This window comes from Henckelia pumila, chromosome 1, assembly GCF_033568475.1.
Source record: "Henckelia pumila isolate YLH828 chromosome 1, ASM3356847v2, whole genome shotgun sequence".
NCBI classification, from domain to species: Eukaryota; Viridiplantae; Streptophyta; class Magnoliopsida; order Lamiales; family Gesneriaceae; genus Henckelia; species Henckelia pumila.
This window is the reverse complement of record NC_133120.1, coordinates 41,839,749-41,911,837: the sequence shown is the minus strand read 5'-3', so window position 1 is coordinate 41,911,837 and position 72,089 is coordinate 41,839,749. Positions and strand designations below refer to the sequence as shown.

The 72,089-nt window shown below is 37.8% G+C and overlaps 5 protein-coding genes across 5 annotated transcripts in view; 3 read left to right on the top strand and 2 right to left on the bottom strand.

Moving 5' to 3' along the window:
• Positions 1-1,763, top strand: part of LOC140887890 (ER lumen protein-retaining receptor) — a 3,448-nt gene extending 1,685 nt beyond the window's left edge. The window contains exons 2-6 of the mRNA XM_073295476.1: positions 1-47; positions 136-251; positions 1,182-1,255; positions 1,439-1,502; positions 1,587-1,763. The exon at positions 1-47 is cut by the window's left edge and continues 219 nt beyond it. Of these exons, the coding sequence (XP_073151577.1) occupies positions 1-47; positions 136-251; positions 1,182-1,255; positions 1,439-1,502; positions 1,587-1,623 (338 nt within the window). The 3' untranslated portion in view covers positions 1,624-1,763. The remainder of the gene's footprint in view (positions 48-135; positions 252-1,181; positions 1,256-1,438; positions 1,503-1,586) is intronic.
• Positions 1,764-2,067: 304 nt separating this feature from the next.
• LOC140887898 (small ubiquitin-related modifier 2-like) lies at positions 2,068-3,835 on the bottom strand. Its single transcript, XM_073295486.1, has 3 exons — positions 3,649-3,835; positions 2,473-2,622; positions 2,068-2,338 (listed from the first exon to the last, which is right to left on the bottom strand). Exons 1-3 carry the CDS (start codon positions 3,745-3,747, stop codon positions 2,282-2,284), a joined length of 306 nt encoding a protein of 101 aa, XP_073151587.1. The 5' UTR covers positions 3,748-3,835; the 3' UTR covers positions 2,068-2,281.
• A 15,964-nt stretch (positions 3,836-19,799) lies between these two features.
• LOC140861548 (uncharacterized) lies at positions 19,800-20,855 on the top strand. Its single transcript, XM_073264573.1, has one exon. The coding sequence runs from the start codon at positions 19,800-19,802 to the stop codon at positions 20,853-20,855; it is 1,056 nt and encodes a 351-aa protein (XP_073120674.1).
• An 18,228-nt stretch (positions 20,856-39,083) lies between these two features.
• Positions 39,084-53,599, bottom strand: LOC140874040 (probable methionine--tRNA ligase). The gene is made up of 17 exons (XM_073277321.1): positions 53,372-53,599; positions 52,618-52,762; positions 51,794-51,947; positions 51,481-51,636; positions 51,025-51,255; positions 50,757-50,900; positions 49,448-49,538; positions 49,217-49,323; positions 49,024-49,138; positions 48,229-48,347; positions 48,058-48,123; positions 47,207-47,335; positions 46,963-47,106; positions 46,724-46,844; positions 40,326-40,564; positions 40,108-40,209; positions 39,084-39,540 (listed from the first exon to the last, which is right to left on the bottom strand). The coding sequence occupies exons 1-17, from the start codon at positions 53,508-53,510 to the stop codon at positions 39,310-39,312; spliced, it is 2,433 nt and encodes an 810-aa protein (XP_073133422.1). The 5' UTR covers positions 53,511-53,599; the 3' UTR covers positions 39,084-39,309.
• A 4,636-nt stretch (positions 53,600-58,235) lies between these two features.
• LOC140861543 (uncharacterized) lies at positions 58,236-68,860 on the top strand. Its single transcript, XM_073264568.1, has 2 exons — positions 58,236-58,967; positions 68,570-68,860. The coding sequence occupies exons 1-2, from the start codon at positions 58,236-58,238 to the stop codon at positions 68,858-68,860; spliced, it is 1,023 nt and encodes a 340-aa protein (XP_073120669.1).
• Positions 68,861-72,089: the final 3,229 nt, after the last annotated feature.

Here is a 72,089-nt window from a genome sequence, read left to right as displayed (position 1 = left end):
GTTTGGTCTTAGCTTTGATCATACATGAGAAGTTTACCTTCAGAGAGGTACTGGTACTCTTTTAACTTTTTTCTTATGGCTGCTACATATCTTGATTTTATTTAAGTTATGGTGTCTGAATATTTTGATATACAGATATTGTGGGCATTTTCCTTGTACTTGGAAGCTGTTGCCATTCTTCCTCAGCTGGTTTTGCTGCAGAGAACCAGAAATATCGACAACTTGACTGGGCAATACGTTTTTCTTCTCGGGTAATTTTCTTATTTCGTATTTTAAATCTTATGAACTAAAGATAATTTTCATTTTGAATTTGATAGGAATTGGTGTTTTGCCGGAGAGATTTCTCTTCGTGCTAATTGGGCCTAGTGGTGTTTTTTCCGCTTCCACTATGCCCAGTTCTTAGTTATTGATTTCACGATTCTGTTTGTCATGTGTATGAATGTTTGTGCTTTATCCATTTAAGTTTTCAATTTTCCATTTTTATTCGTTAAGATGTTAGCCGTGTTAGAGTTAGCTTAATATCAAAGCGTCCATTTATGCTTCTTGAAATTCTACATCCCAAACTTAAGTATAGTGTAGGAACCATGAACAAAAAAAGACTGAACCTAGAAATGTCGGGAAGAAGCAAGGATGGAGACCCAGGATTTCGTTCAATGGATTTTGGAGGGGCAGAGAGACACATTACCAGAAAAATCGTATAATCTCCATTGCAAAATGTGCTACAGAAATTGGTTTTTCATCATTTAGTTTACAAGATGATGCTAAATTTTTTTTTGAAAGATAAACTAAACAATCTCTCTTTTGAAGTTCCAAGTTTTAAGGAATATTGATTTCCAAATTCCAAAGCACACTACCTCCCTATTCTTGCTAGAAAATAGGTCACTCAATAAAATTTTTATGATTTATCAACAATCGTTATGAGAAGAAATGTTTTTGGAAATACCAGTGGCACTACTTCATGCCATTGCCCAGGTACCTCGAAAGGTGTTTGGCAACAGGTCATATTATGAATTAAAGTTTCTTAAAAAAAAATAATAATAATAATTTAATTTTAATGTTGAAGGAGCCATCATCCACGTTTCTTGGTATTTTACTTGTTAATAGGCTACTTTTTTAGGAAATTAAGACTGGTAACATTCTAAATCTGCTAAAACTCTTCGTATCTTGCTTTCTATTCGCAGTGCGTATCGGGCTCTATACATTTTGAACTGGATTTATCGCTTCTTCACCGAGCCACACTTTGTCCACTGGATAAGTATGTCACTCTTATCTCTTTAAATCTACACACACACACCTGCTCGTGTTTCGATAATGTTTCTTCAGAGGCCTGCCACGTTGTTCTACAATATACATATGTTCGCATTTGTTGAAAAATAAAAATCTTGTACTTCTATGATAAAACTAATACGAAATATAGCTCACTGGTTCTCTTCCGCAGCCTGGATTTCAGGTCTTGTTCAGACTCTGCTGTATGCCGATTTCTTTTACTATTACTTCCAAAGGTAAGCTTTTTTCCTTCACCGCCGTGTATCTTAGCTCTCATTTCGTTTCCTCACTCAATCTTTGTTCTCATTTCACCGTTCTAGCTTGAAGAACAACGTAAAACTCCAACTACCCGCTTGAGTACACACTATATTGGGGATGGCCTCTAATTTTTGAAACGAATGGATGCTTACTTGTCTGACTTGATTATTGCTCTCGAGCGTTTCAAGAATTTGAAACATACCTGGTAATTTCACTTATTGGGATTATTCTCCTGGTTATCACATGAATCCTCCAGGCAATTTTTTTTGGTTAATCATGTAGTGTCCTCTGATCGGAAAAGTTTTTTGGATCTCTTGAATTTAATGCCGAAAGGGAATTGCATTAGCATCTTTCATGAAAATCTAAAAGCGCGAAAAACCCCCATGTAACATGCTGAGTCTGGTTTGGAACTCCGCTAGCTGCCCAGCTTCGCATGTTTACCCATCTCCTCAGTGGCGAAGTGTATCGAGTCAGATTTTATGCGAGCATAAAGATGACAACCTTTTTTTCATGGTATCTTACAAAAGATTTTGCAATTAGAAGGACAAAAAGTTTAAAATATGTTAACAAATATCATCCATGCACTTGCTAGAATGTGAAGGCAATACAAGTGACAAAAGGGCATTGCTAGATTTGCCTCAATAAAGTACCCAAAAGAGTCTTAGGATAAGAAGAAACTACACTGCCTAATATTCCACTAGATTGACCATTGCATTTGCTCCCCACAGTTCTTTCACGAGCTTCTCAGTCCAATCCATCAAGCACCATTTCCGTCGATCAATGCATCGATTTGATCGTTATCATCCAAACCAAGCTGAAACAAAATTCACGATATTGTCGGGTAAGTAATAGCATCGCAACATCATAGTCCGATCGAAGAAATTTATCTGTTGCACAACCACACGCAGAAGATAACCACAAAAATGCGAAGATGAACCATTCGATCACCTGATTTGGAGTTTTATCCATGGAGAAAGCGCGATGATTGATCACAAATCGAGTGGAACGGAAATTGATTGAAGTAAGCTTACAGTAATCAAGCAAGAGCTTCTTCACTCTGCAGTTACGTTTGATCATATAGAACCTCTCTATCCCATCCTAGGTGATAGTTAGAACAATGTCAACTAGTAAATCTTGGCACGCGATACATTAAACTTCAAAGCAAAATATACTTTTATTTATAAAGAGCAACTTTTGTGGAAAATACAATGACATGGTATAATTTTCTTTTTATCAAAAAATGAGGTGTAAGAGTTTCTATTTTGTTGTTTTTCTTTTCTTTTGGAAAAAAATAATGGAGAATTTGGGGGGAAAATTCTGATTAATTACGAGGGCTCAAGTTCATTCTCAAGCTTACAATGACATGGTATAATTTTCTTTTTATCAAAAAATGAGGTGTAAGAGTTTCTATTTTGTTGTTTTTCTTTTCTTTTGGAAAAAAATAATGGAGAATTTGGGGGGAAAATTCTGATTAATTACGAGGGCTCAAGTTCATTCACAAGCTTACAGTACTGATTTAAACCTCAAAACATAACCATCCAAACCAAAATAACTCAAATAATGAATGGTTTTAAAATTAAAAGAACAAATAGTTTGGAAAACCAAGAAAATGGGATTTCCTCAAGAAAGGTACTTTATTTTCAGCATACAAAGAAAAAATCAAATTAAGCAATAAAAACCTGAGTTGATCGAACTATCTTTCAAGCTATACTACTGATTTAAACCTCAAACAGAACCGTGAAATAATTAAAGATTTTTTTTTAAAAAAAATAGAAATAATTGTTCGGAAAACTAAGAAAATGGAATTTCTTTCAAGAAAAATACTCGATTTTAAGGATGCAAAGAAAAATTCAAATTGAGCAATGAAAACCTGAGTTGGTCGAACTAACTTTCAAGCTAATGCCGCTGTTTAGACCTTAAATAGAACCGTGAAATAATTAAAGATTTTAATTTTTTTTTTAAATAATTGCTTGGAAAACAAAGAAAATGGGATTTCTTCAAGAAAAAGACTTGATTTTAATTTTTAAGCATGTGAAAAAAAAAAAATTCGAGAAGAACATTTGATTCATCGAATTTTTTTTAAAAAAATGAGTGTAATACATAGAAAGAAAAAGATACGTATACCTTGTTACACTTAATTTTCAAGCGAACATAGTGGAGGTGTTCTTGGTGTTTCGAATCAGCTGGTTCCTCCTCCATTTTCCAGCTTCCATTTTCTTCCATTAACGTTTCTCGATTTTCTTTTTTTGCCTCAAAGAAATGAACAATAATAATAATAATAATGAGCAATGGGAATTTGTTGTTGTAATAATGGGGAGTTGTTCTTTTCAGACTTGTCCTGTCAATCAAATGTCATGCACCAAATATGGCAAATATGGGGGCCTCGTTTATGCTACCCTCCAGGTTACTCCAATATTTATTTTATTTTATTTTTTTTAGACGAGTTATTCATATGTCATTCAATAGATATATTTTTTTTTCAAATCAGATGTTCATATTCAAGTGAGATTAACATCTCGCCTACAAAAATAAACATCTCGCCTGCAAAAAATATGAGCCGCATTGAACATCTTGTCTCTAAAAAATATGAACTCTTAGATCCCATGCAAACAATGCCTATAAAAGGGATAGTATCGAATAAATCAATATGGAGTGAGCCAATGTTGCACTAAAAGTTCAGAATTTTTCAATGTCTTTGTATAAGATATGTGTGCGAACATCTCGTTTTACAACAAAAATTATAGATGGATCATGTAACTTGACAAAATCGCAGACTTTTAGCATAGACTCGCTCCCAATATGAGTTTCAATTATTACCGTAAAAAAAGATGATATCACTTTCGGATTTTCTGACTTTTTTAATAATTATTTTTAATATTTTTATTAAATATTATTGTTATTATATTTATTTTTATTTATAAAAAAAAAAAGATGCTATCACGTACTGCGAAATGGGAATTGTTTAAGCATGGTTAGCGTGTCGAATCAACAAATAACTAATCCAGATTTGGTCCGATTTAATTTAGAACTACTTAATAATTGGCATGTTTGAATTCGATATCAGAATTAGATCAAGAACTGTTTCATACAATTGTATTAGATACCATGTATAAAAATAATGTGATATTAAAACTGACTTCTAAAACCTTTAAAAAAGTTTAGAAATATTCAAATTTTGTGACTTTTATCGTCGATGTAGAGTATCTTTGTTTGTCAGGTGATGCCTCCAAAAACTATTGAAAGGAATATTTATTCCTTAAATTTTTTTTAATTTAAAAAGATTAATTATGATCTTTTGCCTTTCTTTGGCCATAAATTTTAAATCGTCTATTTGCTTAGTTATTTAGATTTGAGATATGATTAATCTTATTGTAATATTTATTATCTCATCTCTAATGATTTTATTCCTTAGCTTTGTAGATTTGAGTTGATAAAAAAGGAACAAGATCTAGAATCCTACGTCTACAAGGAAACATCTACAAGGAAGGATTCTTTAGCCTTATTTATTAGATGTGAAGACTTTGAGAAAAAGACGACCGTGTGAGTTTTTCCAAGAGCTTTACTGACGTACAAGTTAAGAAGAATTCAGAAGATTTTCAAAGGCTCGTATCGGTCGTGTTCACTTGATGCCGTGGAAGTTTTGAGAGCATTGAAGATTGATTTGTGTTGCTCTCGTGGATCGTGTGTTTTGGCATCAAGAAATCAACTCCTTACTCTACTTTATTTATTCTATTTCATATAGAATTTTAGGAGTTGTTTTTATGGTTTATTTTCTCATGTTTTGAGGAAATTGAATTTTACAATAATCACTAGTTTTAAGGTTTGTAAAACTCTTTGATTATTTTTTCTAGTGAAAGTTTTGCCCTGAGGCACTGTAAGAGTATTTTATACTCTTTCTTAATTATTCTTGAGTATATTTTAGTGGTTGCTAGCTAATTTATTTTATTCACGCTTTAATTATTTTCCGCTGTGTACTATTCAAGGTGTTATTGAATGTGTTTTCAGCACCTTGTGACAATACCACAAACTGTTTATGTGCATTCCTAATTCCCTTACAAGTGGCATCAGAGCCAGGTTCTTGATACACTAAGAACTGATCCTGGTTTGTTTATTTTATTGCAGAGATTCAGATGAACTCATCTACTGTTGCGAACGCGTTTTTGAAACCTCCGGTTCTTGATGACACGAATTATGCATTGTGGAAGACAAGGATGCGATATACAATCAAAGCGATGGATGTTCGTGCTTGGCAAAGTATTATGACTGGTTGGACTCCGCCAAATATGCTAGATCAAGAAGAAGAATACATTACCAAGCCAGAAGCAACTTGGACAGCTGAGGAAATGCAAAGCTCGAGCTATAATGCTAAAGCAATCAATGCAATTTTTTCATCTGTGGACATGAGAATGTTTGGACTCATAGCTGACTGCATTGTTGCCAAGGATGCGTGGGAAGCTCTTCAAGAACACTGTGAAGGAACTGATAGTGTGAGAAGAACAATACTGAGATTTCTAAACACAAAATTTGAGAATATCAGGATGGATGAGAATAAGACTATTGCTGATTATGATAAGAGACTTAGGGAGATAGTTACAGAGGTGTTTGCTCTTGGAGGACTTATTTCTAGTGAGAATATGATGAACAAAGTTCTTCAGTCTTTGCCAAAGAGATTCAATAGGAATATTTGGGGGCTTGAAGAGGTAAAAGGCACCTCAAAGATGAAGATGACTGAACTGATTAGTATCCTTCAAGTATTTGAGATGACCTCTACAACACAAGAGAAGGATAAAGGAAAATCAATAGCACTTCAAGCTTCAAATCCCTCATACGAGAAGTATGTTAAATTCCACCAAGAACTTCATCAGTCTGATTTAGAGGATGATTCGATCTCACTCATAACGAAGAAATTCAATGATTATCTGAAGAAGATGAAAGAGACCAGAAATACGGATAAAAAACTCAAGGCTCCAATGTTTCCTAACAAGCCTTTGAGAATTACTGGACCAAAAAATTCACCAAGGAAACCTAATGATACTCCTAAGCCTCGGCTGATGTTGGAAGGGAAGAAGAAGTCAGTTCCCAAGAAGTTAGACACGGTACAGTGTCATGCATGTCAAGGTTTTGGACATTATGCCAATGAGTGTGCTAACACGCTTAGGAAAGGAATGAATACATCCTTGAGTGATGAGGAGTCTGATGAAGATGAAGAAAGCCACACTGCCTTATCTGCCCTAATGGAAAGCAAAAAGAAGTTTCAAGTCAATCCTTTAGGTGTTGCCGCACCTGGTCGTAACACCTTCCGAAGGTCAATCTGTTTAAATTCTTCCATTACTGATAATGTATGTAATAATGATTCAGGTGATGAGACAATATCCATGGAAGAAGATCGGACAATGTTTGAAGAACTACATGCTGACTGGATTGAAAGAAATAAGATAAATACTATTCTTTCAAAAGAAAATTTTGATTTAAAGGTTGATGTGTCAAGGCTTGAAGTTATGCTGAGTAAGAAAGACATGAAATTAAGTAAGGTGAAGGAAGAACTCGGAAAAACAAAAGCTACATTGGCCAAGTTTAATTCAAGCACTACCAAGCTTGATTCTCTACTCATGATGGGAAGAGATGATACGACTTGTTTAGGTTTTGAAAACAGCAAATTTGAGGTTGCTGAAAGTTCAAAAGTCCCAGTGTTTGTAAAGGAAAGCAGCTATACAGAAAGCTCAACAAAAAAGGCCACTCCAACTGATCCTCCAAAACCAAAGCCACCACCTACTATTCCTTCAAAGCCTAGAAGGAAACGTAAGTATATTTGTCACTACTATCATAGACCTGGTCATATCAAACCATACTGTTTTAAACTGCAGGAATATTATTGGATGAAGTCTGCATCTAAGGTGTTTCCAACATCCTTCCATAACATTCCAAAGAAGAGATGCACTGGAAGAAAATTTTGGATACCAAAAGCTGATATTCACTGTTATATGATTTATACTGCTTTGAAAACTAATGTTTCAGGTACATGATACTTTGATAGCGGTAGCTCACGCAATATGACAGGTTCCATGAAGTTTCTCACTGATTACATTGAGCAAAAGAGTGGGAGAGTGACGTATGGAGGAGGTTCAAAGGGAAATATTGTTGGAAAAGGCACAATAAATGTTGCTGGCTTACCTAAGATTTGCAATGTGCTTCATGTTGAAGGACTTACCGCAAATCTAATAAGCATTAGCCAACTTTGTAATGAGAATTTACATGTTCAATTTAATAAGAATGCATGCAAAGTTTTTGATTATTCAAATTTGTGTTTCATGAGAGGTACTAGATCATCCAACAATTTCTATCATCTTGGAGAAGAGATGGCTTGTAGGCACACAAAATTGACTGAATTTGACCTATGACATAAAAATTGGGTCATTCAAATAAAATACACTAAAGAATTTGAGTAAGTTAGATGTTGTTAGAGGTATGCCTAACTTAAAATCTTGTATTCCATTTGTGTGCGAAGCATGTAAAAAAGGGAAGCAGACTAGGGTGTCACATGAGATATTGCGAACATCTGTGACAACACACTGCCTTGAGATAATACATATAGACTTGATGGGTCCAATGAATGTTGAAAGCTTTGGTGGTAAGAAATATTCTTTTGTTTGTGTGGATGATTTTTCATGATATACTTGGGTGAATTTTTTGAGAGAAAAATCAGACACATTTGAGGTCTTCAAGAAACTGCTCACTAAGATTTCGAATCTCCACAATCTGAAGGTAATCCGGATTCGTACTGATCATGGTAAGGAGTTCGAAAATTCTTCTTTTGTAAGTTTGTGTGATAAAAAAGCATTTCTCATGAATTTTCTGCTCCTAAAACTCCACAACAAAATGGAATTGCTAAAAGGAAAAATAGGACTTTGCAAGAAATGGCAAGAGTGATGTTAATTTTGAAAAACATCTCAAAACATTTTTGGGCTGAAGCATTGAATACCGCATGTCATATTTCAAATAGAGTTTATTTAAGGAATGGTACTACTATGACATCCTATGAAATTCTCATGGAAAGAGGCCAAACCTTAAATATTTTTATGTTTTTGGATGTGTATGCCACGTTTTGAATCATCTTGCTAAGTTTGATGCAAAGAGTGATAAGTGTTTGTTTTTGGGATATTCATCAAATAGCCGAGCCTATAGGATGTACAACTTGAGAACTAGAACTATTTTTGAGTCTATTAATGTTGTATTTGATGATTTTGCAGATCTAAAAAAGAAAAAAACTGAGGATGAAGTTGATGATCTGCTTGATAATTCTGAAAATTTAGATGATGTCCAAGATGTTATAACACCTCTAACAACATCTTCTACAGAAATTCCAGAAACAAAAGATGGACAACTTACTGATGAGATTAATGACGAGGACAGTGAGGTGAATGAAGTTGGAAAGAATATTCCAAACAAAATTTAGAAGAACCATCCAACCTCACAAGTCATTGGAGATGTACATGGAAACATGCAAACTCGAAGGAAAGAGAAAGTGGATTATCGAAAGATGGCAGGGTTGATGTGCATGAGCTCCACGTATTCTCAGGTAAGATTTTTTTGTTTTGTATCAAACATTGAACCCAAAAAGGTTTAAGAAGCAATAAAAGATGAATTTTGGGTCAATGCTATGCATGAAGAGTTAGAACAATTTGTTAGAAATGATGTTTGGTACTTAGTACCGTGTCCAGCTCATGGTAATGTTATAGGAACTAAATGAATTTTCAAGAATAAAACCGATGAGTCAGGAAACATTATAAGAAATAAAGCTAGGTTGGTAGCGCAAGGGTATACACAGGTTGAGGGGGTGGATTTTGATGAAACCTTTGCTCCTGTAGCCCGCATTGAGTCAGTCCGACTTCTACTTGCTATTTTATGTAATATGATAATGAAACTTTTTCAAATGGATGTAAAAAGTTCCTTTTTGAATGGGATCCTAAATAAATAAGTTTATGTGAAACAACCTAAAGGGTTTGAGGATCCAAATCATCTTGATTATGTGTATAAATTTAAAAAGGCATTGTATGGATTGAAGCAAGCACCATGTGCATGGTATGGAAGATTAACCGAGTACTTGCTCAATATTGGCTTCAAAAGAGGTGAAGTTGATAAGACTTTATTTGTGCAAAAGTCTCAAGGTAATATTTTAATCTGCCAAGTTTATGTAGATGATATAATCTTTTGTGCTTCATATGATAAACTTGTTGATGATTTTGTGAAGTGCATGTCTTCTACATTTGAGATGAGCATGGTTGGTGAGTTAACCTATTTTTTGGGATTGCAAGTGAAACAAATGCATGATGGTATATTTCTGTGCCAAAGCAAGTATGCTAAAAATTTGGTGAAAAAATTTCTGAATGACAACACTAAACACATGCGTACACCTATGAGGTCTAATGAAAAACTGTCTAGGGAGGATGTTGCCGAAGGTGTTGAAAACACCCTCTACATAAGCATGATTGATAGTCTTTTGTATTTGAGTGCTACTAGACCTGATATTATGTATAGTGTTTGTCTGTGTGCTAGATACCAGTCTAACCCAAAAGTTACTCATTTAAAGGCGGTGAAACGTATACTGAAATATGTGGCAGGAACTTTGAATTTGGGTTTGTGGTACACTAAAGAAATCAATTCGAATTTGGTAGGGCTTAATGATGCTGATTGGGCTGGAGATTTAGATGAGAGAAAGAGCACTTCGGGAGGATGTTTCTACTTGGGGAATAACTTAGTGTCATGGTATAGTAAGAAACAAAATTGTGTCTCACTTTCTACTGCCGAGTCTGAATATGTCGTCGTAGGTAGTTGTTGCTCACAACTCCTACGGATGAATCAAATGCTGAATGATTATGAAGTTAAGAGTGATACTCCTATTGTGTACCATGATAATTCTAGTGCCATTGATATATCCAAAAATCTAGTACAACACTCTCGAACAAAACACATTGACATTAGACATCATTTCATTCGATATTTGGTCGAGAAAAGAATGATCTTAATTGAGTTTGTTGGAACCAATAACCAATTAGCTGATATATTCACAAAATCTTTGGATTTTGAGAGATTCTCCAGTCTAAGGATGTCTTTCAGTATGTGTGCATTATAGACAGAAATGAGATGTTGTCAGGAGTGTTTCCAACACCCTGTGAAAACATCTTTTCATGCATGTGCATTTTTAAGATATTAGGCATATTGCATGCATGCATTCACTTTGTTTTGTGACATGTTTAATACTGTGTAACCATTAACTAGTTTTCACTCAGGATTCTTTGCAAAAAGTTTTACAGTTTAATGAGATTTAATTGAAAATAAGTTCTGACTAAATCACAGAGTAGTGAAAGGATGTTCGTGTATTCCATGATCTTTTCCCAAGTAAAAAGTGATAGCAACATCAGAAACTCAAATTATCAATTTGGTAAAACGTAATCAATTCAATCATCAAATTTGATTGAAGAATCAGAAGAAAATGGAAAAATCTACATAAAGAGGTCCTTTAAAGATCGTTTCCTTTAGTGTACAGGCTACCACTTCTGCAATAATGAATTGGATACCAAAATCTTTCTGAATCCTGAAGTGTTGCTGGTAGATGTTGCCAACATCGTTGAAAACACCTCATTTGTCAACATATAATTTTTGCATATGAATGCATTTTATTTTTATGTCTCATTTTTGTTTAGACATAATTAGGACATGCATATTTGTAAATATTTTTGGCTGAAAGGTTAGAAATTCTGATCGAACAAAATTTTGAATTTTTGCCTTATCCACTGATTTTGAATTGAATGTGATTGGATTTTGTTTCAGTGGTGTTATATTTCAATGAGGAGTTTAATTTGAAATTTTTGGTGAAATATTTGGACCGAGATTATTGCTAAAAATCGGAAAGATATCTTTCCTAATTTAAATAGGATTGTTATCGTTGGGGATTTATTTACCGTTATAGGGGCAGTAAATCCGATTGAGAATAGGAAATTTTGAGTGTATTAGTATTTATTTGGGTGTATATATGTTTTCGGCAATATATTCTTACCATCTTGAGCCTTCGAATTCCTCATATTCCTTTTACCCCTGTTTTGATCCTTCGTCTGCCCTAAAGTTTTCACTGTTCACAATATTTTAATGGCAGGAAAGAGATTTGATTCTCACGACATCCGTTTGAGATTGGATTTACAGAGGATGCTGCTGAAGGTGTCACAACACCTCCTTCACCATACCCTGTGTTAGACCAAGCGTTGGTTCCAGCTGTTGAGGAACCTGTGCCCCTGGACTCCATTTATCCAGGAGAGCCTGGTAATGCCATTGACGTGGAAAACTTTCCTGACATGTCCATGCTAAACAAGGTGTTTCCCACGAAACCCTTGACTCGCCGATCCAAGCGCCAAGCCGGATACAATGCAGACTACACCGCATCTAAAAGATTTCGCGGAAAAGGTCAATTATCAAGACCCTCTCTGGTGGACACCGAGTACTCCTCTGCTGATGCAAGTGATCATTAGGATTAAAAATTGGTGCATTGAAAAAGAGGCAAAACTAGTGCAATGGAACCATCTGTTCCAACCATTCCAGTTCCCTTTGTGTCAGAAGAAGAATCAAAGGAAGATTTACCGTCTGTTGAGGAATCTACTAAGTCAGAGATTCCATCTTATGTTTATACTGAGAAAGATGCATCTGCAACTGTGCCTGTTGTTGAGGAGACCACCACGGTTGCTCCTTTTGTGTTTTCTGATGACGAGGAAGCTTCAATAGCCAAGTTCATGGCTGGAATGAAGAAGTAAAAAGGTGAGAAGCCCACAGGTTCTGTTCCCGCATTTGAATCTGATGATGAACCAGACGAGGAAATGATTCAAGAATTTTCTGATAACCGACCACACTCCTCTGATAGTTCCAGCACTGACTCTAGTGAAGACTCAGATGTTGAGAAAGATCTGAAAGAAGAGTCATGTAGTGACCCTTACCCGGATCACCTACTAACAGAACTTAGGCATGAAATTAACTTAATTAAACAGATATCAGAATAAAACTGCGGAAATCATAAACAATATACAATCCCAAGTAAAGGAATCTGTAATTATCCAAATAATATACAACCAAATCGAATAGCTGTATCAACCTCAAAACAACAGAAATAAAACCTAGACGAAGCTCCCGCCGGTCAACCACTGACTAGCCCCTCCTGGATCCACCCTCCTCGTCCAATCGCAAACCTGCCCCCATGGAATAGGGTGTCCAGAAACACAGAGTACGAGACGTGAGCATAAAACGCTCAGTACGAGAGTATGAGTATACATGCATGCAAAGTGAACTCCCTATAGACTCGAGGTCAAGGATCAGATAACAGAGACAGACCGGGCCCTGGTATGTAGCACGCTGTGCCGTCGCTTCAGGAGGTGGCTCCCATACCGAGATAACCGTGGATACGCTGGACCCAAATCGATGGAAGTCCTTCCACTAACAGGATAGGGTACAACCCTACTAACAGACATCTCGAAAGAGATACAGCAAGATGCAAATGAATGCAGCATAATATCATGGCATCTAAATCATGCAGTCACATAATACATGCATACTCAGTCAGGATATCTCGAACAGTACTTTCGTACCTCAAAACAGTGCAAGCTCTACCAACTCTAGGTCCACGCCTATAGTCTGCTCTACACTGCCAAATGATACTACTATCATTAAAGTGCTCTAAAAGCCTTAACTAAGCTATTGCATACTCCTAAATATTTATAGGAAGTAAAAGCTATACCTTCGTCCGTCGTTAGCCCTTTGATGTCGATGCCTCCAGAACTTGGGCACAACTCCGCTACGACTACCAAACGCCTCGCCGACCTCCAGACCAAGCCTAAGAAGACTAGAACAGCTCCAAAAGGACTAGAATGGAAAGGAGAACTCGGAATTGGCAAATGAAAGTGAAGCCTCGACCTTCTATTTATAGACAACGATCGGAACTTCCGATCCTTGATCGGAACGTCCGAACCTCGATCGGAACGTCCGATCCTGCCATCGGAGCTTCCGAAGATCCTGATCTGCCACGTGTCAAAATATCACTTGTTGACTCCAGATAGGGGTGATCGGAGCTTCCGGTCCTGATCGGAGCTTCCGATCTTGCCACACGTCATGCCTGACGTAATATTGATCGGAGCTTCCGATCCTGTTCGGAGCTTCCGATCCTGATCGAAGCTTCCGAACTCACCTTCGGAGCTTCCGAACTCTACACAAGTAATTATGATTAATTCCTTAATTACTGATTTGGTTACGGGCTACTACATTCTCCCCCACTTAAGATATTTCGTCCTCGAAATCAGATCTTAAGTACCGAAAGCAAATACAGAAATCAGAAACATTCTTTATTCAAATCAATCGATCACAGAGTTTGCAACTGAATACAACTTAAAGAATGAAATCAAAACAACTCAGGATGGTCTTTACGCATCCTGTCCTCAAGCTCCCAAGTAGCTTCCTCAGTGCCTCGGCGCTGCCACTGAACTAAAACCAAAGGAATGACTTTGTTCCGTAAAACCTTATCCTTATAATCCAGGATACGAAGAGGTTTCTCAACATAAGTCAAATCCTTGTCTACCTGAACCTCAGACCGCTGCAGAATATGAGATTCATCCGCCACATACCGTCGCAGCAGAGATACGTGGAACACGTCGTGAATACTGGATAGATGCGGTGGCAATGCTAGTCGATAAGCCAAATCGCCAATGCTCTCCAAGATCTCAAACGGACCGATAAATCTGGGAGACAACTTGACCTTAAGGACAAATCTGAGAATCTTGCGGAAAGGTGACACTCTCAGAAACACTTTTTCCCCGACCTCGAACTGCAAGGGCCTACGCTTGATATTAGCATAACTGGCCTGACGATCCTGTGCAGCCTTAATCCGTTTCTTGATTTGATCAACAATATCTATCGCCTGCTGGATAAAATTCGGTCCCTCAGCCTGTCTCTCCCCCACTTCTTCCCAGAAGAGTGGAGTACGAAAACGTCGCTCATACAACGCCTCAAAAGGTGTCATCCCAATACTAGTGTGATAGCTGTTGTTGTAAGCGAACTCGATCAACGGCAAATGATCCTGCCAGGCTGAACCAAAATCCATGACGCACGCTCTAAGCATATCCTCTAACGTATGGATAGTGAGCTCTGACTGACCATCGGTCTTCGGATGATAGGCTGTACTCAAATTGAGAGTAGTACCCATCGCACGCTGAACACTCCCCCAGAATCTAGAAGTAAACCTGGGGTGCCGATCGCTGACAATGCTCACAGGCACTCCATGAAGTCGAACTATCTCCTGAATGTACATCCGTGCCATGCGATCCACAGAGTACTCTCGGCTATAGGCAATGAAATGCGCTGACTTGGTGAGTCGGTCCACCACAACCTAGATAGCATCACAGTTCCTCGGGGATACCGGCAAATGGGTCACAAAGTCCATTGTGATAAACTCCCATTTCCATTCAGGAATAGGCAGACTGTGAAGCAAACCTCCAGGTCGTCGGTGCTCTGCCTTGACCTGTTGACACACCAAATATCTCAAAACAAACTGATAAACACTGCGTTTCATTCCCTTCCACCAGAAATGAGTACGTAGATCCTTGTACATCTTGTTGCTCCCAAGATGAATACTCAACTTAGTGCGATGCGCCTGAGACAAAATCTCCTCTCGCAACTCTTCATCCTGCGGAATCACAAGCCTACCATACAAACACAGAAAGCCATCTGACTGATAATGAAATCCAGACGAGCTACCCTCGTTAGCTAGACGAGCTAAACGCTGGGTCTTCGAATCAGACATCTGAGCATCTCGGATCCGCGAATACAAGGCTGGCTCAGATAATATCGCAAACATCTGGATACTCTGCATACCTTTCTTATGCTTGAAGGTATAACCTGAAGTACAACAGTCACTGATCGCACTAGACATCGAACAAGTCTGAAGTGCGGATAGTCGCACCTTGCGACTCAAAGCATCAGCGGTGAGATTAGCAGCTCCCGGATGATACTTAATCTCGCAATCATAGTCCTTAAGTAAGTCCATCCAACGTCTCTGCCTCATGTTCAACTCCGCCTGAGTGAACAAATACTTGAGACTCTTATGGTCGGTGAAGATCTCAAATTTCTCGCCATACAGATAATGACGCCAGATCTTCAAAGCGAACACAATGGCTGCTAACTCCAAATCATGGACTGGGTAGTTGTCCTCGTGAAGCTTCAGCTGTCTAGAAGCGTATGCGATCACATGCCCATTCTGGGTCAGGACACAACCTAACCCCTGAAGAGAAGCATCCGTGTATACCACATACCCTCTAGATCCGGACGGTAAAGCCAACACCGGCGCAGAAGTCAACCGCCGTCGAAGCTCACAGAAATTCTCCTCACACTCGGAGGACCACTCGAAATCCACACCCTTGCGGGTAAGCTGCGTCAACGGTTGAGCTAACTGAGAGAAGTTCAGAATGAAGCAACGATAATACCCTGCTAGACCCAGAAAACTACGGATCTCAGCAACTGTCGTCGGACGCGACCAATTAAGTACCGCTTCAATCTTGGTTGGATCAACAGAAATCCCTTCCCTAGATATGATATGGCCAAGAAAGACCACTCTATCCATCCAGAACTCACACTTGCTCAGCTTGGCGTACAACTGCTCATCTCGAAGAGTCTGTAGTACTAACCGCAAGTGAGAAACATGTTCTTCCGTATTACGCGAATACACCAAGATGTCGTCAATAAAGACCACGACAAACTTGTCCAAATACTCCCTGAAGACACGGTTCATCAAATCCATGAATATAGCCGGCGCATTAGTCAAACCAAATGGCATCACTAGGAACTCGTAATGCCCATAGCGAGTACGGAATGCAGTCTTGGCTACGTCCTGATCACGGACTCTCAACTGATGATACCCAGATCTTAAGTCAATCTTGGAGTAAACTGACGTGCCCTGCAGCTGATCAAACAAGTCATCAATACGAGGTAACGGATACTTGTTCTTCACAGTGACTCGATTCAGCTGCCGATAGTCAATGCACAGCCGCATCGACCCATCCTTCTTCTTCACGAAGAGAACAGGAGCTCCCCAAGGAGATACACTAGGACGAATGTACCCCTTGTCCAAAAGATCCTGTAGCTGATTCTTCAACTCACGCATCTCTGACGGAGCCAGACGATACGGTGCTCTAGAAATAGGCGAAGTACCCGGCATCAACTCTATGCCAAACTCGACTTCCCTAGCAGGAGGAAAACCCGGAATCTCATCAGGAAATACATCTGGAAATTCATCCACAACAGGAATGCTCTCTATCCCAATACTCTCAGCGGACAAATCAACTGCATAGATAAGGTAGCCTTCCCTGCCAGACTCTAGAGCTCGACAGGCTCTCAAAGCTGATACCAAAGGCATCGGGGGTCGCGCTCCCTCACCATAGAAAAACCAACTCTCACTCCCCTCCGGATGAAAGCGTACTAATCTCTGATAGCAGTCCACTGAAGCTCGATAGGTAGTCAACATATCTATTCCCAGAATGCAATCAAAGTCGTCCATCGCCAGGACCATGAGATTTGCTAACAGAATGTTCCCTTCGAACTCTAAAGGGCAACTCATCACTAGACGCTTAGCCAAAGCAGATTGGCCCGTCGGAGTAAAAACAGACATCACTACGTCTAGTGCAATGCATGGTAACTTATGCCTCTTAACAAAACGTGTAGAAATGAAGGAATGAGATGCACCAGTGTCAATAAGTACAAGAGCAGGTATACCATAAAGCAGAAATATACCTGCGATGACTTTCTCATTCTCCTCCACAGCCTGATCATGTCTCAGGGAAAACACCTGGCCAGAAGCTCGTGGCCTCAAATGAGAACTCCCAGCAGACTGTCCTTGCAACCTCTGCTGAACGGTGGCCTGAGAACCTGATCCTAAACCAGAACCAGAACCGCCTCCCCCAGACAGTGGACAATCCCTCCGGATATGACCAGTCTCTCCACAACAGAAACAAGCTCCAGAAGCTCTGCGGCACTTGTCGGATGGATGGTTCTTCTCACAGTGATCACACTTGTCCTTCTTACCGTAACGGACAACACCTCCAGAACCAGAGGAAGAAGAAGACCCAGACTTCTTAAAAGTTTGGGCACGGGGACCCAAAGAACTAGCAGGCCTCGACTGAGGGAAAGACCTGTTCCGCCGAATGCTGTCCTCCGCCTGGTGACAACGGCTCACCAAACCCTCGTAAGACATGTCATCACCAACCGCCACATGGTCATAGATCTCAGGGTTAAGACCCTGAAGGAACAGATTATACTTCATCTTTGAGCTATCAGCAATCTCAGGGCAATAGGATAGCAGATCAAAGAACCTCTGCTGATACTCATCAATAGACATGGCTCCCTGTCGGAGACTCAGTAGCTCGCCTGCCTTTGACTGACGGAGTGCAGGAGGAAAATACCGCTTTTGGAAAGCTGTGTGGAACTCGGCCCAGGTGGCCACTCCTCTTGCCGCAACAAAAGGTGCAGAAGTAAACCTCCACCACCTGCGCGCACGCCCATCCAAAAGATAGCCAAGGTTCTCCACCTTCTGCTCCTCGGTGCATTGGAAAGTCTGAAAAGTCGTCTCCATGGGGTCTAACCAGTTCTCCGCATCCTCCGGAGACTCACCTCCAACTAAGGGCTTAGGACCCATAGCTAAGAATTGACGCACAGTGAAACGCTCGTCGTCATGATGACGATGACGCCGTTCTCGATGAGGCTCCCGGTCGGCATCACCCCAACGCCCACCAACACTGCCATGAGAACTTCGGTCGTCATGATTTGCCATCTACAAAAATATCTCAAGATGAGACTAAATCCCAAGAATTCTTTTGCACGCTCTGATACCATAAATGTAGTGACCCTTACCCGGATCACCTACTAACAGAACTTAGGCATGCAATTAACTTAATTAAATAGATATCAGAATAAAACTGCGGAAACCATAAACAATATACAATCCCAAGTAAAGGAATCTGTAATTATCCAAATAATATACAACCAAATCAAATAGCTGTATCAACCTCAAAACAACAGAAATAAAACCTAGACGAAGCTCTAGCCGGTCAACCACTGACTAGCCCCTCCTGGATCCACCCTCCTCGTCCAATCGCAAACCTTCCCCATGGAATAGGGTGTCCAAAAACACAGAGTACGAGACGTGAGCATAAAACGCTCAGTACGAGAGTATGAGTATACATGCATGCAAAGTGAACTCCCGATAGACTCGAGGTCAAGGATCAGATAACAGAGACAGACCGGGCCCTGGTATGTAGCACGCTGTGCCGTCGCTTCAGGAGGTGGCTCCCATATCGAGATAACCGTGGATACGCCGGACCCAAATCGATGGAAGTCCTTCCACTAACAGGATAGGGTACAACCCTACTAACAAACATCTCGAAAGAGATACAACAAGATGCAAATGAATGCAGCATAATATCATGGCATATAAATCATGCAGTCACATAATCATGCATACTCAGTCAGGATATCTCGAACAGTACTTTCGTACCTCAAAACAGTGCAAGCTCTACCAACTCTAGGTCCACGCCTATAGTCTGCTATACACCGCCAAATGATACTACTATCATTAAAGTGCTCTAAAAGCCTTAACTAAGCTATTGCATACTCCTAAATATTTATAGGAAGTAAAAGCTATACCTTCGTCCGTCGTTAGCCCTTTGATGTCGATGCCTCCAGAACTTGGGCACAACTCCGCTACGACTACCGAACGCCTCGCCGACCTCCGGACCAAGCCTAAGAAGACTAGAACAGCTCCAAAAGGACTAGAATGGAAAGGAGAACTCGGAATTGGCAAATGAAAGTGAAGCCTCGACCTTCTATTTATAGACAACGATCGGAACTTCCGATCCTTGATCAGAACGTCCGATCCTGCCATCGGAGCTTCCGAAGATCCTGATCTGCCACGTGTCAAAATATCACTTGTTGACTCCGGATAGGGGTGATCGGAGCTTCCGGTCCTGATCGGAGCTTCCGATCTTGCCACACGTCATGCCTGACGTAATATTGATCGGAGCTTCCGATCCTGATCGGAGCTTCCGAACTCACCTTCGGAGCTTCCGAACTCTACCCAAGTAATTATGATTAATTCCTTAATTACTGATTTGGTTACGGGCTACTACAAGTCAGATTCTGATGACTCTGAAGAAGATGAGGAAGGTGTTGAGGAAGGTGTTGCCGACACCTTGGACAACACTATGGGAGAAGAGTACAATTTGAGTGAAGCCTACTCTTCATTTTTCTATTCCAAGGATATTGCTGATACCTGGAATATGTGCGTTGACCGAGAATTTCTGGAAGAGCACAACATTGACTCTGAAAGCTATGGAGCTAAGAATATGGTTAAATTTTTTGTGGTAAGAAACCTGCTCTCCACTGTTACTACTGCTGGTTCGTATAGTGAGAAGATTATTCGTGAGTTCTACTGCAATCTCACTGAAAATTTGAGGGATCCAAGATATGCGATACATGGGAAAGTGTACATGAGAGGTCAGATTTTCCAGTTTAGTCCAGCTATTATTAATGGTTTTCTGGGGACTCATTTTGTTGAGGATGCTGAGCTGCCATCTTTGGATGTGATGACCTCCGTTCTCACTGGTAGACTGGTTACAAGCTTTCCAGCTCATCCTCACAAGCTAGCTGCTGCCAAGCTCACTTCCTTCTACTCTGTTTTACACAAGACGACTGTAAAGACTCGGATTCCTTTTGGGAATTCTATCGTTGTCACAAATCATCAGGCTCCTGTCTTGTATGCTATTGGCACTGGAGTTGCATTCAACTATGGAAGACTGGTGTTTGACACAGTCATGACCTTTGAAGATTTTGCTCAACCTACATTGAAGCTACCATATCCCTCTCTGATCTATTCAATGCTCAAGTCTCAAGGGATCGAGAAGGATGATGATGAGACACTTACTGAAGCTGGGGAACTGCTGAAGATTTCACTTGCACTGCTGCGAGGAAATAGGAAGATAGACCTACCTTGGTCTGAATCAAGTGTTGCGGCAGGTGTTGTGACAGATGTTTCCAACACCTCACTTGCCCCAGAAATTTTTGTTCCTCCATCTAATACAAAGAATCTGGATACAGCCTTTATTCAAGCTCAACTTCTGCATTCTGAGCGGAAGATCACACAAGCAAAGGCTCATCTAGCCTATTATGAAGGGTTGAAAGCTCACTACAAGACTTTACTTTATGCAGTTTCCTCTTCTGTACAAAAATGGGGAGATGATGATGGTGGTAAAGGTAAATAAGCTGAACATGAAGAAGAAGAAGCTGCTGCTAAAGATGATGGATCGTTTGAGAGCAATCAATTTTAGCTGATTGATTTAGTTTTGTTTGGTGTTAAGTTTTAGTTTTTTTTTTTTTTCTGTTGATAAGTTTTTGCTTTTCTTTTAATCAAAAATTTTTTTCTTTTGTTTATGCTCTGATGTGATTCTTTCTCTTTTTACTTTTGCTTATTGATATGAAGTGTTGTAGACAGATGTTGCCAACATCCTGTGACAACACCTCTGCTTATATATTCAGGGGAAGTTTTGATACAGGGGGAGTTGTTTTGTTTTGATTTAAAATGTGTTTTGTCCAGAAAGACAAAAATGGGGAGATTGAAAGGAATATTTATTCCTTAAATCTTTTCTAATTTAAAAATATTAATTATGATCTTTTGCCTTGCTTTGGTTATTATCTCATCTCTAATGATTTTATTCCTTAGCTTTGTAGATTTGAGTTGATAAAAAAAAAGAACAAGATCTAGAATCTTACGTCTACAAGAAAACATCTACAAGGAAGGATTCTTTAGCCTTATTTATTAGACATGAAGGCTTTGAGAAAAAGACGACCGTGTGAGTTTTTCCAAGAGCTTTATTGACGTACAACTTAAGAAGAATTCTGAAGATTTTCAAAAGCTCGTATCGGTCGTGTTCACTTGATGCTGTGGAAGCTTTGAGAGCATTGAAGATTGATTTGTGTTGCTCTTGTGGATCGTGTGTTTTGACATCAAGAAATCAACTCCTTGCTCTAATTTATTTATTCTATTTCATATAGAATTTTAGGAGTTGTTTTTATGGTTTATTTTCTCACATGTTTTGAGAAAATTGAATTTTACAATAATCACTAGTTTTAGGGTTTGTAAAACTCTTTGATTATTTTTTTTAGTGAAAGTTTTGCCTTGAGGCACTGCAAGAGTATTTTATACTCTTGCTTAATTATTCTTGAGTTTATTTAAGTGCTTTCTAGTTTATTTTATTCACACTTTAATTATTTTCCGCTGTAGACTATTCAAGGTGTTATTGAAGGTGTTTTCAGCACCTTGTGACAACACCTCAAACTGTTTATGTGCAACCCCAATTCCCTTACAAATATGAATGATGAGATCAGTCCTATCAGACAGTTGCCATAATTTCACATAATTCGTCAACCAAAAGGATACGTTTTTATGTCATGTTATGTTCATGGTTTGATGTATGCCAAAGTTGCATGCTTTTCATTAGATGTTAGGTACAAATATGTTGTCAAGAAATGAAATGGTAAAGTTAGATGATATGCATGAAGTCCATGTTTAAGTTCTTTGCATTTTTAAAGAGTTTTGAAGTCCATGTTCAAGATTTTTAATTTTAAAGTATCGTGATTTTTAAGTTTTCAAGTTTATAGTATCATGTTATGTATGTTCATGTTCTTTTAAGTTTAAAACATTTTGAAAATTTTACGTTAACGATATGCATGTTTTTAATCTTGTTGAGTATTTAGACTCAGTATACTTGAATGGTGCAGTTGGATTAGCAGATTTGAATTAAAGACTTTGGTAGACCGGCTGAAGGGTCCAAGTGGCGAAGATATTGCATGACACGACAATTTCATATTTCCGATGTTTTTAATCTATATATGTTATTTTTAATTGGCTATTAAATTATGTTATGTTTAGCTTTTAAAGATTTGATTATTTTATTTTTAGTCTTTAGTGACGAGTTTTAAGGATTTTACATTGTATCTTTTAAATATTTATTTCAGTTGATATTGTAGCGTGAGTCCTTCGTTTATTTTCAAAATGTATTTTAAGTGCATAGTTATTTATTGGAACTCACATTCTCCTTTCCTATTTAAATGTCAGTAGTATATTTTGACGTGCCATATTTTAGATGATATTTGAATGTAGGGTTGAATCGGTGTTCAAATATTTTGTGCGTGATGGAGTCATGAACTTATATTGTTATTATTAGATTTTGCATTTCATTTTGAGTTAGTGTGATACACTCCCTACATTGTTTAATGTTTTGAAAAAAAATTCCAATCTTTTTTTGGCAACTATTTTTATTAAACGGTTAAAATACGGGACGTTACAAGTATCGAACAAACCAATATGGATTGAGTCACTGCTGCACCGAAAGTTCAGAACTTTTCGATGTCTTTGTATATGATATGTGTGTGAACATCTCGTTGTACAACAAAAATTATCGATGGATCATGTAATTTTTATTTTTTAAAAAATTTTGAAATGAAACGTGACAAAATCGCAGACTTTTAGCATAGAATCACTCCCAATACGAGTTTCAATTATTACCATAAAAAAAGATGATATCATTTTCGGATTTTCTTACTTTTAAATAATTTTTTAAAATACTTTTATTAAATATTATTTTTATTATATTTATTTGTATTTAGAAATAAAAAAAGATGCTATCACATACTGCGAAATGGGAATTGTTTAAGCATGGTTAGTGTGTCGAATCAAAAAATAACTAATCCAGATTTGGTCAGATTTAATTTAAAACTACTTAATTTGGCACGTTTGAATTCGATATCAGAATAAGTTCAAGAACTGTTTCATACAATTGTATTAGATACCATGTATAAAAATAATGTGATATTAAAACTTGACTTTTAAAAACTTTAAAAAAATTTAGAAGTATCCAAATTTTGTGACTTTTCTCATCGATGTACATTATCTTTGTTTGTCAGGTGATGCCCCCAAAAAATATTTGGATCTGGTCTGATCAAAACCCGATAACTCATACTCTGGGGAAATGCCCCAAAGCCCATTTAGTCTTTTCATGTGTAAAAGTCCAAGCTAAAAAGGGTCCATTAAATAAAAAAGTAAGAGTCCATGGCCCTAACCACTCTAAAACCTAAGCCCACTGGGCCGAGTTATGACTGGGTAGCATAGAGGTCCGACCCAAGCCCAATACGACAAGAAGCTTGGATATCATGAATATTTGAGGATTTCTAACATATAAAGATGAGCTCCAACAAATACGGGATCTGATTAGACTGTTAAGTCGGTTCAAGAGTCTTAGTTGCCATGGTAACTAAGTTCTTCTTAATTTAGTTTCCTATCTTGAGTAGAGTTTTGCCCTAAAAAAAATTATACTTCCACAAGGTAATTCACCCCTTCAGCCTCTATAAATACCAGGTATTTCTTATGGTTTTACAAATTCAGTTTTGCTCACATATTCACTCACTTTTATTCTCGCTTTATTACGCTCTTCATCTTCTGAACACTGTCTTAGGCATCAGAGGGGTCATGCCGAAAACACTTTCGGCGCCCCCTAAAGAAGTTTCTTTCTGTGCAGAACCACGTCATACCCGACCCGACCCGACCCACTTTTTGAGAGATTTGGAGATCCGCTCTACCAGACAGAACCCGAGGTAAAATTTTGGTATCATCAATTGACGCCGTCTGTGGAAATTTAAATAAGAAAGAGTCGAGATGGCTGAATTGAATGGATGAAACCCACCCGTCGATCTAGCGGTACTTAATCAACTGGTTGCTGCCTCCATTAAAAGGGTTTTAGCAGATAGGGAGAGGGCCAACCCACCTCCCCCCAACCAAGACACACAGTTGAAGGAGATCAAAAGACTAAAGAAGGAGATGGAACTCTTGAAGAAGAAGCAATCTGGGTATCTAGTGACGCCAATCCGGAACGTCCCTATTTCCACTGAGATACTAAATGCGGAACTCCATAAGAATTTCAAGTTTCCGCACATTTGGGAATACTATGGAAAGGTTGATCCCGAAGAGCACCTGTCCCGCTTTGAAAACGCTGCCCTGTTACACAAATATTCTGACCCAATCAAGTGTCGGGTTTTCCTCACTACTTTTGTAGTGACCCAACATTGAATCACCTACTAACTGGTAACTATGGCATGCATTAAAATTAATTAAAGCATAACTACTAAACAGAGAAAAATGTGCGGAAACATAACCCATAATTTACATATCAGCTTAGTACAAAAGTTTCATGGCTTAATACTGTAGTGATACAACCATATCGAAATAACTTAAAGTAAACATTATACACCTATAGCGAAATCCTGTTGTATAAAATATCCCCTGTAGGCTCCTGCTTCCTAGTCCTGCCTCGAAATACCGGCTACGTCCATCCTGCGACCTGTCTCGTGGATTGGGGTGTCCAAGATAACAACTAGGACATGAGCGCTAACGCCCAGTACATAAACATGAGTAAACATATGAATATGATGCATGCAATCCTGATGACTGGTAAAGGGTCATATGATAAGTCATGCTCAGTACAGGCGCCACATGAATGTTGTAACCTCGCGGATCAACCTCTGGGTACAACCATACTCGTCTAGTACACCAGAGTAGTCAGACATACATGTTCCCGCCGTTGCGGTACTCTCTGTGATAGACTAACAAGTATAGAGCTAAGCGGCTCTATAATCAGGTATAACAAGGTATAGGCTTAACGTGTATATGCACATGACGTAAGAATATGGAAAGCGGTAAATCATATATCATGCCATATAATAGTGCCAAATAAATGCAATACATAAACATGTATACTCGCTGGCAATCTCAGTCAATGTGTACGTACCTCTAGGCTAGTTCAAGTCTAGTAGGATCCTAGGTTCCAAGCCTATATTCAAAAGTTCACCGTATCACTACACAAGTTTTATAAGCCTTAAATAAGCTAATAAACACTCCCAAAACTTAAATAGATTCCCGGACCATAACTTCTTCCGTAGTAAGCCCTTTGGAGTTGCTAGTCCCGGAAGACTATAACCACGCCTTGGTTATTCCAGAACTTCTATAATAACCGATAGGGCCCTTAAGTGTATATCTCACACTATATAACTGAAAAAGAAAAACTTGGGAATTCGTAATTCAAAATGAATTTTGAAGACCCCTATTTGTAGGAAAATTCCCGGTCAAGTTCGGATCCTCCGAACTCGAGTTCGGATCGTCCGATCCAGCTCCATGCCTGCATGAAAAACACGTCGAGTTCTGACCGTCTGATCGTCACTTTGGATCGTCCAAAGTGTTCAAAGTCTGACACTTGTCAAAATCCATAGATGAGTAATCCTGCTTTCTTGGACTAGGGGAGTTCGGATCGTCCGATCACCACTTTGGATCGTCCGATCTCCCCTTAACTCCAAAGTCAACAAGCCCTCTTTGGAGCCCCGGGACTGCTGAGTTCGGATCGTCCGAAGTCCTCTTCGGACCATCCGAACTGGCCCAAACATTGGAAGCTCAATTAAAAATTCTAAAGTCCGATTAAGCTCTGGAATTTGTTAATTACAAACCCTTAATCATGTTTAACATATTATTATCTTAAAATGGAATCTGGGTTACTACATTCTCCCCACTTTTAGATATTTCGTCCGCGAAATAAAATCTAAAGACAAATCAAGATAACAATATAAAACATCAAACCATGTTTTATTACAACAATTGTAATTGCATCTTTACATGGTAATCAAAAGTACAAAGCAAACAACTCAGGGTATTCTGCTCGCATACGGCTCTCTGTTTCCCAAGTTGCTTCTTCTACGCCTCGGCGCTGCCACTGTTCCATCACAAGTGGTATAGTCTTATTCCAAAGAACTTTCTCCTTCCTATCTAGGATACGGATTGGTCGTTCAGCATACGACAGATCTAGCTTTAGCTGAACATCAGCAGGCTGGATAATATGAGATTCATCAGCTATGTACTGTTGAAGTAACGACACATGAAAAACATCATGTATACTGGAAAGATATCTTCTCCAGTATCTGGAAATGCCCATTATAACGAGGCGACAACTTGTCTTTCAGACTGAACCTCATCACCTTCCTGAAAGGTGATACTCGCAGAAATACATATTCACCAGGTTCAAACTAAAGTGGCCTGTGGTGAATATTAGCATAACTGGCTTGTCTATCTTGAGCAGCTTTAATCCTCCTCTTGATAAAATCTACCCTGTCTACAATCTGATGCACCAACTCGGGACCCTCAACTTGTCGTTCTCCTATCTCATCCCAAAATAAAGGAGTACGACATCGTCGACCATACAATGCCTCGAAAGGTGCCATATCAATACTGCGATGATAACTGTTATTGTAGGCAAATTCGATCAAAGGTAATTGATCCTGCCAAGACAAACCAAAATCCAAGACAGAAGAACGTAGCATATCCTCCAACGTACGAATCGTCCGCTCTGACTTCCTATCAGTCTCCGGATGATATGCAGTGCTCAAACTCAAAGTGGTACCCAACGCCTGCTGAAAAATACCCCAGAAACGTGAGGTAAACCGCGGATCTCTATACCTGACAATGCTCACTGGAATCCCATGCAATCGCACTATCTCCTGGATGTATAAGCGTGCCATGCAAATCATAAGAATATTATCTGTTATAAGGAATGAAGTGTGCTGATTTCGCCAAACTTTCAACAACGACCCAGATAGCATCACATTGACGTGAAGTCATAGGCAAGTGGGTGAAAAATCCATAGTCACATGCTCCCACTTCCATTCGGGAATCCCAAGATTCTGCAGTAAACCACCTGGTCGTCGGTGTTCAGCCTTGACTTGTTGGCAAACCAGACATCAAGAAACAAACTGAAAAACACTTTGCTTCATTTCCTTTCACCAGAATCTGGTTCGCAAGTCCTTATACATTTTCATACTTTCAAGATGAACTAAAAATCGACTCCTATGAAATTGAGAAAGAATATCATTCCTATGCTCCGCATAATCAGGTACAACCACTCGATTCGATAAGCATAATAAACCATCTGTGTGATAATGAAATCCTGATGTATTAACTCCATTGACTAGACGTGCCAAATGCTGAGTCTTAACATCAGATATCTGAGCATTGCTAATACGAGAATACAAATCCGGCTCAGATAATATAGTATACAAATGAATCCCATTTCTTTCTTTCTTGTGCTTGAGCGTAAAACTCAGTGAACAACACTCCTGAATCATATGAGATAATTCACTAGTCTGAAGTGCAGAAATTCTTACCTGCCGACTCAAAGCATTAGCCAATAAAATTCGCAGAACCTGGATGATACTTAATTTCACAATCATAATCTTTCAGTAAGTCCATCCAGCGTCTCTGTCGCATATTCAACTCCGCCTGAGTGAATAAATACTTCAAACTCTTGTAATCTATGAATATCTCAAATTTCTCGCCATAAAGATAACACCTCCAAATATTGAGCGCAAATACAATGGCGGCTAACTTGAGACCATCCACTGGATAATTCACCTCATGCGTCTTCAACTACCTAGAAGAATAGGCGATAACATGTCCGCGCTATGTCAAAACACATCCTAACCCCTGACCAAAGGCATCAGTGTAGACAATATAACCTCCTGATCCAGAAGGTAGAGCTAGCACATGTACAGTAGTAAGACGTCTACGCAGATCATGAAATGACTCCTCACAATCCGAGGACCATATAAAGGAAACATCTTTCCGTGTAAGCTGAGTCAAAGGCCTGGCCAACTGTGCAAAATTCTTGATGAACCGACGGTAATAACCAGCTAGACCCAAGAAACTTCGAATCTCAGCAACCATCATCGAACGAGACCAGTTCAGCACTGCCTCTATCTTACTTGGATCCACATGTATTCCTTCACTTGAAATCACATGATCGAGAAATACTACCCGATCAAGACAAAATTCACACTTGCTCAATTTCGCATATAGCTGCTCATCTCTTAATGTCTGCAATACAATTCTCAGATGTTGTGCATGCTCATCCATGTCATGAGAATAGACAAGAATATCATTAATGAAGACGATGACAAATCTATCCAGATATTCTCGAAATACCTGATTCATCAGATGAATAAATACTGCCGGTGCATTCGTCAAACCAAATGGCATCACCAGAAATTCATAATGCTCGTATCTGGTCCTAAAAGCAGTCATAGAAATATCTGAGTCTCGTACCCGCATCTGGTGGTATCCAGATCTCAGATCTATCTTGGAGTAGATAGAAGTACTCTGTAATTGATCAAATAGATGATCAATTCGCGGAAAATGATACTTATTCTTGATGGTGACACGATTCAGCTGCCTGTAATCAATACATAATCGCATCGATCCATCCTTTTTCTTGACGAACAAAACAGATGATCCCCACGGAGAAACACTCGGATGAAGATATCCCTTATCAAGCAGATCTTGCAACTGTTATTTCAATTCCCTCATCTCTGATGGTGCTAGACGATAAGGTGCTCGGGATATAGGCGTTGTTCCTGGTACTAGATCAATACCAAATTCAACCTCTCGAACCGGAGGAAAACTAGGAATCTCATCAGGGAATATATCAGGAAACTCGCTGACCACAGGTAGCTGATCAGTACCCGGACTACTCGTGGACATATAACCTGCATAAATGAGGTAGCCCTCCCCACCTGAATCTAAGACATGACATGCCTTCAGAGCTGATACAAGTGGCATCGGAGGTCATGCTTCCTCACCATAGAAGTAAAAACTATCAGCCTCATCCGGATGAAACTGTACCAGACGCTGATAACAATCATAGTAGCGTGATACAGAGTCAGCATATCTATTCCAAAATATAGTCAAAATTTTCCATCACTAAGAACATCAGATTAGCCGATAACACATAACCCTCAAACTCTAGAAGACAACCCATCACTAGATTCTTAGTTACTACCTCCTGCTCCAGTGGAGTAGATACAATTAAATCCAGGTCTAATGATACATAAGGTAATCTATGTCTCTTAACAAAGAGACTAGAAATAAAGGAATGCGATGCTCTAGTATCAATTAAAACAAGTACAGGAATACCACATAACAGAAAGGTACCTGCCAACATGCGATCGCTTCCCTTAGGAGCGTGCTCCTGAGAAAGAGCAAATACCTACCCTTGCGTGTGTGGACAAAAACTGGAAGAACTAGGTGGTACTGGCTGCTGACGTGGATGAGTAAAAGCTTGAGATCCCATCTATGATCTCGATCCACTGGCAGCTCCCATACGCTGAGGACAATCTCTCTGCAGATGTCCCTGCTCACCACAAATAAAACATGCACCAGAAGCTTCCCGACAAGAAGCTGCAGAATGCTTCCCACCACAGTGATTGAAAAATTCATCTTTCTTCTTCTTCTTTCCAAACCGGAACATAACTCGTGAACCACGAGATCCACAAGAAGTAGTAGTAGTAGTAGTAGTAGTAGTAGTAGTAGTAGTAGTAGTAGTAGTAGTAGTAGTAGTAGTAGTAGTAGTAGTAGTAGTAGTAGTAGTAGTAGTAGTAGTAGTAGTAGTAGTAGACCAAGAGATCCACTAGGCTATCCTGACATCATCAATTTTGCTCGCCTATTGTTGTTCCCCACTTGACGACACCGATTAACCAGAGTCTTGTAAGATGTCGGATCATCAAAGACAGAAACCTATAAATAAATATACTGATTCAAGCCTTGCAGAAATATATCATACTTGGACGCATCACTCTCATTGATATGAGGACCGAAGTGTAGCAGATCAATGAATCGCTGCTGATATTCATCAATAGTCATAGATCCCTATCTCAGCGTAAGAAACTCCATTGATCATGCCTGACGGACTGCTGGAGGAAAATATAATTTCTGAAATTGCCGACGAAAATCCTCCCAAGTCACCCGTCCTCTCTCAAAACGCGCCTGAGCTGCCTTAGCATCCTACCATAAGCGTGCACGTCCAACTAGAACAAACTCTAGAACCTCCATCTTCTGCTCCTCTGTAGACTCAAAAGCACGAAAATCACTCTCAATTCTGAACGTCCAGTTCCTCGCTTCCTCAGGATTTTCCCTCCCAACAAGGGTTTCGGTGCTATCTGCAGAATATTGATCGTATAGCGATGTCTATCCTCGTGCAGACGATTTCGATCCTCATGATGATGGCGATGGTGACGATGTTGATGACCACCTCCCTGGCCAACACTACCATGGCTCTCGTTACCTCCATCAGCCATTATCTGAAAAGATTTGCACATTTAAAATCCCAAATGCTCAAAATCTCTCAAATCTAGGCTAAATCCCAAGTACTAATCCCAATTAAGCATGCTCTGATATCAAAAATGTAGTGACCCAGCATTGAATCACCTACTAACTGGCAACTATGGCATGCATTAAACTTAATTAAAGAATAAATACTAAACAGAGAAAAACGTGCGGAAACATAACCCATAAATTACATATCAGCTTAGTAAAAAATTTTCAAGGCTAAATAATGTAGTGATACAACCATATCGAAATTGTTGGAGAACGGCGATCAGATCAATCAGAATTGATACCCGGTGCAGCGGAAGTTTAAAAATTTTATATGGAACGATTCCATAATGGGTATCAAAACTTTACGATTAAATTGTGTGTGTAAAAATTAAATAACAATTATAAATTTTTACCTCCAATCTCGAATCGAGATTATGGACACCAACAGATTACTCTGCTCTTGTTGTATATCCCTGGAACTGATGGACGAACTGTTCTTCAATCAGGTCCACGAACAGAGATTTAATCCCTCTGATAGATTGCACTAGAAAATCTATCAGAAGTTTCTACGAAGAGAATTAACGAATTTGATCCGTTAAACCAGACTGCAAATTCAAAATTCACAGGCTGGATTTTTCCCGAGCAGAGGGGAGGCGGGGGGCCACCTTTTGAGAGAAAAACTAGGGTTTTCGAAAATTGTGACCTTCTGTTTTCTAATTTCTGTACTGCAATAACTTATTTATAATGTGGGCTGCTAACAGCTTAGGGCCCATTAGTCATAAGTTCAAGCCTGACAAGCAAAGCCCGCATGTTCAGAAATTAATATAAAATTCATCGTGACTCAGATTGATAAACCAATTTCACCAATGTTCACAGAAACCATTTCTGCATCTTTTAGAGTCAAGATAAATTTTTTGAATCCGAATTCAGTGGTTTCCAAAAATGACCATCCCTATGTCATTTTAGGAAATCTTACTCCTCTACTCTTAAATAAGAAGTTCAACTTCTTTGTTCATTAAATTTAACTCTTTAAATTTAACTATCTCAACGGGGATTAAAAATCCATTACTCTGTGTGACCCTCAATGGTTCAGGGATACAGCTAGCCGTGGGCTCACAACTCCTTGTGACTCGGAACAACAATTTCCGACTTGCCCATCGAATCATGGTAAGAGCGCCTAGCAACATCGCCCCATGATTCCCTAGGTATCACTGATAGTGCCTGCAAGAACCAATAGATTTTGGTTAGCGTACAGTACGGTCCCTTCATCCATATATCCCGATCGAATCAACAACCATTGGTAAATCGAGAGTCGTTCGAGATTCGATAACTATGCAATACATCTTGAAGATCAAATAGTGACATCGCATGTGCTACTAAGAAACCATTTCTTAAAACACATCATGTACTCTGGCCAGAGATTCGTCACACTAATATCTCCTCAGATTGCATAGGATATCCACACTCGCAAGTATGTGGTGAATCGTTGACAACAAAGCATCGACTCCTATATGTGTCGTAACTGTACCCAATCCCGACACCTGATGACCCCAATAGAGTCGGTAAACGAGTCAAAGTACAGTACTAGCATATAGAGTCTCAATGATGTTTCAAGTAGTAAGGACTAATGGTGTACAACCAAAACCGCGGACTTTATCCACTCGATAAGTGATAACCACTTGGAAAGTCCGGATAGGGTAGTTCGATCATTCATCGTATGAATATCCATTTGCATGCTTTGAACATCTCCATGTTCCATACCAATGAAACGTGGTACTCGGCATCACAAATGCTAGTCTCAATCTCGAGCGATCCTTATCCTTATTAACGGACGGCTCAATCTACTAGAAACTGTTTAGAATATACAGTGACTATAAGATGTGTTTCATGATAGACATCCCCATGTACTACCACATCTTACATACACTATAGTATATTCAAGGTCTTTATCAAAACAACAATAGTATATCACAATATAACAATATGAAAAAAGATAAAGTCATTGCCATTATAAAAAGTGTAAATTATATTAAACAAAAGATTGTTTATACAAAGAGTCATCAAAGCCCTTAGCCACAAGTTGGCTCACCGGGCACCCACTCTTTCAGAAATAACTTAAACTAAACATTATACAGCTATAACGAAATCCTGCTGTATAAAATATCCCCTGTAGGCTCCTGCTCCCAGGTCCTTCCTCGAACTATTGGCTCTGTCCATCCTGCGACCTGCCCCATGGAATGGGTTGTCCAAGATAACAAGTAGGACGTGAGCGCTAACGCCCAGTACATAAATATGAGTAAACATATGAATATGATGCATGCAATCGTGATGACTGGTAAATGGTCATCTGATAAGTCATGCTCAGTATAGGTGCCACATGAGTGCTGTAACCTCGCGGATCAACCTCGGGGTACAAACACACTCGTCTAGTACACCAGAGTAGTCAAACATACATGTCCCCGCTGTCGCTGTACTCTCAGTGACAGACTAACAAGTATAGAATTGAGCGGCTCTATAATCAGGTATAACAAGGTATAGGCTCAAAGTGTATATGCACATGACATATGAATATAGAAAACGATAAATCATATATCCCGCCATATAATACTGCCAAATAAATGCAACACATAAACATGTATACTCCCTGGAAATCTCAGTCAATGTGTACGTACCTCTAGGCTAGTTCAAGTCTAGTAGGATTCTAGGTTCCAAGCCTATATTCAAAAGTTCACTGTATCACTACACAAGTTCTATAAGCCTTAACTAAGCTAATAAATACTCCCAAAACTTAAATAGATTTTTGGACCATATCTTTGTCCATAGTAAGCCCTAATAGTAATTGTGCAGAAAGTTTGACGTAAATATCTTGGTGATCTATTAGATTGTCATTGGAAGTTGCAGAATGATTAGAATTTTTTATAATTGTGTTGTTTAATATTCCAGTGGATTATGGAATTGCAGTTAGTAGACAGTTGTCAAGAAATTTATTTCAAAGCTAGCTTGGGTTCTCTATATCAGCGTGGAGCCCTTAGAACCGAGGTTAGGTTCAAAGATTGTCGTTTGAGATTTGATGTGCTTTAGTGAGGGATCAACCATGCAGGTTTTAACGGGGTCAGAGTGGTCAAAAGCAGTTCCAATAAATGTAGTGACCCTAACCCAAATTCACTACTAATCAGAGTTTTAAGATTAATTAAGCATGCAATAAATGATAATCAGAGATAAATTGTGCAAAACTTAAATAAATGTTAAATCGGTAGAATACAACCGGTTAAATAAAACAAATATACAACCAAATTGAAAAACCTAGCTACTACTCCTGCAGCTCTATTTGGTCACCACCTTTTATATATTATCTACACTTGTATTGAGTTTTAAAAGTCTTCACCCTCATCCTCTCATCCTCTCCAAGCCGTCTCCCACCATTTTCACACCTCCAAGCTTTTCCAAGCTTTGGAAATTCAATCGAGCTCGATCCGGCCGTTGGAATTTAATTCTGAAGGCAGATTAGCGATCACGGCAACGAGAGCTTTGTTATATCGTAAGTTTTTCTACGAACAGATACATTCTATTTTTTTGGATGTTGTTAGATTCGTTTGAGTTTCGAGTATGTTGTTCTTGGCAGAGTTCTAATCGTTTATTCTCTGTCGGTTTTGAAATAGAGTGACGTTCGGAATTGTTATGATTTTTGGAAGTTTATTCGAAAACTTGGAGTTTGAGATTTGATGGGTTTGCAGTATTTTTGTTGTATTAGCATCGTTATGAGTTAGTATCGTTGTTATACTGTTGTCTGCGTTTCCGGTTTGTTCAGTTATAGCGGTTATGCCACCGGTTTGAGTTTTGGAGATTTTGAACCGTTTTGTGTTGTTGAACATTGGCTTGTGAGTTGATCGTCGTTTGTTGATCTTCTTTGCCTCCGTACAGATTTGTTTGGAGTTTTTCAAGCCCTGGGTTAGCAGCATTTGATCGTCGCGGAATTGGACGAAGAACGGTAAAGAGATTACCTTGAGCAGTCGTTGTTGTTTAGGTTGTTCAGATTTTGATATAACCTTTTGTTGTAACTTATCCAGAGTTGGAGCTACTTGCATTGAAAGTTAAAAGCAGTCATCGTTAGCGAGATAGCATACTCGGGACAGTTGGTTCTCGAGTTTCCCTTAAAATCACATGCTTGCATGAATACTTTTTCTAGCTTGTGGAACTTGTATTTTGTGGTTGATTGAGTTTTTATTATGTGGCGTAATGCTTTATGTTTCTTATGCATTCATCTTGAGCCAAACCTTTGATTTCAGCGGGCAGAACAGCCTTTTTGTTTAGACGTTGCATGTTTTATCTTTCTGAGCAACTGATAGACTCTAGAATCTCATGTATTATTTGGAAAAACGGTGATTGTAATGCATGATTATGATTTGAATGTGTTGGAATGATTTTGGAATTGAGTTTCTGAGATTTCTGCTCTGTTTTGGTTGTGCAGCAGGGGACGCACGGTCTGCAATTTTTAGCAGACCGAGCGCACCCCCTTTTCGAGCAAGGCAGTAAGTTTGTTGTGTTGGCCGCGCTCGATCGGCTATTTTTAGCAGACCGAGCGCGACCCCTGTTGAGCAAAACAGTAGGGCTGAGACTTGGAGGCGCACGGTCTGCAATTTTTAGCAGACCGAGCGCACCCTTTTTAAAAAAAAAAATTCAGTATTACTTTTAGTCTTGGATCTTGTATGCTTAATTGTTGTTTAATCCGAGATTAGTTGTTTAGAACCGAGGTCTCACAGTTGTGCTGATTATAGGCTTGGAAATAGAGCTGGTTTAGCTTGCCTAGTATTCAAAGGTACGAAAGTACTGTTCGAGATATCTATACTGAGTATGCATGTATTATGTGTTTGCATGGTTAATTTGATTATATGGCATGATTTATCTGCATATACCTGTCATGATATTATGTTGCATTCATGAGCATATTGATCATGTATTCTTGAGATATCCTATAGTAGGGCGCTCAACCTACGAGTAGTGGATGGTTGGATACGTAAGTCTTGTGTCCGTTATGGTTGGACACTAGTACTAGTATCAGGTCATCATTATCCACTGGGTATAGGAGCCACCTCCTGATGCGACGACGCAGCGTGCTATATACCCTAGGCCCGGCTTGTGAGCTTGTTTCTTGACCCTCGTGTCTTGGTATCCAGATCACTTGCATTCATCCACATATAATATTTGTATACTAATACTCTCGTGTTGAGCGTTTTATGCTCACGTCCTCGTACTGTTATTTCTGGACACTCTATTCCATGAGGCAGATTTGCGTTTGGATGAGGCGGGTGGTTCCTGGAGAGCTTAGGTTGTAGAGTGGCAGCAGTTGGAGATGTTTGTGTATGTCTAAGCTTTCGGTATTGATGTATTTGAGTTGATACATTTTATTTTCGATATGGTTGTATAACAGTATTTACATATTTCTTTCCTTGGAATTGTAACTGATTTTTATGGTTTTCGCTGAATATTTTTTTGATTATCGTTTATCTAAGTTAAATGCTTGCATAAGTTTCTGATTAGTAGGCGAACACGGTGAGAGTCACTACAAATAACCTGTCAAAACAAGCTCAATCCATCACATAAAATAAGTTGGCAATTTCTTGACCCATCAAAATAGAAGACTGGCCTAACCCCTAACCCGTTCGGGAAGTACTTATTTGTGTTATTTGCACCAAATACCCATGTGAAATATTTAAAATGCACACTTCTCCCCTGTGAAATTTTAATAGGTATCTTCAACTCTGATTTTTATAAAATTAGCACACTCGCCCCTTCAGATGAGTGAATGTTGCGCACGCGCCCTCATGCGATTGGGCAAAAATTTTGATATTTTGTTTGCACCAAATACCCTTGTGAAATATTAAAAATGCATATTTGATCCCCTGATAATATAATATTTAAATCTATTCAACTCATAATACACAATTTTTATTAAAATCCAATTATAAAATATTTAGCAAACACTTTTCGATTTATTAATTTTTATTTTAAATTTAAATTTATTATGATTAATTAATTCTTTTCTAAAAAAATATTATTATTTTATCTTGCTATCATTATTTTATTAAACTCACTTTTTGTTTCCAACTTCTCCATTAAACATTCATTCATAAACGAGATTTAAATACCTAAAAGTAACAAAATATTAAACCAAAATAATAAGTTCATGCATATTACTTTTAAATTTAGGACTATATATTTTTGAACCAAAATCTAAATTTTTTAAAATGCGTTGCAGAATTTGCATTAAATAATAATACACAATATTTATTAAGATCCAATTATAAAATATTTTTCAAAAAATTTTAATTTTTTTTATTTTAAATTTATAATTCTTAATTAATTTTTTTCTAAAAAATATTATTACTTTATCTCGTTATCATTATTTTATCATCACTTCGTGTTTTCAACTTTTCCATTAAACATGATTCATAAATAAGGATTTAAATATCTAAAAGTACCAAAATATTGAACCAAAATGATAAGTTCATGAATATTCAATTTTCGATTTAGAATTATATAACCATTTTATTTTTTATTTTTTATTACAAATTGTGCAATGCATCTTCTCGAAAAATTTAAATTTTGGTTCAATAATATATAGTCCTAAATCGAAAAAGTAATTTGTTTGAACTTATCAGTTTAGTTCAATATTTTAATACTTGAAATTATTTAAATCATTATTTATGAATGCATGTTTAATGGAGAAGTTAAAAATACAAAGTGAGTTTAATAAAATAATGATAGTAGGATAAAGTAATAATATTTTTTTAGAAAATAATTAATTAATGATAATACATTTAAAATAAAAAAATAAAAATTAATAAAACAAAAAATGTTTGCTAAATATTTATAATTGAATTTTAATAAAAATTATTTATTATGGGTTGAATAAATTTAAAAATTATACTCTCACGGGATCAAATATGCATTTTTAATATTTCACAGGGTATTTTGTGCAAAAAAAAAAATGTCAAAAAGTTTGTCCAGTCGCATGAGGGGCGCGTTCGCAACAATCACTCATCTGAAGGGGCGAGTGTGCTAATTTTATAAAAGGTCAGGGTTGAAGATGCCTATTAAAATTTCACAGGGAAAAAGTGCATGTTTGAAATATTTCACATGGGTGTTTGATGCAAATAACTCTACTTATTTTGTAGATGATACGATATTCATATTTCAAGGGACAAAATCAACTAAACTACAATCAGAATGTTCACCATATTCCCAAATGACTAATGCTAAATATACAACTAATATATCGTACAACGACATTTACAACGATTATGTCGTGATATTTTGCTATTATCTCGTGAGATTTTAATATTATATCACTTGATATTATATAATGAGATTTTGCTTTCAATATATTATGAGATTTGATAAATTAATTTTTGTATTGAATTTTGTATGATGTAAAAATTGTTGTACAAATTTGGTTGTAAATATAGCATTACTTCATTCCCAAATTTTTTTCGGACACATTTTCAGAGTTTTCAAATCAAGGCATAAAATTCATTCAACCTGCTTTTTAAATATTCCCATTATTGTCTTCAGAGAATTTGTGCAAGAATCAAATCAAATACATCCACCAGCATTGCTACTTCAAGAACAAGAATCTAATCCTCAGTATAACCTGCTCGGCTTTCCATGAAGCAATTTAAATAATATACCACCATTCTTCAACACGCAACTTGCCCTAATTTTTCATTTAACAATCCAAAATATGAGCTTGCGAATAGGACTCAAAATTACAAATTTACTTCTTGTTTAAATTCTTTTATTGTAAAACCCAAAAAATAATGAAAACATTCTCCAAGATGGTTTTTTTAAAAAATATATCACTATTTTTTGTTTTTAACTTCATCTGTTGCTCAAAAGTTTATGCAAAATATGATTTAATTCAACCTACCTTAAAGGTATTACTTTAGTAAGAGATCTAACACATGACTTGTCATATAAATAGTATAATATTAATTATGCATATGTGTTGAGATATAAACTCTCGAATGAATGATTTGGGTACTATCCAAAAAGTATGATCTCATTAACCGCAAAATATAAATAATGCCACTACATGTAGAATCAATAAGAAAGAATCCCTTCAAAATAAAATTAATGATAATAAGATAAGGTCCCATGAGCCATGAGGAATTATTTTATTTTTTTTAGTACAAGCCATGAGGAATTAAGATAACTTCAAGTCACGTTTAACAACAAAAGATATCACATACAGTAAAACCAAACCTGTGTCAACTGTTAATAGCCGAATTAAAATGAGAATTTAGGTATACACTGAACTGCAGGATTCATTACGGAAATAAAATGTGATTTGCACTTTCATGCTTGCTTGAACAATCGAAATAAATCAAGTTTACAATGATTTTTTAGAAAAGGGAAGATCTCGAATGTCTCAAATTTCCTCTATGTTGCCTTCAATCCGAAAGTTTTGAAAGCTCAACTCACCTTATTGAGCCTTCACTAATTGATGAAACACTACAAACACCTGTTGATGTTGCAAGCGGCAAATCTTTGTAGCAGGCTACCAACTCCTTGGAAGTCTGCAAATCGACTTGAACGGTTTCCCAAACTTTCTTTTTAGGGTTCAAGACGTCATCTGGCAAACCTTCGAACCCTGGGACTGTCACTCTTTCACCAACAATGGCGTCTGGGGGAGGTTCAACCAACTCAACCTAAGCAAGCAACATCCATGTGAAACTTTCAAAACTTATCACTTATTTTGAAATTGCCATGGTTAGAAATTGCCATGGTGATGAACTAGAGCATTGTACAAAGTTCACATAGGTCTGTAGTGATGGTAGCACCAAAACTGGTTGCGGGAAACATTGCTAGCAGTTACTTCAAAACTAGTTTGGAATTTATTAGAAAAATTCAATGCATCCACATATTAACCATGATAAAATTTGCCCATGAGTGATGATGATCACAAACAACGCTCTTTCAAAAATTCAGTTTACTACGAATGCCAACAAACCAGTTGGGATTCCTTTTTTTCTTCTTTGTCTCTACTGTAACCAAAAATTAGTCCCAGCGTTTTTGTATTTTTTAGGAGTCCTAACATTTTTGAAACACCAAGCCTTCGAGAAGAAAAGATCAAGGCATGCCAAAACGAATCGCATGATCTCCTCGACCAGTTTCAGTGAAAATAGACATCCAAACCCAATAAACGATGAGAAGATAAAAATTTGATGAAATGAACGCGAGGCAATAAGTAATGGTTGCTAATATCAATTTCTTACCTTTGTATGATCACTGTTAGAAGCCGCAAGGACCATAGCTTGAGATTTTATGCCCCTCATGGCTGCAGGCTTCAGGTTACAGAGAACGCATACCTTCCGATTCTAAGAAAAATCATTCTTTCAATTTGTGAGTCGATTAAGAATATTACTCGTTAGAGTGCTGGTATATTCCATGTTGAACATATAAAACAAGATGTGATAACAGAGAAATAGGGAACCTGCATCTCTTCAAGGGGAATATACTTGACCAAGCCACTAACAACAGTGCGAGGCTGGGGTTCACCAACATCAATCTCTTCGACATATAAAGAATCTGCATCAGGATGTTTCTGAGCCTTTACAATGAGACCAACACGAATATCCAGTCTACTTATGGAAACTTCTGTTTCAGCAGGAGATGAAACCTTAGGTTTTGCATCAGCTGATTTTTTTGGCTGATCCTTCTTTGTTTTCCCATCTATAAAGAACAAAAAAGGCTGTAATTGAGCAATTACCAACTTCTTCTTTTCCTCTATCAGGGAGTTGACTTCCACATCAAATACGAGCACAAATAAAATGTATTCTGTGAAGCATCTAACCAATGCTATTTCAACTATTTCTTTAGTTGAAAGATTTAGGGTGAGTTTGGATATAAAAGCTCTAGCTTAAAAAAGCACTTTAAATCCAACTTTTTAAAAAGTTTTCGTTAAAATTGCAGAAGCGGTTTTGGCGTTCGGATAAAAGTTGAAAAGTGCTTCTATTTTTATTTTTAAAAAGTAGAAGCAAAAACCAAAAGCTAGAAATTCTAGCTCAAAGAAAACACTTAAAAGATGTTTTTTTATAACAATTTTTTGAAAATTTTCAAAAATATCACTCCTATGTACATCAGTAGCCAGTTACTTTATACTCACTGAAGTACTAGTAGGAAAAGCTTCGATGTAGTCACCACTAATTTTAGCACTCTAGTGATGAGAAACATGTCAACTGACACATTCATTTTCCAATCATCTTACAGCCCATCAAGCTTATATTAATTTAGTGTAGCTTGATTTCTAAAAAAATAACTTTATTTCAAGTTCATGGAACTTCTTCCTTGTTATGTGTAATAAACCAAATCCTTATTTGAAAAAAGCATAATTTAAGTCGTGATTAAATAGTTGTTAATTAAGCATTCTTAATGAATCGGTTAATTGAGGATCAGCATGTGGCGATCCACCGACCAATCTAATTCAGATTATCTTATCCCAAGTAATCCAACTAGACGAATTAAGATTGTGACACGAGTCAGATAAGATAAAGTTCAGTTCTTCTAAACTAGTCCGGATCCAGCCTATAAATAGGAGTCGATTTCATTGGTTTTCTTCACCGATTTCCCTCAGCTTCTCTCTCGAGTTCTAGCCATATACCTTAGGTTTTCTAGTCAGTTCTAAGCAGTGTTTTCAAAAGCGCGCTATAGCGTGCTACGTAGCCCGCTATAGCGCACTTTTCATGCCGAGCGCTATATAGCGCTCGGTCCTTAGCGGTTTGCTTCAATAACGCACGCTATTTGTGGGCGAGGCGCGCCTAGAAGCAAATAGCGTGCGCTATTGCGCTTTTCTGGTGATAGCCCACGCTTTTTGGGCCTAAAAATAAAAGCCCATAAATTCATTTATTTGACCTACAACTTGTACATCCAAGCCGATTCCCACGTCCAAGCCCTAGAACCGATTCAGAAGTCCTCACGCGAAGAAAACTTAGAGCCGATTCAGAATTGAAACTTTCTGGAGCTGATTTCAGAGGTAAAGATGAACCCTAGATCCGATTATTTTTAGATTATGTCGTTTTAGTTGTAAGACTTTCTAAATTATTATGATTTCATAACTAATTATCTCACCTATTTACTTATATAAGCATATTTCTATTTTTTAATTAAATAATTGACGTGCACGAATAACTTACGCTATGCGCTGCGCTATTTACGCTACGCTATCACAGGATAAAAACGCTACAGACCAACGCTACGCCTTTTAAAACACTGGTTCTAAGGCAGTTTAGAGTTGAGGAACTTCGAAGGCTTGAGGAGGGGTCACCATCAGATCGTGACGTCATCAGCGGACTGACGACGGACACAGGTATAACCCTAAAGCCTTCAGTAGTGAGTTAAGGAGCATGTTTAGTAATTTTGGATCTGGTATGATAGTAATTTCAGTATGTTGGTATTGTTTAGGTTCACACGAGTAGACTTTGGTCAGATTGTTTAGTGACGTATGTGATGTATTGTCTGAGATATCCAAGCGTAGTATACACACTTATATGTTGCATTCTTATCCGTTGCATCATACATGATTTACTGTTTTGATAATATTATGCATGACATATCACGTTGGACCTGATATCTTTGAGATATACCTCGTTTGTTGGGGTCGCTTAGCCCTGTTCTGTATTGTGGACGGTTGGATATCGAGAGTTACAGTGTCCGACGGAACAAACGAGCTCTGATGACCTTGGACATTGTAGGTCCACCTGTTGTTGATGTGTGGGAGTCAAAACATGCCTAGGATAGATCAGAGACTGCACATTCATGCGCCTCTAGAATGAGCATGAGATTCTAGACTTGATACTGGATATCCGAGCATATTGCATTTGCATGCATTATATCGGTTTGTATACTCGTACATTCTTCTATTGGGCGATTGTCGCTCACGTCTTTATTTTCATTTTGGACACCACATTCCATGGGGCAGGTCTTAGGTTGGACGGATCGGATGACCAAGGCAGTGGTTAGAACAGTTGAGTTCTCGGTGGTGATCCGGTTGAAGTTGTTTGGCTTCTCGTATTCTCATGCAGGATTGTGATTATTGTTGTGAATGTATTAATGTTTAAGACTGAGATTATCATCTGTGTTTTCATTTGGGGTTGTAAAAGTACTAAGTTCTTTTCGTTGTTTATTTGTTGTTAAGTTTAATTATGCATGTTTAATAGGGTACCCGCAGTCCTGAACCAAAAAACTCAACTTCATCATGGGACCTACTATAACACATCATTTACAACTCAAAACAAAATTTTTATAACTTCTCTCCACAATCCTAAACCCAACAACTAACTTTTTTGAGGGTCCCACTAATCAATTCTATAAATATTATATAATTATTATTATTACCTACATTTAAATTTAAATTTTATTTTATAATAAAATAAAATTAATTTTAATTAAAATTAAAAAATGCTAAATACGTTAAAAAAATTAATAAAAAATAATAATCAATTGCATGCGGCCCATGCCCCATGCATTTCAGATTTCAAGGGGTGCGCCAACCACAAGTAAATTTTAAAAATATATATATATATATTTTTTAATTAAAAATTGAATGCTGAAGCTGGCGTCCTATTTTCGACGCCAACTTCAGCTTCGGAATCAGAACCTGCAGGCTGCAACGCGGGCAGCCTGCAGGTTCAACTTTTTTTTTTTTGAAAAAAGTTAGCGTTGCGGTTACCCTTAGTCTATTTAGTGGTGACTCGGGCAAGGGCGCTACATTATGTATAGATAAAAATGGATGTTTCAGCGGTTCAGTGTAAAACAATTGACTTTTGAAGACTTTGTGTATCAGGAGCATTGTTTGGGATCTTAAGACTTCCCATATTCCATTTCATCCATTTTGGATGGGAATGGTCATTCTCACTTCTCATTTCTATTTTTATATATGCAAATCTTTTCTATATTTAGATTTTAAATTTAAACTAATATTAACTTATATGATTATAATTATAATACTATATATTATAAAATATATTTAAATATAAAATATATTTAAATATAAAATATATTTAAATAATTATAATATTATTTTATTATTATATTAATAATAATTTTTTAATATTAATTATTAGTATTATGATTTATTTATTTCCTATTATTATTATTATTTATAAAAGTATTAAAATATATATTATTATTATTTATTTATTATAAATATATAATTAATATTTAATACTATTTTGAAAATAATAATTAATTATTATTTATTTATTATTATTATTAAAAATATTATAATTAAAATAAAATAATAATAATTATCGTAAAAATATAAATTTAGAATAGTTAAACTATATAATGATAATTTTATAATAATTAATACATCATCAATCATAATAATAATATATAATATAATAAAAAACGTATAAATAATTATTATTTTGATATATGTAGTTAAAATATGATTTTATTATTAAAAATAATTTCATTCATTTCTTTTTCATATTTACTGGTACCAATCGTTGGAATGGAATATAACTACCATTTCATTCTCAATCTGATTTCATTCCAAAGTTGATTTTATTCCTACCTTATTCCTTTCCAACGTACCAATCATGCCCTTAAAGCCTCTTCATTAGTAATATCCAACTCTAAGCCCTAAGCAGGACTCTAAACATGGTAAAACCCAAAATAAACCATTGCATGCACTATATTCTCTGCAACTTTTCATTCCTTTTCCTTTCAGATTCTAAATCTCTCTGCGAACGTCTTCTAACCTCGTATCCTATCACATTTTTTCCTCATCCCGAAACAATGTCTTATCATTTGCTAATGGGCAATAACCGAGAAAAAGCACCCAATAGGGTCTTTTTAAGGTTATCCTGAGCTGCTAGAAGTTGCATGATAGCTAAGCTAGAATCGAAGAGTATGTCATCAATATCTTTTGGCAGCATAAATATTCTAATGAACTCAATTATTTAAGCATGAGTTGGTGTGTTATTTTGTCTCATGTCGGTTGGGTAAATAGTCTGGGAGTTTAATATATAAACAAAGGTAAACCTCCCCTGGTGCTAGCTTTTGGGGTTGAGTTAGGTCCGAGTCCATTTTCTTAACATGGTATAAGAGTCCAGGCCCACCGTTATGTGTTGAACCGCCCATAAATGGGCTACCCGTCACATAGTTGGACTACCCGTTAATGTCTCCACACTCCAATCGTTTCATTCCTGGGCGCGAGAGAGGTGTGTTGGTGTGTTAATTGTGTCCCACATCGGTTGAGTATATATCCTGGGAGCCCAATATATAGACAAAGACAAACCTTCCCCCTTGAGCTAGTTTTTGGGTTTGAGTTAGGTCCAAGTCTCATTTCTTTTACATGGTATCAGAGACCTAGGTTCCACCGTTATGTGTTGGACGTCCCATATTGGATCATCCGTCCCATAGTTGAGTCACCCGTTACTGTCTTCACGCTCCAATTGTTTCATTACTGGGCATGAGAGGGGTGTGTTGGTGTTAGTTTGTCTTACATCGGTTGGGTAAATAGTCTGGGAGTTTAATATATAGACAAAGGTAAACCTCCCTCCTAAAGCTAGCTTTTGGGGTTGAGTTAGGTCTAATTCCATTTTCTTAACACATGCATCGTACCAAGCCGATGGAGCTTTATTGAAAGGGAGAAGAGAAATGTTGCCACATGAAAAATTACATGCATCCTCAATATAGCAGAATAAGGGATTCAACCTCAATCAGAAGTCCTTGATTTTAATTTGTTACATTAAGGAGAAATTCATGTTCACTTCTCTTCTCCCCCGTCAAATTTAATAAATGCATTAAACCATATCTTTGAATTCTTCTCGCTAATATCAAATAGCACTAACATACACGATGAACTATTTTTAGAAAGCAGGATTGACAGACATTTTTCTTCAAAACAGACACCTCTCCTCTTCAAAAATGTTTCCTAATTAAAATGTCCCTACCATAAAATGCACAAGACATCAAAGGCATGTCTAATAATTCGCAAGCAATAACTGCACTCTAAGATGATTATTACATGGAATATAAGAAATAATACACCAAATGTGGTACTTTGAATAAAATGTTCCGCATGACCCTTATATAATGTCACGAGCTACTTTGAAAGATAATTCTAGAATTTATACTGGCAAGTCATTGATGCACAAATCCATATCAAACAATGTACCATTTGTTCTCTGCCTGTCATCGATGGACAACAACAGCCAACACAAGCAAAAAAATCCAAGCTCATCACAATATGAGGAGCTCTTTCTCTCTACTCATGATGGTGATGGCACCACCACTGGTAAAGGCAGTGCTTGAGTGGTTTGGAATTTGTGATGATTTAAGGTTTAAATTGAGGGTGGTATTTGCGGGTGAGAATTAGGCAAGAAAGAAACAACGAGAATTTAACAAACTGAAACATTCGTCTTTCCTGTGTTTGTATCAGTCAATACTATTAATTCCACCCGCGTAACACTCACATAAGTAGGTGGGTTAGGGTAACTAGAATTATAATTTTTTAAAAGAATATTTGGATATTCCTTTTCCAGTATAGAAAAGGTTGCGTGCTGATGTTTCAACATAATAAACTAGGAAGAAACAATTTGTTATGCATCATATTCATCAAATACAATTGCTAGAAACAGAGATGAAAACAAAACAAAAAAATAAAAAGTTCATTTACCACATTTGCAGTGCACCACATAGAAAACTGGTTACAGAGCACCTCATTTCCAGAAAATAACACAAAAAATTAAACAATAACAGATGAAAGTGCAGATGTTAAACAGTTAAAGAGAAAACAAAACATTTTTTGGTCTACAGAGAGAGCCAAGGAGCAATACAGGGTAGTTAAATTAATCAAAAAAAGAGAGAGAGAACGAGCATAACCTGATATCTTTGTTTCCTTAAGTTTTTCAGATATTTTCTTAGCTTCAGCATCTGCCCTCAAAATCCTTTCAGCTTGACTTCCAGAAAATTTCTCTCTATAGAACTCTACTTCCTCGTCTTTCTGCACATTACATGTGGGCGGAGTCATATATAGGCAGGTAACAAAACATGATGATTACTTCAGCTACACTGATTCATAAAACATGCTGGCAAAACAAAGTGACAAAAATGAATAATACCAGTTCTCTGAACAAAGGTGCTGGGGTTCCAATTCTATGACCTGTAGGTAGAATCTCCCAGGGTCTTTTAATTTTTCCAATGTCACCCTTTTCGTCAGAAAGTGAAACTTGCCCTTCAAGAGGTAAATTCAGCTGTTTAAGCACCTACAGTCATGGAAGTAAATGTATCACAACATGAATAGATTTGTTTCTGCGTGACAATGCAGCTCATCTGGAGATTGAAAAAGTAGCTGGGCCAAATTACCTCAAGGGAAAATGATGGTATAAAAGGTTCTAAAAGACATGCAAGAAGATACACCAATCCAGCCGCAGTTTTCATCACCACGGAGCAGGAAGGTCGATCCTCTTTGTAAAGCTTCCAGAATTGGCTTTCCTACATGGTAAAATGCCAATACAATAAGTCGGATGTATCAACATGAGAGCCATCATAGGTTTAATAGCTATGTAGCATGGGTACTCCAAAAATTTTATTTTTGGAGTACCGGGTACGGGTACGACACGCGGATACGCGTGTCGGATACGGCAAAACCCGTGTCGTTGACCTTTTTCAAGTTTGACCAGTTGGGTACGGCTTGGGTACGGCATGGGTACGTTTTCCGGGTACGTTTGGGCTAAATCGCAAAAAAATAAAAGTTTTAAGGGTTCAATTGAAAAATTAGAAATGTATGAGGACTACTTAATAAATTTATTAATATGAATTGGGCTTAAAAGCCCTAAGTCATCGATTCTTTCTTCGGTTCGTCAGTTCTCCTTTCTCTGCTTCTCATCGTCTTCTGCATGGATACAGACCTTGAAGTTTTCTATCTTTAGGATTTTTAACTTTTAATATTATATTTTTAATCATAGCCTTATCCTAGCCGTATCGTGTCTTATATTTTCAAAATTTCCCGTATCGCCGTACCCGTATCGTATCTGATCCCAGATACGATACCCGTACCCGTATTCATGCAACATAGTCCATTAGCCATGGCAGAAATAAAATCAGGACCTCATTTGAAAAAAAATTAATAATAACCTCATAAACCTTTGCATAATGAAAATATATTGTTAGCATAGAAAATATTATTATCTTTAAAGCATTTCACAGGCATATACTTGTAAATAAGCATTTCCTTCACCAGAAATTGTCATGGCAATCTTCAACCCTTGTTTTAATTTCACCTGAATCAAAATGATTAAAATGTAAAGCATTGCAGCATAAGGTCCTTCAAAAGTTCGAGTGAAAATTACGTAATAGCATAATTAACAGCAACATATTTTGATTACCTTCTCCATAGCTTCTATATACTGATCTATATAATTACTAATTCTTTCTCCCAGTGCCATGGACAATGGATGAGAATCTGCATCAGGAGCATCAGGAATGATGGAACCATATCCGGAACCTGATGTAATAAAAAATATTAAAAAGGTTGGCTGGTTCCCTCAAAAAATTTCAAAAGTTAAACAATCATAATGATACCATCTACATAATAGTAATGAAAGCTTTAAGGCACACATTCAAACACTGATACTCTGTTAACTGATTTGACTCTAAAAAATTTTCCAAGGTTTTTTTTTGGTTATCTAACAAAACGAGATTCAAAAGGAAACTTAGAAGAGGCATTTTCCGTGTATTGATTCTTAATAGATTGCAACATTTTATTGTCAACCAAGAAAATGAAATGCTCGCACCAGAGGGAAAAGGGCAAAAGACTGCGACAATTTGAAATTTCTTCCACTCTCTGAGCACTAACACGCCGATAATTTATATAAGAAATTCGTGGATGATAAAGTGACGCTCCCCAAAAGATTCAAGACTTCTGTTATGGCCACAAGTAAAATAACAGGAACTAATTTATATAATGTCAGATAGTAAAAGACTCAACTGGATACCACTCCTACTAAGAGAATCAAAAATAAAAAAAAATAACAAAGAATACTCCCTAAGCCTCCATACATAAGTCTTTAAGAAATCAACCGAGTCTGAGCTATAATTGATACATAGTCTTCAACAAATCAACTAGGTATTTCCCAATGAGAGCACAATCTCAATGTTCTGAAAGAAATAAGATAAGTGACCTGGATCCTTCGCGATGAAACTCAAAACTCTATTAACATAATTTCCAAGATTATTCAACAGCTCACTGTTTAACTTTGCTTGCAAGTCACCCCAGGTAAACAACGTATCGGATACCTGTCAATGGAAAATAAAGCATCCAGTCATCCATTGAATAGGACATGCTGTCACGGTACTTCAAGTACAAAGGCATACCTCTGGTCTATTTGTCAGCAAATAATACCTCCACACCTCCACGGGGATGTTGGTGTCTTTTGCATCATTCCCAAACACTCCAATCCCCTTGCTCTTGGAAAATTTTCCTACACAAAAGACATGAAACAGTCCAACAAGAGTGAATATTTATAGGAGACTTTAAATTGAGGGTATATCCATCACAGTCCCAAGAAAATATACATTTTATATTTGATCCACTAGCTAAATAACCTGATTCATAATTCAAGTATTCTGTAACACTAATGGTTTTCATCAAAGTCCAGTTTTCACCCGTTCCAAGAAGTGTAGAAGGGAACATCACCTGAAAGGTAACGATAGAATAAACAAAGCAATATTACAACAACAAAAAAAACAAAACATACTGTACTAACCCTGTTAACAAAGGATTGCCACAAAATAACCAGGTAGCTGAAATTATTATAAATGAAGAAGTAAACTTCCAAAAAGCTATCACCTCTCCCTACCAAGAGGTCCACACTCATAAAAGAAAACAAAGAAAAACTCGCATCCATGGTTCATTTATACTCCAAATTGTTGAACAATGATTCTCATGGATTTTATGGATTTCTGGTTCTACAGAATCACCATCAAATAACTATCTGCCCAAAATAGGGTGTTACACCCACATGCGGTTACAGGCACCTGAACAGCTTTAATATACCAAGTTTCACAATAATAGTATAACAAACTGTCAAGATGCTGAAAACAAAATGTACGAGTGGATTAGAGATTGTGCAATCTGTTTGCAAAATCTGAACCCTATTACCAACAAAAGGAGCTATTGGCTTAGAATTTTAATATAATATGGGAACTTTAATGTCATCAATATATACATCTACCTTGAATCACCACTTCTCTGTTCAATACCCAAAATAGTTTTCTTCTATCTAAAAACATATTAAAAGCCTGGTCCAATCCTTCGAAAAGCATTTCATTTCACATGCCTAGACTGCCTACACTTTGCCAGAGCACTCAAGTTCAACAGTTTGTCTTGTGATGGAACTAGGCCTCGGTCTAAAATCCTGCATTCACAGTTTATATACAATTGCCAAGAACTCTTTTTCTTATATTTTGTCAAACGCAATTCAAACTAAAGAATTTTCACAAATACTTTGTAGAAGCTCCTAACAAATAAACCCTTCCGTGTATAAGTAATTTAAGCTATATTGCAGTTATGTCTGCTGACACTTTATTGGTGCCCGGATGATAATCATTAGCAGCAGTGACATCAGTTATAATCTAAAGAGAGGAAAATCACCAACTAAAGGCATGTTCAGCAGTTCTAAATATGGAAAGAGGAAATATCACCAAATAACATGCATGCCAGTTTGGCTACAAACAAACCAGTTACCAGCTACCAAGAGAACAATCATGAAAACCTTGAATAAAAACATTAAGAAAAATTAAAATAGATCCTGCAAAAGACAATGGATCTCTGATTATGTTTTGCTACACATCACACCATTCTATGCATCAGATATTACTCAAAACAGCATGACTTAAACTCGTGTATGCTTACAGTATGAAATGGCACATTATCCTTGCCCATAAATTGATACAGTTCAACATTTTCAGGATTCTTCCACCATTGCTCCCACTCAGTTGTATGACATGCTGTGATTGAAACATATCCAATTGGCGCATCAAACCACACATAGAAAACCTAATCATTAAAACATAATATGTTATGCGACAATAATGGGCATTTTCAATATCGATATCTATTCCAAGGTAATTTAAACACAGGGCCTTGTACTTAAACAGCAACTCTTCTCAACTAAACTCACCTTATCCTTAAATTTCTCAAGTGGAACAGGAACACCCCATTTCAAATCTCTTGTAATACATCGCGACCTCAACCCTTCTCTGAGCCAAGCATGTGTTGCTTGGATAGCATTCTGGCTCCACCCTCCAGCAACGGACGTGTTGCCAATGTACTCTTCTAACTTGTCCTTCAGCAAAGGAAGCTCAAGGAACAAGTGATCTGTATCTCGAATATGTGGAGTACTGCGACAAACCTGTACATGAAGCAGGCTCAGATTTTTTTATTCTACCCACTGCAACTGCTGAACTGCTTAACATTAATTCTACATTCATTCAGTTACTTTTCCTTGTTAGAAGTTTGTGTAAAACTTGCATCACAATGCAATTAAGGAAAAGTGAATTGAAGGACAACTCAGTGTCACCAAATCGTTGGTCCAAGTCAATGACATGAGTCCTAGGTAACAGTTTCATTAGCACACCTTGCATTTTGGATCTAGAAGTTCCGTCGGATTTAATAGCTTTCCACACTTTTCACATTGATCTCCGCGAGCAGATTCATAGCCACAACTCGGAGTTGGACAACCACCCTCTACAAGCCGATCAGCCAAGAATTTTTTACAAGTCTCACAATAGAGCTGCATGAAGAGATCGTTATAAATGAACTTCTAGATGATGTCAATTGGTTATAGAACAGATTATTACAATTAATTATCCCATGAAGCACAGGAACCGAGAGCAAAAGATAACCATAAAATCCCACAGTTAAAAAAAAAATCAGGAATTATCATGCACCTGCTGCATTGTGTTTTCAGAGAGCCAATTATTTTCCAAGAGCTTCTTGAAAATTTCTTGACAAACTTCAGTCTGCTGCGGACTTGAGGTGCGCCCAAACTCATCAAAATTTATATCAAACCATTCATACACCGCTTTATGAATAAAATGATATCTGAGATTAAAAAAAAACAGCGAAAGCAAAATTAGAATATATTGCTTATGGGTCAAATGAAGCACAGTTCCATATGCAGGCACGTTAATTCATCACGAGATTTTTCTTTCGTCGCAATGATGCACAATTTTTTACAAGAAGGCAAATGATAAGTCAGTTTTCAATCAGGATGGCTGACTTTAATCTCAACACAATTGTTTGCAACCAGAAATTCTTATGTGCAATGGTGACGGCGTATAAGGTTGATCTTTGTCAGCGAAAGAAATGAATCAATTATTGGCACCATCTTTTATATAATTAATATGGATAGTGGGTATGAAAATGCCGTTGTATAAGGAAGCATCGGAGTCCAATGTCATCTGGACTTGAAACTCAAATTGGCAACAACTATTTGAAAAGGCCACAAACACATTAATTAAAAAATCATAAAATATCATCAAATATTAACATCACCTAACAGAAAAAATGTCTTTACATTCAAACAAGAGCATTCTTCAATCACTAATGATAAATATTGAAACAAATCCCCTTTATTCATGAAAAAGAAAAACTAAGTGATCATCAAATTCATAAACCCAGGAAAAATAAAAAAGAATCAAGAAATATCCTAAAGCCACATATAACAGTCAACTAATTTTTAAACATGAGTAGTTCAGAATGACAAAATTACTTGTCACAAATTTCTTTGGGAGAACACCCTTCCTCCATTGCCTTGGTCTCCGTTGCTGTTCCATACTCATCCGTACCACAAATATATAAAGTGTTATACCCTCTAATTCGGCAGTACCTTGCAAACACATCAGCACTCAACACACCTGTTGAGAAAATAAAATGAAAAAAAGAGTCTCTAAATGCACGGAAACATTTGTTTGCAAGCATAACTGCGTACAAAAAATGAGTTTCTCTGAACACAAATATATAAATAAATAAATAAAATTAGAAATAGGGGGAGGGGGAGGGGGAGGAGAGAGACATGACGATAGAAGAATGGAATCCAATTAATTGAGATTCTGACTAAAGTATGTGGTAAATTAAGGTGACTCTGATCCTACTTTAAGACTTCAATATATTGGCAACAAACATCATGTGAACATCTTCATAGCATACCCAGCATTACCGCGATTCAGTAATTGAAAAACACCGATTTAAAGACATGCGCAGCTAAGATGCTTGCACATCGGGAAGGAAATATATATATATATATATATATATATATTCAATTTTCCAGACAGGTTCCTCCGATGCACATAATTGATACATACCAGAGCTTGCTAAAAATACCAGCTGAAATCTAAATAATTTTGGCAGGAATATTTAAATACGAATTCCAAAGCTTCAAACTTTTCCATACCAACATAATTCACCAGATACATAGCAGAGCTTGCAAATATTAAAAACATGCACAGTGAAATTGTAACAATTACATCCGATGATGTTGCCAAGGTGAGGAACGTTGTTGACGTAAGGCAAGGCGCTAGTGATGAGTACGTTTCGCTTGCCAGGTAAAGGCAGCTTCGCGGCGGCGGCGGCGGCGGCGGCGGCGGTGGCGGGATGATCGCCCATATCCGGATATTGCGGGCTTCACGCAGTGGAAATATGAAAAAGTGAGAGGAGGCAGCAGCCTATAGCAGTAACAAAACTTAACTATTGGGTTTAGGGTTTGAAATCTTAGGGATAATGCCCATTTTCGTCCATATTGTTTGTGACTTATCCCAAAATAGTCCATGACTTATCGAGCCGTTTAAATGATTCTTCGTATTTTATTAGTTTTTCGCATTTGGTCTATCCCGAACGTTAAATTTTTACGGTGATAAAAGCTCGGGGAAAAATCCCGGTTCAATCCTAAATGTTTGGACACGTTCCCGGTTCAGTCCTAAATGTTTGGACGTTCCTGGTTTGGTCCTAAATGTTTCTCAAAAGTTCCCGGTTCAGTCCTAAATGTTTATACGTTCCCGGTTTGGTCCTAAATGTTTCCCAAAAGTTTCCGATTCAGTCTTAAATATTTTTACATTGCCGATTTCGTGCCAAATATTTCTCAAAAGTTTTCGGTTTGATCCTTCCAACTACTCGTGTGTTAAAACTAACACCGCGTAGTGTTATATCATTTATGATTGAGTTTTATATTATTTATTATATATTTAACATTAAACAAGTTGTAAATAAAACACAAATTTTTTAGAGTTTTTATCCAAATTTAAATCAATTTTACACAATGTTCAAAATGAAAATATTAAATTCATGATGCTACAAAATAAAAACTTAAATAAAATAAACGAAACTTGAGGAATTAAAATTTAATGATGTTATTTCACATTTCTATTAATTTTGTTATATTCTCATTCACGATGCTTGCACATTTAAGATAAAATATGGAGGTTGGGAAAAAGATATATATCTTTTTAAAATTCTTTTTATAATTTAAAAAATTAGTATTTGAGAAAAATTTACTATTAAATAAAACTTAATTTCATATCACTACTTTAACAGTGATCAAATAATTTATTATATTTTCTCAATTGTTAACCATAAGTATTCTTCTCTTGAAAATTTTGTTGAAAATTTCAAATATTTTGTAAAATAAGTAATACTAGTTATTTGATAAAACATTTGTTTATTTGTTTGTGATTGATAATGTTTTTAACTATAAGATTGCACGGTTTAATTATTTTTGTATTCTATAATTTTATTTTGCATAATTTATATTATATTTTCATTTGAAAGAAATTCTTGTTCATTTATTATTATTATTATTATTATTATTATTATTATTATTATTATTATTATTAGCTTCTATTTTATTTAACTTTGTCTTTTGTTTGTAAGTTTTTTTTTATCACACTTTGTTTGTAGATGGAAGAACCAAATCGATAACTTTTGGAAAATATTTAGGACGAAATCTGGAACCTAAAACATTTAGGACTGAACTGGAAATTTTTTAAAACATTTGGGACCAAACCGGGAACATAAAAACATTTAGGACTGAAGCGGGAATTTTTGGAAAATATTTGGGATCAAACCGGGAATAATATTATTATTATTATTAGCTTCTATTTTATTTAACTTTGTCTTTTGTTTGTAAGTTTTTTTTATCACACTTTGTTTGTAGATGGAAGGACCAAATCGATAACTTTTGGAAAATATTTAGGACGAAATCTGGAACCTAAAACATTTAGGACTGAACTGGAAATTTTTTAAAACATTTGGGACCAAACCGGGAATATAAAAACATTTAGGACTGAAGCGGGAATTTTTGGAAAATATTTGGGACCAAACCGGGAACGTTCAAACATTTAGGACTGAACCGGGAATGTGTCCAAACATTTAGGACTGAACCGGAATTTTTCCCTAAAAGCCCACATCCATATCTCTATCATTTTCCCCAAATTCCAACTCTTATTCACGTGTTGCCCCAAATCAAAACCCTAAAACACACCATTTCTTCCAGCTGAGTTGGAAGATCGGGTTATCTCTTTGAAATCCAGATCTCGCTTAAGGTAAATGTTTGCATATATAACTATTTGGTAGAAGCTGCAGGATTAAATTTGACTGAGATGAAAATTCTAGCTAAAGTCGATAGGCCTCTTTGTGGGTGTATCTTTTCTCTGTAAGAGCATCACATACATGATTATATTAAGAAATTGAGATGGACATGAAATAGATTTTAAGAAATATTACTTTTGACGTATAAATTTGGTCATTGCAATTCTTAACCATCCATTAGTAGAATGGCTCATTCTCTGTATAACACCTCAGAAATTACTTGATGGAAATTTGAGTTAGGATTTCTTTGGTTTTTTGTGAAAATGGCAATTGAATCCCAGAACTACCATAGGTATCCATCTTGAAGGGAAATGGTGATGAGGTGGTTGTTGAATTGAGTCCCTTGATTTTATACCTACTTTTTCACTGTTCTACTCTGTTTTGCTATCAAATCCTGTATTTTTTGCTCTATGTTGGATCTAGTACAGCAGTTATTGTAATAAGTGAGAATAATATCAAACATAAAAATTTAATGAATTAAATTGTGGCTTAGTATTAGTTTATGCCAAAAAAGTTGTTCTAGGCAGCCTGTTATATGATATAAAACTTAATGAATTAAATTGTTGTTATATGATAAAATAATAGTTTGTTTACAGTGTAGGTGATTTTCCTTATTTGCAACATGAGAGAAAACAATCTGCTGTTGAATATCATGGAGGCAAATAGCTCTCAATAGTTTATAAGCAGCATTTGCAAAATTATGGCTAGACGGAGCACCCATTCTTTGAGTTTCACGCCACATTATGGTAATTTTTTCTGCACGATATTAATTTGTGTATTACTTTATTATACACAGTATTAATTTAGTTAGCAAAAAAAGTTTATCCGATGCCTTATGGTTTGAAATTCAGTACCTGTATTTTTTTCAGGTGTGATGGGAGAACTGATAAGCACGAAGTTTATAGCTTATTTGGCACTTTATTTTGTCGTATTCGTGCTTATTTGGCATTTATATTCCGAGTTTTGTGCATAAATCGTCTTATTTTCTATGATTGTAGGTTTGACTAAGATTTGAGAAGAACTGAATATTGAAGAAAAAGTCAAACAATTCAATGTCATGTTGGAACTTGGCCGGGAAACACGAAAAAATCTTAAGTAGCAAAGAGAATTGAAGGAAGGAAATAATGCACGGACTCCGTGCATCGTCTGGAAGGGGGTCAGTGCATGTTCGAAGCAAAATACCTTGGAAGAAAAATAATACACGGACCCCGTGCACTGTCTGGGAAAGGGTCCGTGTACCTTCGGCGTTTGAGATTTTCATAACAGAGAAGTGCACGGACCCCGTGCACCTTCTGGAAGAGGGTCCGTGTGGCTTCGTATTTTGTTTGGGCTGAAGTTTTAATACACGGACCTAGGCACGGACCTCGTCCGGGGTCCGTGTACATTGCAAATATGGAAAATAATAATAATAATTCGCGCAGAATTTGGGAATTTTGGAATTCTGATTATTTTGGGCTATATTGGATATTATTTTGAACGAAAATAAGGGAGATATAAAAGGGAATCAAGCCCTAATTAGAGAAGACTTTTGAACTTCTGATTTTAGACTGATAAATTTTGGAGAGATTTTCGGGATTTGACGGTTGGAGCTTGGAAGAGAAGAAACGCGCAACGCAAGCAAGATTCGGCACTATTGCTGAGAATTTTCTTTTCCTCTTTTTTTGTTTTATTTTATTATGAATTCAAACATGAAACTTTTGTTTGATTTTATTATGGAGTAGTCGTCTTTTGATCGGGGCCACAATAGGGCCAGACTATTGATTTTTGTTCATGGAATGGATTGATTGAATTTTGATTTATGGAATATTTATTGATTAATGTTTGTGCATAATTCTTGCTTTTAATCTGGCCAATTAATTACATGTATGTCGTTCGATCTGGACTTGAAAAAGAAAAGATTGAAATTTAGCTTCAAAAATATTGATCAACACATGGTTAAACCGACTAGAAATAGTATTCGGTTTCAGTGTGCAATTTTAGGCGAAAGCTGAAATTCCATAACTCGTGAATGCGTTTTTGTTTAATTAAATTCATTTAGAAATAATTGGACTGTTAAATGGAAATAGGGTTATTAATTCTAAAAATAGGTTAATAATTATTCTATGGAATTTCGTCGTGAATATGAATGAGTTTTGTTTGATTAAATCCAATACATGACAATTATCGATGTCTGGTACCGTTGTGTGTTCCTGGTCGTTTTCCTAAAATTTGAATCAGTCTTAAAGCTTTTCTGCTCTTTTAATTTAATTTAAGTTTCTGTTTTAGAATAATTTATTTTAATTTAATTAGTTTAATAGTTCAGAAAAATCCTTCATTTTATTTAGCCTAGATTAATTTGAATAGTCTATATCTTAGTATTTAAACATTAGTCTCTGTGGGATCGACTTGGACTCTGTCCAACTATATTATAACTTGACCTGGTACACTTGCCAGTAATTATTTTTAATACCGAAATAATCGGTCAAGTTTTTGGCGCCGTTGCCGGGGACTATTTGTTTACTATTAGGATTGATTATTTAGTTGAGACTAGGTTTTTATTTTACGTTGTTTAATTGTTATTCAAGTGGTTGATTTGTGCACTTTAAATTTTTTTAGGAGTATATCTCATGTTATATGAGCCGTGCTCGAGATTCTGAAGACCTCATACCGCTTGATTTGGAGATTGAAAGCACTCTTCGTCCTATACGTAGAGAACGAAGACAACATAACTTAGCCATTAATTTTGAATCTGAAGAGGAGTAAGAAAATATGGCTGAGGAAGAGAACAACCGCACTCTGATGGACCTTCATCGACCGTTAGTTGGAGGATATGGATCCAGCATTGTTCGCCCTGCAGTTCAGGCGAATACTTTTGAACTTAAACCAGCCATCATCCAGATGATTCAAATGCAAGTCAGATTTGGAGGCACGCCTTCTGAGGATCCGAATGCTCATCTGGAGCAATTCTTGTCAATCTGTGACACCTTCAAAGTTAATGGAGTGACTGCTGATGCTGTTCGATTGAGGCTCTTTCCGTTTTCTCTACAAGGAGAAGCGATAGAATGGCTGCGAGACTTGCCAGAGGGATCAATTACTACTTGGGATGGTTTGGTTGAAGTTTTCATGCATAAGTATTTTCCACCCACCAAAGTTACACAGCTTCGGAATGCAATTATGTCGTTTAAGCAGAAAGATGGAGAATCACTGAATGCCGCATGGTCGAGATTTAAAAAGATGTTGAGAGTATGTCCAGTACACGATCTCTCCATAGGCCAACAAGTAGAGACTTTCTACTACGGGGTTGATTCATCTGTGCGTTCCATGCTTGATGCAGCTGCCAATGGCAGCCTATATAGAAAAACTCCTGCAGCAGCACTTGAAATCATTTCGAATATGGCTGAAAGCAATGTTAGTTGGCAAGACAGCAGGAGGGAAAAGAAAGTTGGATTTTTGGAGATGGATGCTCTGACAGCAATTACAGCAAAACTTGATGGACTGACTGTTGGAAAACGCGGCTCTCAGATCAATCGGTATTGATACCCGGTGCAGCGGAAGTTTAAAATTTTGTATGGAACAATTCCATAGTGTGGGTATCAATCCTTTTACGATTAAATTATTTGTGTGTGTAAAAATTAAATAACAGTTATTAAATTTTACCTTCAATCTCGAAGCGAGATTATTGGACTCCAACAGATTTCTCTGCTCTTGTTGTCTCTCCCAGGAACTGATGAACTCCTTCAATCAGGTCCACGAATGGAGGTTTAATCCCTCTGATAGATTGCACTAGAAAATCTATAAAAAGTTTTCTGCGAAGAGAATAAACGAATTTGATTCGCTATTCCAGACTGCAATTCAAAATCACAGACCGGAATTTCTCAGACAGAGAGAGGGAGGGTGTTCGGCCGAAATATTTGAGAGAGAGGCTAGGGTTTCGAAATTTTTCTCTCAAAATTATGACCTGTTGTGTGTAATTTCTGTACTACAATAACTTATTTATAATGCAGGCCACTAACACCTTAGGGCCCATTAGTCATAAGTTGAGGCCCGACAAGCAAAGCCCGCATGTTCAGAACTTAATATAAAATTCATCGTGACTCCGATTGATGAAACGATTTCACCAATGTGCACATAAACCATTTCTGCACATTTTAAAGTCAAGATAAATTTTCCTGAATCCGAATTCAGTGGTTTCCAAAAATGTACATCCTTATGTCATTTTAGGAAATCCTACTCCCTTACTCTTATTTAAGAAGTCCAACTTCTTTATTCATTAAATTTAACTCTTTAAATTTAACTATCTCAACGGGGATTAAAACTCCATTACACTGTGTGACCCTCAATGGTTCAGGGATACAGCTAGCCGTGGGCTCACAACTCCTTGTGACTCAGAACAACACTTTCCGACTTGCCCAACGAATCATGGTAAAGCGCCTAGCAACATCGCCCCATGATTCCCTAGGTATCACTGATAGTGCCTACAAGAACCAGTAGATTTTGGTTAGCGTACAGTACGGTCCCTTCATCCATATATCCCGATCGAATCAACAACCATTGGTATATCGAGAGTCGCTCAAGATTCGATAACTATGCAATACATCTTGAAGATCAAATTAGTGACATCGCATGTGCTACTAAGAAACCATTTCTTAAATCACATCAAGTACTCTGGCCAGAGATTCGTCACACTAATATCTCCTCAGATCGCATAGGATATCCACACTCGCAAGTATGTGGTGAATCCTTGACAACAATGCATCGACTCCTATATGTGTTGTAACTGTACCCAATCCCGACACCTGATGACCCCCATAGAGTCGGTAAACGAGTCAAAGCACAGTACTAGCATATAGAGTCTCCATGATGTTTCAAGTAGTAAGGACTAATGGTGTACAACAAAAACCGCGGACTTTATCCACTCGATAAGTGATAACCACTTGGAAAGTCCGGATAGGGTAGTTCGATTATTCATCCTATGAATATCCATTTGCATGCTTCGAACATCTCCATGTTCCCTACCAATGAAACGTGGTACTCCGCATCGCAAATGCTAGTCTCAAACTCGAGCGATCCTTATCCTTATTATCGGACGGCTCAATCGACTAGGAACAGTTTAGAATATACAGTGACTATAAGATGTATTTCATGATAGACATCCCCATGTTCTACCACATCTTACATACACTATAGTATATTCAAGGTCTTTATCAAAACAACAATAGTATATCACAATATAACAATATGAAGAAAGATAAAGTCATTGCCATTAATAAAAGTGTAAATTATATTAAACAAAAGATTGTTTTTTACAAAGAGTCATCAAAGCCCATAGCCACAAGTTGGCTCACTGGGCACCCACTCTTTCAATCTCCCACTTGCCCTATAGCCAACTAGTCATACTACGTAGACCCATTGCTTCGCGATGTTTGTCAAACAATGGTCCTGGCAAGGGCTTAGTAAGCGGATCAGTGATATTGTCTGCAGAGGCCACTCGTTCGACAGTGATGTCTCCTCTTTCCACAATCTCCCGGATGATGTGGTATTTCCTCAATACGTGTTTGGATCTTTGATGAGACCTTGGTTCCTTTGCTTGAGCAACGGCACCCGTGTTGTCACAGTACACCGGGACTGGACCAACAAATTCAGGAATGACGCCCAACTCTTGGACGAACTTCCTCATCCAAACGGCCTCTTTAGCAGCAGCTGATGCTACAATGTATTCAGCCTCAGTGGTGGAATCCGCTGTGGTGTCCTGCTTGGAACTCTTCCAAGAGACAGCACCGCCATTGAGCATGAACACAAATCCAGAGGTTGACTTCGAGTCATCCACGTCACTTTGGAAGCTAGAGTCGGTATAGCCTTCCAATTTCAGATCTCGTCCTCCATATACCATGAACATATTCTTAGTCCTTCGTAAGTACTTAAGAATGTCCTTCACGGCTTTCCAATGCATTTGACCAGGATTAGCCTGATATCTGCTCGTGAGACTCAGAGCAAATGCTACATCCGGTCTGGTAGATATCATCCCATACATGATACTACCTATAGCTGACGCATATGGTACATGTGTCATATTCTCTATCTCTGCATCAGTCTTGGGACACATAGACTTGGATAAAGAAACTCCATGACACATGGGTAGATGTCCTCTCTTGGACCCATCCATTGAAAACCGTTTCAATATGGTGTCGATGTAGGTTGATTGAGTGAGTCCTATCATTCTCTTAGATCTATCTCTATAGATCTGTATCCCAAGAATGTAGGATGCCTCACCCAAATCCTTCATCGAGAATCTACCTGATAACCATATCTTTGTTGACTGCAACATCCCTACATCATTCCCAATGAGTAGGATGTCATCAACATAAAGTACTAAGAATGTCACAGCATCCTTAACTACTTTCTTGTACACGCATGGTTCCTCCGGGTTCTTGATGAAACCAAAATCTTTTATTGTTTCATCAAATTTCTGGTTCCAACTTCTTGATGCTTGTTTTAGACCATAAATTGATCTCTGAAGCTTGCATACCTTATGCTCGCTTCCCATGGATGTGAACCCCTCAGGCTGCCTCATATAGATTTCTTCCTTAATGTCTCCATTAAGAAAAGCAGTCTTCACATCCATTTGCCATATCTCATAGTCATACCATGCAGCTATGGCAATAAGGATTCTTATGGACTTGAACATTGCAACTGGTGAAAAGGTTTCATCATAGTCAACTCCTTGTCTTTGAGTGTAACCTTTCGCCACCAATCGCGCCTTGTAGGTCAATACCTTACCATCAGGCCCAAGCTTTCTCTTGTAGATCCATTTACACCCTATTGGAACAATTCCATCAGGAGGATCTACTAAAGACCAAACTTGGTTTGTATGCATTGAATCCAATTCAGACTGCATAGCTTCAAGCCATAAATTTGAATCCGCATCAGAAATTGCTTCCTTGAAGTTTCTTGGATCACATCCAATGTCGGGTTCATCTTGATCCCCTTCAAGAAGAAGACCATATCGAACAGGAGGTCTAGAAGTCCTCTCGGATCTTCTAGGTTCAGGCGTGTCCAGTAATGGTTCCTGAGGCGTAGGATCGTTATTTTGTATTTCGGGTTCTTCTCGAACTTCTTCGAGTTCCATCATCTCGCCTTTCTTATCCAATAAGAACTCCTTCTCCAAGAAGGTGGCATTCCTAGAAACAAACACCTTTGTTTCAGCAGGATAATAGAAATAATATCCGATTGAATTCTTCGGATACCCTACAAAATAACATAAGATGGATCGACTATCCAACTTATCTCCCACTGTCTGCTTCACGTAAGCAGGACATCCCCAAATCCTTAAGTACGAATACTTAGGAGCTTTGCCATTCCATAACTCGTATGGTGTTTTGTCCACTGCTTTAGTGTGGACGTTGTTCAACAACAATACCGCCGTTTCAAGCGCATAGCCCCAAAACGAAGGTGGAAGCTCAGTGAAGCTCATCATGGATCGAACCATGTCCAACAAAGTTCGATTACGACGCTCCGATACACCATTAAGTTGTGGTGTCATAGGAGGAGTCCACTGAGAGAGAATCCCATTCTCTTTTAGATAGTCCAAAAAAAACGGTACTTAAGTATTCTCCACCTCGATCCGATCGAAGTGCTTTAATACTTTTACCTAGCTTATTTTCTACTTCAGCCTTGAATTCTTTGAACTTTTCAAATGCTTCATACTTATATTTCATTAAATATAAATACCCATACCTTGAATAATCATCAGTAAAGGTAATGAAGTAGGTGTGGCCATGTTGAGTCCCAACTCTAAATGGACCACAAACATCTGTATGGATCAAATCCAACAGATTTTGACTACGCTCAGGTTTCCCCTTAAAAGGAGATTTAGTCATTTTCCCTTTTAGGCAGGATTCACAAGTAGGTAGAGAGTTAATATCAGACATATCAAACATGCCCTCTCCCACTAGCTTGTTCATCCTCCTTGAGGAAATATGACCTAGTCTAGCGTGCCAAAGGTTTGCCGGGTTTTGACTATCGATTTTCCTTTTGTTTGTTGTCGCCGGTTTATCAACATAATTTATTGGAACGTCTTTTAGTTTTAAGTTGTATAGATCGTTTTCAAGTTGTCCATTTCCAATCAAACATTCATTCTTGTAAATATTGCAAATCTCATTCACAAAATTGCAAGAATAACCATCTCTATCTAGCATAGAAACAGAAATAATGTTTTTAATTAAATCCGGAACAAATAAAACATCTCTTAAAAATAACTTAAAACCGTTCTGCAAAATTAAACAAACATCTCCAATGGTTGTAGCTTCAACTCTGGAACCATTCCCGAGCCTCAGCTGGGTCTCACCCATTCTAAGCCTGCGACTTCTTGTCATCACCTGCAAATCATTGCAAATGTGAGATCCACATCCGGTATCCAATACACAAGAAGTAGTATTAAGTGAAATGTTTATTTCAATATAGAACATACCCTTTGCAGTTCCCAACTGCTCTAGATATTCCTTGCAGTTGCGCTTCCAATGACCGGGCTTCTTGCAGTAATGGCAAACATCCTTGGATTTTCCATTGTTTGAAGCCTTTGTCTTGTGCTTCTTCTCGGGTTCGACTTTCTTGGGTGGGGCAGAACGTTTTTTACCCTTCGTACTTGGCCCCTTCTTAGCAGAAGATGAGGAGCCCACCAAGAAAGCTGGTTTATCCTTCTTTAGTGTGGATTCATATGTCACAAGCATATTGACCATCTCTTCAAGGGTGGCCTCTATCTTGTTCATATTAAAATTTACCACAAATCCGTCAAACGAAGAAGGAAGAGACAGAAGTAGTAAATCCACGTTGAGTTCATGCTCCAACACCAAATCAAGAGTTGCTAACATCTGTATGAGCCAAATCACTCGTACCCCATGATCACGGACCGAAGTCCCTTCACGCATGCGACACGTCTTTAGCTCCTTAACAGTAGCGAACCTTTCAGCCCTCGATTGAGCCCCAAAAAGTTCCTTGAGTTGAGCGTGAATGTCAGCAGCATTCACGGTGTCCTCAAATCGCCTCTGGAGTTCATCAGACATCGAGGCTTGCATATAGCATTTGGTCTTGATGTCATGGTCCCACCATGCATCAAGTTTGGCCAATTCCTCCGGACTTACGTCAGCTGGTGCTTCCTTCGGAGGTGATTTCTCTAACACGTAGAGCATCTTCTCCGAAGTCAAGACAATCTTCAACTTCCGGAACCATTCCGTATAGTTTGCGCCAGTCAACTTGTTTTGTTCGAGGATCGAGAATAATGGATTACGCGAATTCATTGTATGAAATACTGAAAAGAAAAACAGACATATATCAATGATTGTTTAAGCAATTTACTAAGACATAAAATAGGCGAATTTAATTTTATGAATCTCACTCCCACTATTTTAACGATTTCACTACCCTCTAGTGAAAACGGGAAACTTTTTCCTTAGTGAGAACATGGAGTCCAATTGACAAACTTATGGTCCCGAATAATATCAGCCAACCATAATTCTCAAAAGGTAGAGCCCAATTGCTTCCAAAGCAACCCCCATGTATTTACCTCATGTCCAATAAGGGCCCAATAATATGACGCCGTTTATAGTGACATGTCAAGATGACCCATCAATATTAAGTTGTGATGGACGGTCGCCATGTGGATCCCCCAATAATATGAGCCGATCCCATGGGAGTTCCACCCAACTTACAACATGTGTCGATCCAATGTACAGCTTTCCGACGGACGGCCCCCCCAATAATATGAGCCGGACCGTATCCGCGGTAGCATCACATACATTGACCGTTGATGGAAGGTAGGAACATTTAAACAAATTTAAATTTCCTTTATTTATCTTGATATCAATTTTAAATCATATTTAAAATGAGGGATTTTTAATTATGAAAATTTGTCTCATCATTTTTCAATTTATTGTATGCTTGCCGGATTCATACAATTATGTCTAAAACATGCATACAATCATAATATCATATATTATATATAGGATGATCGATTCCATTTCTAATTGACTCGTGGTTGCCAATCACGAGTCTTAGTCCAATCCTAGGTAATATGCAGTATGCAATGCAATCCTATTACATTAGCTTCCAATTTACATTTTTTCGTCTTTATTGTCTGCTGGGCCCACCATCTTCAAATCTTGATCTCCCACTAAATCTAATGTATTTACAATAAATAGCAATGACAAGTAGGGGATACATTTTAGGGGTGGGAACGGGCCATAAACCAAGCCCACTTTTATTACATATGACATTCATATTGGGCCATAAACCAGGCCCATTAATAAAACCAACAACAATAAAACAAATGTAAATTCCTAACATACACCTACAAAATTGGTCATGGCAATCGATCATCCTTATCCAATAACATTTAATTCAAAATTAATTTATTGGATATCATGCATATGGCAATTTAAATTTAAACAGGATAAAATCATATTTTATATATAAAATCATATTTTACATATAAAATCATATTTTACCTTTTATTAAATAAAATCATATTTTATCTACAGTATCTAATTTTATAGATAAAATCATATTTTACTTAATATATACATAAGATCAAATCTTATCATCAATTGTACCAAAAATAATTGATTTCAAAATTCAATTTAAGGATAAAATATTAAAATTTTCCAAAAATTCAAATTTATCCAAAAATCAATTTTAAAATTTTCGGACTCGAACAATTCGATCCGATGCCTCGTGAACCAATCAAAAACAATTTTTGACCGGACCAAAAATAAAATTTTAACACATTAAAATTAATTTAAATAAAAAAAAATAATTTTTCCCGCGGGCCGCACGGGACACTCCCGGGCCGGCCCGCGCCCATGCAGCCCGGCTGCCCCTTTAGGGCAGCGACAATCGCTGCCCTGGCGGCGCCGTGCGCCGCCCTGGGCAGCGCCGAGCGCTGCGCTGCGCTGAGCGCCGCCCCTGGGCGGCGACGTGCGCCGCCGTGGGCGGCGCCGTGCGCCGCCCGGGGCAGCGACCGTCGCTGCCCCACCGGGCAGCGATCCAATCGCTGCCCGGGTTTTGCCCGAAAAAAAAAAAAATTTTTTTTTTATTTAAACTATTTATTTTGTTTTTAAAAACCAAGACTCAAAATTTTTTGTACAATCGATTAATTTAATCGTTTGATCTGAGCAACCTGGCTCTGATACCACTGTTGGAAAACGCGGCTCTCAGATCAATCGGTATTGATACCCGGTGCAGCGGAAATTTAAAATTTTGTATGGAACAATTCCATAGTGTGGGTATCAATCCTTTTACGATTAAATTATTTGTGTGTGTAAAAATTAAATAACTGTTATTAAATTTTACCTTCAATCTCGAAGCGAGATTATTGGACTCCAACAGATTTCTCTGCTCTTGTTGTCTCTCCCAGGAACTGATGAACTCCTTCAATCAGGTCCACGAATGGAGGTTTAATCCCTCTGATAGATTGCACTAGAAAATCTATCAGAAGTTTTCTGCGAAGAGAATAAACGAATTTGATTCGCTATTCCAGACTGCAATTCAAAATCACAGACCGGAATTTCTCATACAGAGAGAGGGAGGGTGTTCGGCCGAAATATTTGAGAGAGAGGCTAGGGTTTCGAAATTTTTCTCTCAAAATTATGACCTGTTGTGTGTAATTTCTGTACTGCAATAACTTATTTATAATGCAGGCCACTAACACCTTAGGGCCCATTAGTCATAAGTTGAGGCCCGACAAGCAAAGCCCGCATGTTCAGAACTTAATATAAAATTCATCGTGACTCCGATTGATGAACCGATTTCACCAATGTGCACATAAACCATTTCTGCACATTTTAAAGTCAAGATAAATTTTCCTGAATCCGAATTCAGTGGTTTCCAAAAATGTACATCCTTATGTCATTTTAGGAAATCCTACTCACTTACTCTTATTTAAGAAGTCCAACTTCTTTATTCATTAAATTTAACTCTTTAAATTTAACTATCTCAACGGGGATTAAAACTCCATTACACTGTGTGACCCTCAATGGTTCAGGGATACAGCTAGCCGTGGGCTCACAACTCCTTGTGACTCAGAACAACACTTTCCGACTTGCCCAACGAATCATGGTAAAGCGCCTAGCAACATCGCCCCATGATTCCCTAGGTATCACTGATAGTGCCTACAAGAACCAGTAGATTTTGGTTAGCGTACAGTACGGTCCCTTCATCCATATATCCCGATCGAATCAACAACCATTGGTATATCGAGAGTCGCTCAAGATTCGATAACTATGCAATACATCTTGAAGATCAAATTAGTGACATCGCATGTGCTACTAAGAAACCATTTCTTAAATCACATCAAGTACTCTGGCCAGAGATTCGTCATACTAATATCTCCTCAGATCGCATAGGATATCCACACTCGCAAGTATGTGGTGAATCCTTGACAACAATGCATCGACTCCTATATGTGTTGTAACTGTACCCAATCCCGACACCTGATGACCCCCATAGAGTCGGTAAACGAGTCAAAGCACAGTACTAGCATATAGAGTCTCCATGATGTTTCAAGTAGTAAGGACTAATGGTGTACAACCAAAACCGCGGACTTTATCCACTCGATAAGTGATAACCACTTGGAAAGTCCGGATAGGGTAGTTCGATTATTCATCCTATGAATATCCATTTGCATGCTTCGAACATCTCCATGTTCCCTACCAATGAAACGTGGTACTCCGCATCGCAAATGCTAGTCTCAAACTCGAGCGATCCTTATCCTTATTATCGGACGGCTCAATCGACTAGGAACAGTTTAGAATATACAGTGACTATAAGATGTATTTCATGATAGACATCCCCATGTTCTACCACATCTTACATACACTATAGTATATTCAAGGTCTTTATCAAAACAACAATAGTATATCACAATATAACAATATGAAGAAAGATAAAGTCATTGCCATTAATAAAAGTGTAAATTATATTAAACAAAAGATTGTTTTTTACAAAGAGTCATCAAAGCCCATAGCCACAAGTTGGCTCACTGGGCACCCACTCTTTCACTGACTCATCAAGTAGCTCAACTGCAAGCGAATAAATCTGCACCATCAAAGCAGGTGAATCAAGTCATGGGAAGCACTGAGGCAGTTGAAGGATCAGCGAGTGGCATTCCATACATGCCAGATTCATTTTTTGAAGGACCGCCAGTTTTTGAAGGTGATTCAGTGAATTATGTGGGGAACCAAGGGCGACAGCAGTTTAATCCATACAGTTTCTCATATAATCCGGGTTGGAGAAGCCACCCAAATTTTGGATGGAAACAGGCTGAAAATTCTGTTGAGCCTTTACATTTTAATCCACCGCAGCAACCTGCACAACACAGGCCTCCTCAGCAAGCAGTTCTGTAGTAACCCAGATACCATTTTAAGATAATAATATGTTAAACATGATTAAGGGTTGGTATTTAACCAATTTCGGAGTGTTATTGGACTTCAGAAGTAAAATTTGGGCTTTTTAATTTTGGGCCGGATAGTAAGCTCCGATCCCAGATAGTAAGCTCCGATCCCAGATAGTAAGCTCCGATCCTGGATAGTAAGCTCCGATCGGAACGGAAGCTCCGATCCTGGAACGGAAGTTCCGATCCCCAGCTGTCAAAAATGATCGATGACTCAGTCGCGAGTTTTGACAAGTGTCGGTCATAGAGCAGATCGGAAGCTCCGATCGTAGATCGGAAGTTCCGATCCTGGCGTGGCAGACATGCACGCAATGAGCTGGATCGGAAGCTCCGATTCCAAAATCGTAAGTTCCGATCCTGGCCGAGAAATTTGGCTATAAATAGGGCCGTTCAGAGTTCATTTTCAATTACGAATTCCCGAGTTTTCTTCTTCAGTTATATAGTGTGAGATATACACTTGAGGGCCCTATCGGTTATAATAGAGGTTCTGGAATAACCAAGGGGTGGTTATAGTCATCCAGGACTAGCGACTCCAAAGGGCTAACTACGGACGAAGGTATGGTCCGGGAATCTATTTAAGTTTTGGGAGTACTTATTAGCTTAGTTAAGGCTTATAGAACTTGTGTAGTGATACGGTGAACTTTTGAATATAGGCTTGGAACCTAGGATCCTATTATACTTGAACTAGCTTTGAGGTACGTACACATTGACTGAGATTGCCAGCGAGTATACATGTTTATATGTTGCATTTATTTGGCATTATTATATGGCATGATGTATGTTTTACCGTTTTCTATACTCATATGTCATGTGCATATACACGTTGAGCCTATTCCTTGTTATACCTGATTATAGAGCCGCTCAGCTCTATACTCGATAGTCTGTCACTGAGAGTACCGCGATGGCGGGGGTATTTATGTCTGTCTACTCTGGTGTACTAGACGAGTGTGGTTGCACCCAGAGGTTGATCCGTGCGGTGGCAGCACTCATATGGCGCCGGTTCTGAGCATGACTTTTCAGATGATCTTTTACCAGTCATCATGTTGCATGCATTATATACATATGTTTACTCATGTCTATGTACTGGGCATAGCGCTCACGTCCTAGTTGTTATCTTGGACACCCTATTCCATGGGGCAGGTCGCAGGATGGACGGAGCTGGTAGTTCAAGGCAGAACTAGGGAGCAGGAGCTTTGAAAGTTTTTATACAGCACAATTTATTAGCTGTATAATGTTTACTTTTAAGAATTTCGATATGGTTGTATCACTACAGATTTAAGCCTGGATTATATTACTAAGCTGATATGTAAATTATGGATTATGTTTCCGCACGTTTTTACTCTGTTAAGTATTTTGCTGTATTAAGTTTAATGCATGCTATTAGTTGCCAGTTAGTAGGTGATTCCATGCAGGGTCACTACATTTTTGGTATCAGAGCATGCATAGATTTTGGGATTAGTACTTGGGATTTAGAATTAGTTAGAGTAATTCTTGCGCATTTGGGGTTTTAATGTGCAATTCTTTTCAGGATATGGCTGACGAGAGTCATGGTAGTGTTGGCCAGGGAGGTGGTCATCATTATCGTCGCCATCATCATCAGGATGATCAACATCGTCCTCATGAGGGTAGACGTCGCTATACTATTAATAAGTTCATGCAGGTAGGACCGAAACCCTTAATGGGAGGCGAGAATCCTGAACAAGCTAGAAGCTGGATGTCTAAACTTGAGAGCACGTTCCGAGCTTTTGAGTGTACTGAGGAGTAGAAACTGGAAGTTCTAGAATTCGTTCTAGAGGATAGAGCACGTTTTTGGTGGGATGCCAAGGTTGCTCAGGCACGTACTGAGAGAGGACAGGTGATTTGGGGGGATTTCTGTCGGGAGTTTCAGAAATTGTATTTTCCTCCGGCTGTTCGCCAAGCACGATCGATGGAGTTGCTTACTTTGAGGCAAGGATCAATGACTATTGATCAATATCAGCAACGATTTCTTGATCTGCTACCTTTCAGTCCTCATATTAATGAGAGTGATGCATCGAAGTATGATATCTTTTTACAAGGTTTGAACCAAGATATCTACTCTCAGGTTGTCGTCTGTGATGACCCAGTATCTTTTGAGACTTTGGTAAACCGTTGCCGTCTTGTGGAGACTAGCAACAGGCGTGCACAGTTGATGATGCCAGCACAGCCTAGTGGATCTTTTGAGCCTCGAGCTCAATCTGTTGTGCCATCTGTACCTACGTCTTCTTCTACTCCTACTACTTCATCTGGATCTCGTGGTTCACGAGGTATGTTCCGTTTTGGGAAGAAAAAGAAGAAGGAGGAGTTTTGTAGCCATTGTGGAGGGAAGCACCCTGCAGCTTCATGTCGGAGAGCTACTGGGGCTTGTTATATTTGTGGTCAGCAGGGACATCTGCGGAGAGATTGTCCTCAGCGCATGGGTTCTGCTAGTGGATTGGGATCCCAGGTTGGATATCAGGCTTCTACTTTTCCACGTCAGCAGCCAGCACCACAGAGTTCTTCTGGTTTTCGTCCCCAGACTCAAGGGCAGGTGTTTGATCTGTCTCAGGAGCAGGCTACTGAGGGAAGCGATCGCATGTTGGCAGGTAACTTCTTGTTATGTGGTATTCCTGCACTTGTATTAATTGATACTGGAGCATCGCATTCCTTTATTTCTAGTCTCTTCGTTAAGAGACATAGATTACCTTATGTATCATTAGATATGGATTTAGTTGTATCTACTCCGTTGAAGCAAGAGATAGTAACTAAGCTTCTAGTGATGGGTTGCTTTCTGGAGTTTGAGGGTAATGTGTTATCGGCTAATTTGATGATATTAGCGATGACGGATTTTGATTGTATTTTGGGAATAGATATGCTGACTTTGTATCACGCTAATGTGGATTGTTATCAGCGTCTGGTACAGTTTCATCCCGTTGAGGGTGATAGCTGGTACTTTTATGGTGAGGGTGCGCGACCTCCGATGCCACTTGTTTCGGCTCTGAAGGCATGTCATGTCTTGGAGTCAGGTGGGGAGGGCTACCTCATCTATGCAGTTGATATGTCCACGAGTAGTACGGGTATTGATCAGTTACCGGTTGTCAGCGAGTTTCCTGATGTATTCCCTGATGAGATTCCTGGTTTTCCTCCGGTGGGAGAGGTTGAATTTGGTATTGATCTAGTACCAG

Excerpts from the sequence above, each read along its gene's own strand:
- LOC140887898 (XM_073295486.1), bottom strand. The coding sequence starts at position 3,747 with ATGGAAGAAAATGGAAGCTGGAAAATGGAGGAGGAACCAGCTGATTCG. Across the intron at positions 2,623-3,648 it reads TGAAAATTAAGTGTAACAAG|GATGGGATAGAGAGGTTCTA; the intron begins GTATACGTATCT and ends ACTATCACCTAG. Across the intron at positions 2,339-2,472 it reads TGGATAAAACTCCAAATCAG|CTTGGTTTGGATGATAACGA; the intron begins GTGATCGAATGG and ends ATTTTGTTTCAG.
- LOC140861548 (XM_073264573.1), top strand. The coding sequence starts at position 19,800 with ATGGGAGAAGAGTACAATTTGAGTGAAGCCTACTCTTCATTTTTCTAT.
- LOC140874040 (XM_073277321.1), bottom strand. The coding sequence starts at position 53,510 with ATGGGCGATCATCCCGCCACCGCCGCCGCCGCCGCCGCCGCCGCCGCG. Across the intron at positions 51,637-51,793 it reads CTGAAAACACAATGCAGCAG|CTCTATTGTGAGACTTGTAA; the intron begins GTGCATGATAAT and ends CTCTTCATGCAG. Across the intron at positions 47,107-47,206 it reads TACCATCATTTTCCCTTGAG|GTGCTTAAACAGCTGAATTT; the intron begins GTAATTTGGCCC and ends CCATGACTGTAG.
- LOC140861543 (XM_073264568.1), top strand. The coding sequence starts at position 58,236 with ATGGCTGAGGAAGAGAACAACCGCACTCTGATGGACCTTCATCGACCG. Across the intron at positions 58,968-68,569 it reads CAAAACTTGATGGACTGACT|GTGAATCAAGTCATGGGAAG; the intron begins GTTGGAAAACGC and ends CCATCAAAGCAG.